The sequence below is a fragment of the Nelumbo lutea genome, chromosome 6 (assembly GCF_056320005.1).
Source record: "Nelumbo lutea isolate HS-2025 chromosome 6, American lotus-T2T, whole genome shotgun sequence".
In the NCBI taxonomy this organism is placed as follows: Eukaryota; Viridiplantae; Streptophyta; class Magnoliopsida; order Proteales; family Nelumbonaceae; genus Nelumbo; species Nelumbo lutea.
In genome coordinates, this window is record NC_142689.1 from 1,510,346 (window position 1) to 1,582,434 (window position 72,089).

General features: G+C 37.2%; 4 protein-coding genes across 12 annotated transcripts; 2 read left to right on the top strand and 2 right to left on the bottom strand.

Moving 5' to 3' along the window:
* Positions 1–2,254: 2,254 nt before the first annotated feature.
* On the bottom strand, positions 2,255–25,901 carry LOC148846750 (guanine nucleotide-binding protein alpha-1 subunit-like). Of its 8 annotated transcripts, none has more exons than XM_088951538.1 (14): positions 25,049–25,901; positions 22,890–23,123; positions 22,539–22,611; positions 15,916–15,953; positions 15,726–15,815; positions 15,482–15,559; positions 15,152–15,259; positions 14,890–14,991; positions 11,958–12,013; positions 4,738–4,872; positions 3,729–3,822; positions 3,580–3,639; positions 3,393–3,472; positions 2,255–2,848 (listed from the first exon to the last, which is right to left on the bottom strand). In XM_088951538.1, the coding sequence occupies exons 2-14, from the start codon at positions 22,974–22,976 to the stop codon at positions 2,671–2,673; spliced, it is 1,179 nt and encodes a 392-aa protein (XP_088807664.1). In that variant the 5' UTR covers positions 22,977–23,123; positions 25,049–25,901; the 3' UTR covers positions 2,255–2,670. The 8 variants fall into 8 exon arrangements, with proteins under 8 accessions (XP_088807664.1, XP_088807665.1, XP_088807666.1 ...); XM_088951539.1 differs by having other exon boundaries at positions 25,111–25,250; XM_088951540.1 differs by lacking the exon at positions 25,049–25,901 and adding an exon at positions 23,398–23,511.
* Positions 25,902–27,426: 1,525 nt separating this feature from the next.
* Positions 27,427–28,371, top strand: LOC148846751 (uncharacterized). Its single transcript, XM_088949408.1, has one exon. The coding sequence runs from the start codon at positions 27,427–27,429 to the stop codon at positions 28,369–28,371; it is 945 nt and encodes a 314-aa protein (XP_088805534.1).
* A 4,572-nt stretch (positions 28,372–32,943) lies between these two features.
* On the bottom strand, positions 32,944–36,113 carry LOC148846752 (uncharacterized). Its single transcript, XM_088951547.1, has 4 exons — positions 35,215–36,113; positions 33,610–33,702; positions 33,387–33,454; positions 32,944–33,256 (listed from the first exon to the last, which is right to left on the bottom strand). The coding sequence occupies exons 1-4, from the start codon at positions 35,854–35,856 to the stop codon at positions 33,139–33,141; spliced, it is 921 nt and encodes a 306-aa protein (XP_088807673.1). The 5' UTR covers positions 35,857–36,113; the 3' UTR covers positions 32,944–33,138.
* Positions 36,114–50,523: 14,410 nt separating this feature from the next.
* Positions 50,524–62,765, top strand: LOC148846753 (exportin-T-like). 2 transcript variants are annotated; one of them, XM_088948140.1, is made up of 15 exons: positions 50,524–52,707; positions 52,883–52,978; positions 53,123–53,212; positions 53,378–53,482; positions 55,257–55,316; positions 55,844–55,906; positions 55,990–56,085; positions 57,746–57,910; positions 59,619–59,792; positions 59,900–59,965; positions 60,046–60,144; positions 61,031–61,177; positions 61,805–61,995; positions 62,094–62,147; positions 62,273–62,765. In XM_088948140.1, the coding sequence occupies exons 1-13, from the start codon at positions 50,983–50,985 to the stop codon at positions 61,892–61,894; spliced, it is 2,976 nt and encodes a 991-aa protein (XP_088804266.1). In that variant the 5' UTR covers positions 50,524–50,982; the 3' UTR covers positions 61,895–61,995; positions 62,094–62,147; positions 62,273–62,765. The 2 variants fall into 2 exon arrangements, with proteins under 2 accessions (XP_088804266.1, XP_088804267.1); XM_088948141.1 differs by having other exon boundaries at positions 61,805–61,904.
* Positions 62,766–72,089: the final 9,324 nt, after the last annotated feature.

Consider the following 72,089-nt stretch of genomic DNA (forward strand, 5'->3'; position numbering starts at 1 on the left):
AGATGGGGCCTAAAAATTGAGATGGACCCTCAGATTTAAGGTCATTTTGGAATATAGACTTGGAATATATATATATATATATATGGTCATTGGTCGGACGAAATCACAAACTAACTTCTAAATTTAAATCCTTAAACCCTGAAAATGGTTGAATGCAAGTCCTCCGTCCGAGTAGGAGACTAGGATGGAGTGCTAATAATTCCTCTTGGAATACGGGTGGAGTGCTTAATTATGAAACATCGAGAGCAAGAAAGCCACTTTATTATTGCATGAGATTAAGGAGCGAACTTTTTTTTTTTTTTGACAAAGATCATTGTCTGTTCCAACTGTATAGGGTTAGTTATACGAATCTTGTTTGGCTGTTTCCCCATTCAGTTTAGTTTAGTGTCATGTCCATGGTTAAATTGAAGTGACTTTATGGTTTTTTCAAATTTTTTATGACTCTATACTTTCTAGTTTTTCATTCTTCCATCTCTCAGTCAGTATATGTATTTTTTTTCACACTAACTTTTTTGGATCGGCAACTACACTGTATGTTTTATAAATAAAAAAAAATATAATAAAAACTCCACTGTGGATCCTAGAAGCAGCAATTACTATATCCAAATTATAACAGAAAATGGAGCTCCAATTACAAGCCATACGGGTAAATTGTATTCTTTCAAGAACCAACCAGACCCTTCTCCAAGGATTTTATCAGTAACCCACAAATCGTTGATCATTTCTGCTTGTTTAATTCCCCATGTTTTTTTCTGGTAATTTTCAGAAAGATTCAAAACACATGTAGGGGGCTCACTAGAAACGGATTTTGGATTAATGGTTAAAATAGGAGCCTATCCGGATTCCAGTGTAAGTGGAACTAGTGGTGTCAATTGGACTGGATTTGGTCCAATCCGATCCGATGCAATGTGAGTCCATTATAAATGGACCAGATCCAATCCAATCCAATCCAATGGATATTTTGGACCAGTCCAATTCAATGTCTGGACCGTCCAATCTGTTCAATTTTGTTTTGATTTAGATTGGTTTCAACACAAGTCCAGTCCATTGACACCTATATTCTTATCTTATATCAATGGACCAGATATTGGCTTAATCCAACCCAATCCAATATAAATTTGTTACAGACTGACCTAGTTCAATCCAATGTCTTGTTGGTCCATCCAATCCATCCATATTGATTTGGGATTGGACGGGGTCCAATCCAAAACCGGTCCTTTAACACCCTTAAGTGGAACATGCCTCAAACCCGCCCCCTACGCATATTTTAGCTGGAAGGCCAGTAAGTTAAGACTTAAGAGTGTATTATAAATGTAGGCTGACATCTCTAAGCTTAATACTGCTAGCTATCCTATTGAGAAAAGTAGTGGAGTAATCACTTTCTGCACCATTGCTTTTTCATACTGAATACAACTCTGGCGCTGGGCGCAATTGTCTGCACTCTGTTGTGTTTGGTCCAAACTCCACACTCCAAACCGCATTGTATTAGAATTTATTTTCGTTCTGGGATTGAATCCCACCTTCCCAATCCCAAGATTGGGAGAGATTATGGGTTTGGGCTAACCCACTTTAACCCGATTGTAAACTTGCAATTGATCCATAAACTTAACCCAATGAGTTAAAGACTCGACCTTCAGTCCTCACCCAAACCCAACCCAATATTCTCGACACTGATTTAATCCAACCATGCAATTGGGTTGGCTGGTTGGAGCATTAGCAACCAAATTAACAATTGGTATCCACATGAACAACCTTTTTCCTTTCTTTTTTCTTTTTTTTTTTTTTTTTGAGTAATATATAATGTGTGGAATCTACTTGAGAATCCCCAATGTGTGGAATCATAATGTGTTTTATCATTCAAATCCATCTCACCTAGAGCTGGGCTGCAAATGGTATCAGTTTATCTGAATAGGAATTTGATCCAGTTAAGGGTATCCACCCGTATTCATAATTCAATGCAATTGGATTATTAAATCTATATGCATGTACAAACTCAACTTTATATTTTTTATTTATCAATAAAGTTAGTTTGAATGGAGGAACCCCAAACCTCACTACCTCACTCCAGAACTCCAGATAAAGATTGCATGCGATGCAACGATATCATCAAAAGTTCAAAACAATCTAACAACAGGCATTGTGTCTTCACGACACACAATGGTATATTAGTATATATAATGGAAATGTCAGTAGACATTTACGCAAGCTAAATCCAAGGACCTAAGCTCATTTGGATCTTTTCGAGTTCCTCTTGTAAGTTGTAACAAAACAAGGTCATTCATTTATCTATTAAGTACAGTATTCTTTTCCCTTTTTTTTTCTGCAGAAAGGCGTCCATTTTTACATGGACAGAGCTCCTCAGCGAGCAGTTTTTTTTTTTTTCAACTTTTTATATATAAAAAATCACATGCATGGTTCACGACAAAATTTCATTATAAGTTTACGGATAAACCTGAAAAGCCAACGCGACCAAAAATGAATACGAGTTTTATCGCATGATGGACCCAATTCCAGCTGAGGAAATTTATGGGAAAGGCTTTCCCCAATCCCCAGTGATTTGTGTAGTATGCGACCAAAAGAGCCAATGAACAACACATGCTTGATATACCTCTCAAATAAGCTCCTTCCACTCTTGAGAGATACCAATCTGATCCAAGAAGTGCACCAACGTCACAATAAGCCCGCCTCCAAAAGGTTTCTCCTTCTCAGAGTCTCATCCACGAGTTTGAAAGTTTTTCTGACAAGCTTCTGATCAAGGGCACTGGTCCTATAGATCTTGAATATCCGATCAACGCGATCTGGAGCAGTGCTCTGGAAGTATAGCTCCTCAAATTTCTTCTTCACGAACCTAACAATCAGATTTCATCAGACATTTGCCGTACAATACAAGTCAACCTATTCATTAATGCAAACAAGAGATACATGAAAAGGAAAAAGGACACTAGAACCAGAACCCAGTGCAGAGATGAATGTATAGTGCCAGAAGCGGAGGATGAAACAAGTCTCTCTGGTAAACTGGTTCGTGATTGCCTACACAAAATACCTATCCAACCTTAATGATACTGAACATCAACCCAGAAAGCTGGCTAGGCACGCGGGTTGGACACTCAACTGGGCAGTTCGTCTAGTGAAATGATCAAAATCATCAAAACCCATTTACCCAGTCAGCTATCCAGGTCACCAATTCAGATGCCTGGGTCAGGTTCAAAATATTCTTTAATCTAATATTCATTCTGGCATTTAGATATCGGATTCAGAGCAAAGGATCCAGAAGAGGTTCAGCAATCAAAAGGAACATTTATCCAATCAAAACAACCTTCTTAGCAGCTTCCCAAGTTATGACTCATCAGGATTCAGGATGGAGAACACTGATGAATCCAGAGAGCACTTACTCGTATGCATGCTCAATCTCTTGTTTTCCTGCATACACTGGTTGGTAATCCTTGAACCACTCACAAACGTTTAGTGGCACCTGCATGCATACCACAGAACATTAGAGAAAAAGTGCATGCTGATTTTACCATCCACTAGCAGTTGTTTAAGGCTAGGTTCTTTTTTCTTGGGGAGAGTGGGATTCACCTTTAGAACCTTCTTCTCAAATATATCAAATTTGTTCAGGAAGAGCATGAAAGACGTTTTCTGCAGAACATAATTATATTTCTATTAAGAAAAAGAATTACAGATATCAAGAAAGCAAAGGCTCTCTGCAGAGGCACCATTTACAAAACCTCAAAACATGGTTGTTTTAGAACCCAGTCAAAGAGTTCCCTGGTCTCCATCATTCGATTCTTGCTTTCATCCTCAAACAGCATCTGATCATACCTGGATCAAGCATTAGTGGATCAATATTTGTGGAGTTTAATAAACAAATACATCCTCCACAAAAGATGATACTGACTTGATCTTCAAGTCCAGCCAGGGAGTTAACTGGTAAAGATGTAAAGCCACTCCATCTCTAATAAGCAGATCCAGTGTTCATCACATGGGTGGAGAGAAACGGGGCCCACATCCTCTCAATTCCCACTATGAAAAGGGGAATTTCCAAACATTACTTTTTTTGGAGGGGTGTTTGGGATGATCCATTCCAGCTCTTGGCACCACCCCTGAGTAGGAAGATGGTATTTTTCAGGTCTAACTATTTTCTATAATCAAGGACATAGTGTAGTCAGCGCTTTATTTTTTTCTTTTTTTTGGGGGGCTTCTACACCCTGCAATTTCATCGGTAAGGCTACCTTGATTTGTTTTTCAGTCTACGAATAATTTCTCTTTGGTTGGGGTCAATGTTAATAATGTATACATATCAAAGATGTTGATAATCTACAGAGGAAATGTCAGCTCAATGGATGCAACTTTTGTTTGCCAACCAACCATCCCTAGCCTGGCTTTTGAGTGAAGACAACAAATATTTGGAATGACTAATAACCAACTATATTCCATTTAACAATACTATAAGTTTCTCCTCTCTGGAAACTAAGAGAGAAAAAAGAGTTGAAAAACAAAAATAGATGACTTAAAGCAACCAAAAGGATCCTACTATGTAGGTATTGTTTACCAGCTCTCCACCAAAGCTGGATATATAAACATCTCTGGTGCCATTAAGCATGGCAAATAAAGTTAGCATAACCATGGAGGAAACCATCTTTCAATACCAACTGAAAGAGATTGCTTAAGCATTATGTGTTCAACTTCAACCCATCTTAAATCAGGAAGCGTTAATCAAACAAGTGATAAGCTTACTCGCTAATAGCAACGCAAAAAATTACTGCTGTAACACCTTCAAATAGATGTATCCACTTTCTTCTCTCATTTCTCTGACCTCCAACATCAAAAAGTCTATAAACTTCACCACTTTTCTTATTCTCTCCAACAGGGCTGCATAATTTGGCATTCTACAGATTAGTACCAGTAGATCCAATCAGAAATGGATACTTGCTGCAACTAAAGATACACCATTGCACAATACTACCACACATGGAAATTATATCGAAGATATACATCTTTATGAAGGTATCCTAGTCTTTCTCATAGGACTCATTTGGTTTCAAGGTGTAGAGAACACTAATGTGGACCCCACTAAGGTGGTCCCCACTGTTCGTATGTCAGCAATAAGTTATGATTAAGATTAGTTCTTTAAGATAAGATTAGAACTAGCCTTTTATAAGATTAAGACTAGTCTTTTATAAGATTAGGATTAGTCTTTTTTCAGCTTTATCTTATCTTATCTTTCCATATAAGCAATTCAGTCCTTTTACAAGTATGATACTATGTATATAAATTTAAGAGGGGGGCAGCTGTTTTAAATCAACAACCCAACTCTCTTTTATCAAAATCTCTCTCTCTCTCTCTCTCTCTTCTCCCTCTTCTTTTCTTATTTTTTCTTCTCCTTTTTAAGTGTCTATTCAATCTTGAGTGACTACTTGGTATCAAAGCATTCGATCTAGGGTTTCTCATGTGGAATTAATTCATCCGACCACATGAGAATTATTTAGGGCTGAGTTTTTCATTCAACTGATTCTTGGAGATTACAAGAAGTCTTCAGCAACTGTCCAAGGATTGGAAAGTGCTTTTTGTAATCAGGAAGAATTAGAGAAGAATTAAGTGATCAAGGTTAGGTCTTTGATCAAGATTGGAGGTGCCAATCAGATTTTTTGGTTCTCTCATCAAGACTGAAGTTGGCAATCAAGAAGATTTTTCTCTGAGATCAGTTATGTTTCAGAATTTTCTCGGGTTGATCAGAATCAAGATCAGTTTTGAGCAAACTGAAGTTGGCGATCAGAACTTCAGGAAGATTTTTTAATCAAGATCAGGTTTTTTCAGAAATTTCTGGGTAAGGTCTTATTCCTTCTTGAGGGCAGCAGCAAGGATAGCTTAATTTGTGAGGTATGGCTATATAGAATTTTTTCTTTTTCTCTTCTAGGGTTTTAAGAGAAAACCCTGAAAACCAGGGCTGTTACTGTGTCTGGATAAGAGATTAGACTTGTTTTTAAGTTTGGCTGCTATCAAATTTCTGTTCTCTGATCTCTGTTTTTGGAGTTTTGTACCTAGACCAACTGCTATTAGTTCTCAGATTTAGTAAGCTGATTGATACAGTGATACAGTGATACAGTGAATTGGAAATTTTTTCTTTCCCTGAATTTGATTTCTGCCTCTAGACCTATTGTCGTCAGTTTTCAGACCCAGTAGGCTGATTGTTACAGTAAATAGAAGGTGTTTTTTGCTTAACCCCTAACCAAGAATGGAGTTCAAGCACCAAGGGGAAGGTGTTTTGGGGACTGGTTCAGGTGGCATGACTGAAAACACATTCCAAATTACAACTGTAAAGTTTGATGGTTCAAACTACTTAGAGTGGGCCCAATCAGCTATGATGGCTATTGGGGGAAGAGGAAAGCTGAACTATTTGTTGGGAGATGTGAATGAACCAAATAAGGAGGATCCCACTTATGCTAAGTGGATTCGGGAAAATTATTTGGTGATGACATGACTGTGCAATTCCATGCAGCCACACATCAGCCGAAATTACTTATGGGCAAAAACAACTAAAGAAATATGGGATGTTGTGAAAGAAACCTACTCTCAGCCCCTTAATGTTGCTAGGGCTTATGAGCTGAAATGTGAGGTTAGAAATCCCAAGCAAGGTGAGAAACAAGTTTCTGTTTATTTTTCAATATTGAAATCCCTATGGCATGAAATTGACCACCTTGAATCAATTGAATGGGAAAGTCAGAAGGATGCACAGATTTACAGAAAGCAGATTGAAACTAATAGAGTGTTTGAGTTCCTAGTTGGTCTAAATTCGAAATATGATATTGTGAGGCAGCAATTGTTGACAAGAGACAGTGTAACTCTGTCTCAGGCCTATTCCTTAGTGCACAACAAAGAGACTAGGAGAAAAGTTATGCTACAACAACAGCCTTTTGAATCAGCTCTAGCAGCAGTTAGGCCCAAATCTGGGGGTGATAAGGAAAGAGGCATGAAGAAGGAAGCTAAGAAGGACCTAGTATATGAGCATTGTGCGAAACCTAAACATACTAAAGAGACCTGTTGGAAGTTGCATCCACATCTAGTTCCAGCAAAACTCAAAAACAAAAAGGGGAATGCAAATATGGTTGTTAACATTGATAGTACAACCTCGTCTAGCACAAGAGACAATCCTCTAGACACTCTAGCTGCTGTCCGAGCTGCTCTAATTCAGCTAGAAAATGAAGTTGGTAATTCAGCTCCACCTCCTCAAACACCATCAACACCCCCTACCTCAACTTTTGCTCATTCAAGTAATCGGACCTCAGCTTACCATGCCTTAGCTACAGGTAATACAAAACATTCATGGATAATAGATTCTAGAGCATCTGGCCATATGACTGGCATGCCGTCACTATTTACTATTTATCACTTATCTTCAGGCAGAGACAGTGTCCATTGCTGATGGCTCCCTCGTTCCTATTTCTGGCAAGGGAGATATCAAGTCGTCTAATGCTATTTCCTTATCTTCGGTTTTGCATGCTCCTAAGCTTAGTACTAAATTGCTTTCAGTTAATAGCATTACAAAAAACCAGAATTGTTCAGTAACCTTTTTTTCCGGATCGATGTTTTTTCAAGATCTGGAGACAAGGAAGGTGATTGGGACTGGCCGTGAGGCAAATGGAGTCTATCTACTTGGAGGGAGTCTTCATTGGGAAGATAGTGAGACTAAGAGGTCTTGTGTTTTTTAGTCTGTTGATCAGGCTATGCTTTGGCATAATAGGATGGGTCATTTATCTTTTCGGGCTTTGAAGAGTTTGTTTCCTAGTTTATTTGAACATATCCAGATATCTAGTTTGAAATGTGAGAGTTGTGAACTTGCAAAACACTACAGGACAATCTATTCATTCATTAAGTAATAATAGAAGTAATGTTCCTTTTGAAATTGTGCATACTGATGTTTGGGGACCTTACCATACCACTGCCATTGGGGGGGAGGGGGGGCGGTTACAGATATTTCCTACTATTTGTTGATGATTATACTCGTTTTTCGTGGATTTATCTCCTGCGTTCTTGAGATGAGGTTCCAGCATTAACCCGGATCTTTCATTAGATGATTTTAACCCAATTTGGGGTCAAAATCAAAATTTTTAGATCTGGTAATGCAAAAGAATATTTTGCAAACCCATTAGCCTCCTATTTGCTTGAACATGGGTTTATCCATCAAAATACCTGTCCTCATACACCACAACAAAATGGGGTTGCTAAAAAAAAGAATAGACACATATTGGAGGTATACGTTTCTGGGAGGATGCTATTCTTACAGTAGTGTATCTCATCAATAGGATTCCTTCACGGGTTCTTGACATGAAACCTCCATTTACCCTCTTATATCCTAATAAAGAGTTATTTACCTTTCCCCTTAAAACCTTTGGTTGTACATGCTTTGTTCAAATTCTTGGACTTTATCGTTCCAAGTTTGATCCTAAGGCCTCAAAATGTATTTTCCTTGGTTATGCACAAACTCAAAAGGGATATTGCTGCTATGAACCTACTTCTAGGAAAAGATTTGTCTCAATGGATGTCACTTTCTTTGAAGATGTACCCTATTATCCAAGGGTTTCTCCTCAGGGGGAGAGTAGTAAGATTGGGATTAACTCGTCAAAAGTTCCTTTACCTATCCCATTAAGTGAAGAGGAGTTAATGGGGAGGGCTATCAGAGATGCAGGGATGTGAGAGTCCATCACAAACGATGGAGACAGGTTGATTTTGAACATCAACAGTGCAGCCCAATCCTCCTCAGCAGATCCAGATCCCGGTACCACAGTAGCCCCAGTTCCTTTTGCAGAGCTAGATCCAGGTACCATAGATACTACAAATGAGAGACATCCCACCATGGAGCCTTCACCTTCATTAGATGATCTTGATCTTCCCATAGCAGTTCGTAAGGGAAAGCGTCATTGCACCACATTCACAGCTCACAGCATAAGTATTGGTGGTCCTTGAAGATAGGCATCCAGTATGCTGAAAGTAAGCAATTGCAAATATATAGGGAATAGGTCCCACTTCACCACATCATGTTCAATTGTGATGGCTGTTGTTTCAATAATCTAGAAGTTTTGGGATTGGGTGAGTCTTTAGAAATCACCAAAGCATATGTCAGCAGTGTATTAAGGTCACATAAAGGATAGTGACTCCACTAAAGCAGAGTTACCATTTCTTCTTGAAAGTTTAAGATGGAGATGATTTATTAGAAAAAAGATGAGCATGTTCATTGGGCTACTTGAACTTTGAGGTGGAGGGAAATTCACAAGTTATCATTTGGTGGATGAGGGATTTTATAATGGCCACTTCACAGAATTGTCATCAAATAAGCAGGATTATTGACTAGTCCACGTGTTTCGTTTACTTGGGTATTAAGGTCTACAAAATCCCTATTCCCTGTCTAATTCACTTTTTGGAGAGGGTTAAAACATACATAACTTATATTGGGGATCATGTTTCCTGGGTTAATGAAGTATTTTATGGGAATGAGTTCAAATGATAATGGTATAAGTAGCAAAGAGGTTAACTCTTCTTTTGTGTATTATTCAGGGCATAGATGATAGTGTATATTTATTTCTGTACTCAATTATTCATTATTTTCTTAATAAAATTCAGACAATGTTACAAACTGTAAAAAGGATAGGCTTGTAGAGAGGATGAGAGGTAACTTTGTAATTTTACTTTCTTTTATTTGACTCTTTTGTATATCTCTTTGTACATTACTGTACATATCTCACACTTGTAAGGACAGAACTGTCCATTCTCAGATTAATATATAAATATCTTTTTCTGGGCGTGTGGTACTGTACACACCCATCCATTTTCGTGTGACTCTCTTGTCTCTTCTCTTCTTCAACTGAAACTGACAAGGCCGATAGGCATCATCATCACCATCATCATCCATGCCTTATCCCAATTATATGGAGTTGGCTACATGAATCCTGTTTTGCCAATCCATTCTATTTAAAGCCATATCCACTGTTAAACTATTAGTGTTTTAAATCATTTCTTACTACTTCTACCCCTGTCCTTTTTGGTCTGCCCCTAGCTCTTCTAGCCCCTTCTACTTGTAACAAACCACTTCTTCTAATTGGAGGTGTTGGTGGCCTTATATGCACATGACCAAACCATCTTAGTCTACTCTCTCATTTTATCATTTATTGGAGCAACTCCTAGGTTTCTACAGATGGCTTTATTCCCAATCCTATCCTTTCTAGTTTTTCCACTCATCCATCTTAATTGGTTATCTGTATTGGGTGTAGAGGGTAGTGCAGTAAAAGAAGACTATTTTTGGTCTTCTTCCTCAGCCTTACAATTAATAAAATTTTTTATCATTCTCAAAAAAAAAGAATAAATAAAACAAAAGGACAGGCTACTATGAATAGCACTTAATACTTACCAATACAAGGATGCTTTCTAAACCCAACTCAAAATATAAAATAAAAACACAACAGAAGCCAGTATCTTCTACAAAAGATCATTTTTTTATCAGTCCTGGCTGAAAGGAAATGTCTGCAATGCACAGAACAATTTCTTTTTGTTTATAAATGACAAAAAACTTGGCCATGAGAGTTACAATACTAAAAAAAAGTAAGGACAACATTTAGGTGGAGACTAACTCACTAAATTAACAAGAACTAAAACAAATCAGAACCAATTAATTAATCAAAGATAACATAATCATTTTGAGGAGTTCATAAACTAGTAACCTTAGTCCAATACACCCTACCAGAATTAGGCAAAGGCATTTTTACTCTAATATGTCCTTGAAATAGTTCAATGCACAGTAACAAAAACAACCTAAGAACATTCATCAAAAAAAAAAAACCAAAAAACCTAAGAAGCAAGTTTTTTTTTCTTTTGAAAAATGTAACATATAAAGTATATTAAAGAAAATGATAGAAAAAAATAAGTATATAAGATGTATACGGATCCAAAAGCCAACCACAGGAGCAGCTAGCATCCCAAAAAGGGCCCAGATCCAAAAACAGGCCAGGACAAGACCCAAACCTGAGACCAAAAAAAAAAAACACAGCCAAACAGAAGAAACCACTAAGGGCTCACCTCAACAAAACACTCAAGGACCCACCAAACAAAGGGCCCAGAACCAAACCAAAACACCACTGAGCTCAGGCCCAGCAATGAGAAACACAACAGAAAAACCTCCACAACCCCAGGAACATTAGAGACCAACAGGCACAGAAAAAGCCAATGCTAGCTACAGAATTTCTTCCTCTTCCCCCTCTGCCCCTATCACCTAAGAAGCAAGAATCACTGACTACTCCAACTTAGGTTCTTCTAATTCAATATTTTATTGTCAAATTATGCCTTCCAGTACTCTAAAGCAACACTCTGTAGCACCAGGCTACAATAATGGCGACATAACAAGGCACCTGTACAATATATTACAAAGCGAAATGCTAATAAGCAACTTTATGCAACCATCATATTTCTACCCCCTAAAGATAAAAGGGGAACCCATGAAAATACATGTCCAGCTTTGCCCCATAGTGTCTCTTTTCATGGATCCCATCAGGTCTGTAGGGCAAAAAATCCAAGAGTTCCATAAATTTTTCATCCATTAAAAAGACAAGTCCAAGCATTGCACAATCCTAGTCCAAAGGTTGGTTGTTTCATACAAAAAGTTCACATAAATAATGCAAACAACACATACTTGTTACCCTTTACAAGAACAAAATTTTCAAATTATTATAGTAATCATATCATCTGCATTGATAGTTGACAGTTTCAATGTTGTTAAGGGGTATTTCATGCCTATCAAGTATATATTTGGGCTTCACAATTTTGTTATGAGTTTAAGACCATCAGAGATGGCAGTTGGTTAATGTCCACCACTCCAACTAAGGAAATTAAAGATACAAACATGATGGTTTGAGAAAAGCATGTTTAGGTGCAATTAGGAAAGAAGCAAGGTTCTCAAGATGAAAACTCACCTGAACTGGATTTCTACAACACCTGTTGTTCGAACTCTTGCATAAAGAACATCCTCCTGAAGTATCAAAAACAGACATTAGGGAACTAGAGAATGAGGTATAGCTCTAAAATACAAATAAGCATAACACTGTAATGAGTTTATATAAAAATGGAATCTTTCCTTGGAAAGGTTAACTCCTGTGGTGCACTGCAGAAAAGGCCTTTTTGTTGCTTCTCTCCTCACATGTGCTTTTTATGTAGGAAAAGTGGAAAAACTGTACCCCATTTATTAATCTCCTGCCCCTTTGTCCGACATATCTGGGAGTTTTTTTGTGATCTTTTCAGTTGTAGCTGGATCCCTCCCCAAGAGGTGGCATACATTTTCAGGCCCAATTTCCTTAGGCAACCAAAAAAAAAAGAGGAAGATTGATGTGGAAAGTTACTAAAGCTGCAACTATTTGGGTGGTTTGGGAGGAGAAGAATATCAGAATTTTTAATGACAAAAGCGGACCTGTAGAGGAAGTAATAGAGACAATAAAAGTGAAAGTAACATTCTGGATTAAAACTTTGGATTGCTTTCAGAATTTCACAGTGGCTTATATTCTAAGGGCTTGGAAGGAGATAGCATTTTCCTCTAGAGTCAAAGATAGAATAAAAATGGAATGGAAACCTCCATGAGGCAGTAAAGTAAAGCTGAATTTTGATGGCAGCTCTTTGGGTAACCCTGGCATGGCAGGTATTAGTGGGGCATTAAGAAATTCAGAGGGCAGATTGTTGGCTTTTTTCTCTGGACCAATTGGTGTAGCTAACTCCATAAAAGTTGAATTGTTGGCGTTACTACAAGGTCTCAGGCTAGCTAAGCAATTGGGCTTCAATCAATTGGAGGTGGAAGGGGATTCAAAAGTAATCATTTCTTGGGCAAGATCTAATAGAAATATTCCTTGGACCCTCAAGAATGTTTATAGGGAAGTAGAAAGGATTGCAAGAGAGCTGGGTGCTGAATTCAAATGGGTTAGGAGTGCAAATGGGTTATCCGACTCCCCTGCTAAACAAGGGGTAGCAAGGGAGCAATTGTTTTGGGCATCTTTGTAACATAGTTTTGATCGTGGGGATGATATCATGATCATCAAATCAAAATAGTATTATATTTTCTCACTCAATTAATATAACCAAAGTTTTACTGATAAAAGAATGAGTTTATATAACATATCCAATAAGACATTGAGATGCATTGATGCAAAGCCAACCATCTAGCCCCTAGATGCAGACCTATCCAGCTCCTCAAGCAGGCCTATCTGACACCATTCAGGATTTTGCCAATGGTAGAGAAGTTTGTAGAACAATTTATTTGAGAGAAAAAAAAATAGGGTTGATCATGCATGTAGCTATGGCCCACCCATAGGTCTCGTAGGCATCCTATTATAGCTCTAGCTGGTTTGGCATGTTTAAATTATTTTCATTACAAGTTCTTTGAACTATAGGAGTTCTTCCTAGTATGCTTATTGTATTTTAATCCTAATTTGAATTTAAGCAACAGATATACAGTGTTTTGAAAGCTTTGAACATGTATTCAACAGGAATCCCAAATACTCTCTAATTTTGGGGGGAGGCAGAAAGTTGACTGCAAATCTTTACATGACCACCATAAACTCCACAGGCCCATATGAGACATGATTATAAATTTGTAAGAGAAGGTGAATAAAACGTCTCACTGAAGACTCTATGCTTTGGATGATGCCCAGCATGGTAACTTGGGTAATCCATTTAAAACTTCCTCAAAACTGATCTGCTCTGATCCTCAATATACTAGACATTAGATCTCCCCAAAATCTCATATTTTCTCTTGAACACTAGGCCTTAATCTCCCACACCTTAATTCAGATTTTTATTTCTAGTGTCAGGAAATCAACTTTGACCGTCCATTTTTTTCTGATTGATTCACCCATCTCCTTCCCTCAACCTTGTTTAAAACCTTTCTTTTCTCAACATTAGATCAAAGAGGTTTTACTAATATGAGAGAGAGAGAGAGACCAAATACAACCTAACTCATCCTTAATCCCAACTACAAAAATCCTGTCCTCCCATTTGCAGAGCCATGTTTCTGTTAAGGAGAATAGACACAAAAAATCTCAAATTAGGTAGCGTAGACCAACCAGCTACCCTGATAGCCAGCATAAAACAATAATGAAAAGCAAATTGAATAACCTTCCAGCCCCAACCCCAAGGCAGTTATTCCCCATGTTTCAAGTTTCAACCTTCACTAGTTTGAGCTTTTAAAAGCACCTATCCTAGTTGTTGAACCCTGGATTCCAGCAAACAATCTTGAATTTTGAAAGCACTGTTGGCATTTTCTTCAGGATGCTGTCAAGAAATTCTACCAAGTATCACCATGAAATTCAAAACCACAAAAAAAATTGTTTTAGTTGAATATAGCACTAAACAGATTGGAGCTCATATTATAGGTCAATGACAATTCAGAAAACAACATAAAAGACCCAAGGCTACAGTAAAAAGTAAACTATATATGTTTCCTCCATAAAAGAGTAGTCTCAAGTAAACCGTTTACCACAGGATGCATTGATGCTTCAGCAAATCATATGCACCCTTCAGATATTTATTCAGAAATTGTAAATGAAGACAGGACAATAAACTTGAATGAGAACCCAAACCAAGATAGCCCCCATAACAAAGAGAAATTATTAGCAACTAAGGCCATTACTGATGTAAACCTGTGAAGCACTGGAGTTCTGTTTTTTTTTTTTTTTAGTGTGAAGCACTGGAGGTTAACAGCCAGATATATGGATATGCAGAGAAATAAGATCTGACCTTGGTATTTTCTGCAAACTTTGTCAGTAAAAAAATGATGAAAAAATGAGTACTTAAAGCATGAGATATTTACTAACATAATTCATTTTGAGTGAATAGGACTGAGGGAATCTCATTGTATAAGACCTTAGTTGGAACATAGTTGACATCACATAATCTGTACAAATTCACCATGAAATAGTGAGCACAATCTGGAACTTGGAGTTCATTACTACGAGCATAGGTTTCCTGCACATACAAGGGTAGCTAGAAATTTAGTAGGGAGTGCCATTTGTATACACATGTGCATCCTCATGCATGAAAACCCCTTTCATGCATATGCACAAGCAGCCAAACAAACACAGAACAAAACAACCACTTCATGGCATCTAAGTGAAGCAAAAGAAACCTGAATTGCAGCATCCTTCCATAAAGTCTCTATATCCCGTGCAAGTTCTTTAGTCAAGCGTGGATAGTTCACCCGACCTCCAATTTCGGATAGCTTCTCTCCAATATCCTTATACCAGAATAAAGAAGAAGCATTTTCTTACTAAAAATGGAACCTTGAAAGATAGGAATGAGCAAACAGGAAGACAAGATATGTTTTGCATGTATGACAATCTGAATTACATGATGAAAGAAAGTTAACACTTCTTTAATATATTCAATTTGTTAAATAACACATAATGGAAATTGGCATTAAAAAATGTAAGCAAGACAAGGAAAGGTTGTTTTATACCTTATTTTCAACAGACAATGCATACTTCAAAGAATCTTCTTCATTCTGAGAAAATTCTTTTGCCCCATCATACAGCATCTGTTGGAATTTCCAAATATTTTCAATAAGATTCGACACAAAGGATCATCATTCATCTCATTGCAAAAGCTTTACAATCTATTCCAGCAAATGATGCTAAGAATTTTTCATATTTTGCAAAAGGGACACAACCAACACACCCTTTTCAGTATTGCATAATGCATACTTTAATAGTCTGATACACATTGGCATCGATGACTGATATGTAGCTCTTTAACTCCCCCTCATCAAAGCCAGTTTGAAATAAAAGTTTTATCTGTCATTACCAAGTATTAGTAAATGTTAGAATATATTGATATATGCAAAGCAGAAATTGAAGCAAATAGGAATAGGTAAGGAAGCACATAATGCCAAACCTGCTTAAAAATTGTGGACTTTCCTGACTCTCCAGCCCCTTAAAACCAAAAGATTGTCCATAATGAATAAGAAAAATTCACAAAAGAAAAGACTTCAATGGACAGAAAGAAGTGCTTACTGCTTAGCAGCATGCTTTAACCAAAAGATAGGCATCACAAAATTAAAAACTACAGCATCAGAGAAAGATAAACAACTAAAACAGAGAAAACATTGCTTTTCAGAAAATGCAAATAGAATCAAAACAATGATGAAGACTGATAGGACAACCATTTATAACATCATTGCACATGTACAAACTACAAAACTTTAAAATAAAAATGAACAAAATAAAGAAGCATCAACTAGTAGAATTCTTTGCCTTTTTCTATTTGCTGGGTTGTTTGCAAGGAAAGAAATAGCAGGCTTTTTGAGGCAAAGTTTGCACCTTTGGAAGCCATTATTGGAAAAGGCCAAATGGACACTGATGAGATGGACTGGTGTTTGAAAACTGTTTGCAGGGGTTCAGACTGATTGCTTGAGATATCACTGGTTTAATTCTACTATCGTTTTTTAACACTCATTTTGTATGACCTGTGGATATATAGTTATAAACTTTTTGTAAATTCTTGAGGGTTTCTCTCACTCCTTTATAGCAATACAATACATCTTTAGCATTTATCAAAAAAAAAAAAAAGATTAAATAAAGAAGCATCAAACTTTAGCATTTCAATGTTGAATTCATCCAGCACAGTGGTTGGTCAAATCTCCCTTTCATCACTACATCTCCCTCTTGTTCCAGGCTTCCAGCAATCTCCATCTTGGACTGCTCCCCCCCCCCCCCCCCCACTCCCTTTTCCCTTGAGAACAAACAAATGGATTTGGATTTGGAATGATGTCCCCATCTCTTATCATTTAACAGATTTTCTAGTCCTTCTGTTTTCTATTTTATCCCATAGCCCAAAATATGCAACAACTGCCATTTCCTTACCATCACTAGGGACTCCACATGACAGGATTACCCATAGAGCAACCCTGACAATTAAATTTGACAACATTTCAACCATGCAACATAAAAAGCATAAAAAAAAAGCTGCAAACTTCATCAAACCTCCCAACTAAAATATCAGTTTCAAAGCCAACCCCCATTTTTAAAAGAATTGATTCTTTTATATGTAAAGAAACTTTGTATCAAATAAAAACATGTAAAATTTGTATAATAAAGGAAAGCAGGGATGCTGAAAAAGAAAAATACCCTTAACTTATCATCCAAAAGATGCCTAAAACCTCATATTGAAAAAATCACTTAATCCCCCATCAAAAAAAGAGGCCCAAAAACCTCAGAAATTCAAGAGCCATAACCAAACAAGCAGATCCTCCACACCATCAAAACTTTTGCCAAACACTTACCATACCCGAAAACATCACCATATAACCATAACTCACCCAGACAACTGATTCATCAAGTATACCCATATAAGCTCATTAGAAAGAGAAATTACTAATATGATTTATTCCCATAATGACAGATCCCCCTTCCTCGAGTGCTCAATCCTCTACAGCTACTCCCTAGATTTTACCATTGAGCAAGACAATATTGCTAGATTATCCTTAGTGTTACAACCATCCACATCTTCTCATTACCGTTTGAGATCTGTAACTAATATTGGAAGCATAAACAGGCTTGCATACATAGTTCATGAAGCAAAATGCTCATAACCTCCAAAACAATTTAATGAATGATTTCTAATCCTGACTTCTCCAAAACTCGCAACACCTTGTTCTGAACATTCTGATAACATTACCTCTTGCAGCAAAGAAAGAGAATCAAAGATTAACTAAATGCAGTTAGACTCATCATCATCATCATTGTTGTCCATGCCATATCCCAACTATATGAAGTCAGTTACATGAATCCTGTTTTGTCAATCTGTTCTATTTAAAGCTGTTTGCTGAAATAGGGCTGTCGAATGAAAGAAGAAGAGGAGAAGAAGAAGAAGATATGAGATGGGCGGCAGAATAATCCTCAGCCAGCCCTAATCTACTATATATAAGGACATTACATAATGTTACATGAATAAACAAGAATGCCCCTGATTAGTGATGGGACACCTAGTCAAAATAAACACTAAATAAGATTAGGCCCAATAACTAATGACTTAAGACCCAACAAAGATAAACATACAAATTAAGACAGCCGAACCAACACTCCCCCTCAAGCTAAGCATGGATGTCAATCATGTTTAGCTTGCCAAGTAAGTCCACAAGTTTCACTGTAGCTAGCCCTTTAGTCAGAACATCCGCAATTTGCATCTCGGAGGGAGTATAAGGAATGCAAAGTTCTCCTGAGACAATTCTTTCTCTAACAAAGTGACGGTCTATCTCAATATGTTTCGTTCTATCATGTTGCACTGGGTTATTTGCAATGTTGATGGCAGCCTTGTTGTCACAGTACAACCTGAGAAGACACTCAATCTTTATTCCAAGTTCACCAAGCAGGATCTTAAGCCATAAAAGTTCAGCAACACCATGAGCCATGTCTCGGTATTTGGCCTCCGCACTAAATCTAGCAACCACATTCTGTTTTTTACTCCTCCATGTAACTAAATTTCCTCCAACAAAGGTGCAGTACCCATAAGTAGACTTCCTGTCCCCAACAGAACCAGCCCAATCTGCATCAGTATATCCTTCAACTTCAATTTTACTGTTTTTCTTGAACAGAATCCCTTTCCCCGTGCAAGACTTCAAATATCTGAGGATCCTTTCCACAGCTTTCATGTGAGGAATTTTAGGAGTGTGCATGAACTGACTGACAACATGTACAGCATAAGCAATGTCAGGGCGAGTGTGGGATAGGTAAATCAACTTCCCCACCAGCTTTTGGTATCTTTCCTTATCAAGGTAGTCCTCTCCTACTGACTCCTGTAGACCATGATTCTATTCTACTGGAGTATTTGCTGGCCTACACCCCATCATGCTTGTCTCTTGAAGAAGATCAAGGATGTATTTCCGCTGACATATATAGATTCCCTCTTTGGACCTTGCAACTTCAATCCCAAGAAAGTATCTCAGTTGGCCCAGGTCTTTGATCTCAAATTCAGCAACCAAAACCTCCTTTAGTCTTTTAATCTCTTCCTGATCATCCCTTGTAATTACCATATCATCCACATAGACAATAAGTGTCGTAAGTTTGCCATTTCCCTTCCTTATGAATAGGGTATGATCTGCCCCACTTTGAGTGTAACCCCCTTTCTTCATGACCCCACATAGCTTCTCAAACCAAGCTCGAGGGGACTGCTTAAGGCCGTATAGGGCCTTTTTTAGTCTACATACCTTCTTGCCAAAACCATAACCTGGTGGAGGATCCATGAACACCTCTTCATGCAGGTCGCCATTCAAGAAAGCATTTTTCACATCCAACTGATGTAGCTCCCATGAGAAATTTGCAACTAATGATAATAGAACTCGGATTGTGTTGAGTTTTGCCACCGGAGCAAAAGTTTCTTTGTATTCAATCCCTTCTTTTTGAGTAAACCCTTTTGCTACCAGTCTAGCCTTGTACCTCTCAATGGACCCGTCCTCCCTATGCTTCACAGTGAACACCCACTTGCATCCAACAATGCCTTTCCCTTCTGGTAGATCCACTAATTCCCAAGTCCTTGCTTTCATTAAGGCCTTCATTTCTTCGTCCATAGCTTCTTTCCATTTTGGGTTAGATACTGCCTCAGAATACCTAGTAGGAACATGCACAGAAGAGAGAGCAGACACAAAAGAACAATAGCGAGGACACAAATGTGAGTAAGACACAAAATCAGCAATGGGGTGTCTGATAGTACAAGAACGAGTAGACTTACGAAGGGCAATAGGAAGATCCAAGTTAGAGGAATTGATAGGATTACCTTGAGTTTCTGAGACAGGTTGATCTGAGTCAATTGGCTACTGTCATGAGTTAGAGAACCCTTCTTCCTTCTGTTGTAGGTGATTCTGATATCTCTTTGCAGCCTGCTAGAGTCTTCAGTAATATTTGCAACATCACTAGTAGTAGCTAGTACAATGGGAGCCTCACTAGATTTACTCGGGATACCACAACTAGGTGGATCAGGAGGAGAAGATGGAAAGCCTGAGGTCAAGAGAGGTACAAAGAATGGGGAAACAGAAGAATCCTCTTCCATCCCACTAGTCTCCCCCTGAAGAGGATTCTGGGAAGAATGAAAATAGGATTGAGACTCAAAGAATACCACATCCTTTGTGACATATTTTTTCTTGGTGACTGGATCATAACACATGTATCCCTTCTGAGTAGGCGAGTACCCCAAAAAGATTCCCTTTGTAGCCCTAGGATCCAATTTGGTCTTCTTCGGATCCTTGACATGTATAAAGCATACACAACCAAAGACTCTCGGTGGAAGAGAGTTGGTCTTTAGACGGGCTAGGGCCCGACTAAGTACCTCTACCTCATCGGCAGTAAAACCCAAGGACCCGATTCGGGGGGAATTAGTAGTCTGTCCCATGGAAGAGGAAGTAACTGTAGATGAGTGTTTTGAACCATCATCACTTTGACCCGTAGCTAGATTCACACTTGCAGATTGACCCTTCAGATGCTTCTTATCTTTCCTCAATGCAGTTGGCTTCAGATGCGGATGGAGAACCCAACAGGTCTCTTTCACATGCCTTTCCCCTCCATAGTGGGTGCACTTCAGATGTCTCTTGTCAAAGTGCTTGTTTCCCCTTTGATTTGTAGAGATTGGGGCCGAATGCTCCACAGACTGTTCAGCTAGTTTCGTTTGAGTATCAACCTGCATCTCTTTTCTTCTCACCTCTTCACTCCTCACAAGGTAGTAAACATGATGTAAGTCTGGCATTTCATCCCTTCCCAGAATTTGGGACCTTATGCTCTCATATATAGGATCTAAGCCAGCTAGAAACTTAAATGCTCTACCCTCTTCAATTTGTTTGTCATGCTTTTCCTTGTCTCCGGCACTCTCCCAATCAATAATAAGGTGGTGATCTAACTCTTCCCATAGTCCTTCTGGTGTAGCAAAATATGTTGCAACACTCATATCTCCCTGCCTCAAGGCAGCAATGTCTTGATTCAGTCTGTAAATTCTGGCATTATTCTTTTTCTGCCCATAGGTTTTAGAAACTTTTTCCCATATCTTGGCAGCCGTGGAGAAATGTTGAACAGTCCTAGCTACTCTTGGAGTCATTGAGGCAAGTAGCCAAGACATAACTGTAGCATTCTCCTTGCGCCAAGCTGCATATTCAACACTCCCCACTTCTGGTTCCTTCTTCTACCCGTCCAAGTAACCAGTGAGTTCCCGGGATGTGATGAAAAGCAAGGCTGAGACAGACCATTCCCTGAAGTTGTACTCATCCAACAACACACTTGTGATCTGTAGACTGTGTAGATTTGGATTCTCCAGATTAGGAGACCTCCCACAAGCCCTAACATCTCTAGAAGACACTTCCCCGGATATGGAAGACATCTTCACTTACTTGTAAATGTCAAAACAGTAAACGCAATATATAGTGAACTGTTTCACACTTACGGAACTTGTTGCACTATAAACTCAGTCCTGAGAACCCGACACAGAGCTGAAACACCAAGTACTACACTGCACACTGTGCCCTAATCACTACTGTCACAGATTATACTTTGTTGTGCTACCTTCTGCTGTGTTCTAATCACTGCTGCCGCAGCCTGCAACTTGCTGTGTTATAACCTCACCCACGAACAGTTTTAGAGCTGCTAAGATTAGTCCTTCCGCCTAGATCTGTTCTACACAGATCTATCTTAGCCGAATGGCTACAGTCTGTTGTACTGCGTCTATTAGGGCATCAGCCTCTGGGTCTACCTCCCCTTGGGCCCTACAACCAAGGGAAACCCTAGATGTAGGTCTAGCTGTGTTCTACGACCAACCCTAGGGTTTCTTTGCAGCAACAAAAAAAAAAAAAGATGAGAATTAACTGCGAGTAGAGGAAGAGGCGGCCGCTGTAACCAATCAAAAGATTAGTGCCCTAATACCATGTTTGCTGAAATAGGGCTGTCGAATGAGAGAAGAAGAGGAGAAGAAGAAGAAGATATGAGATGGGCGGCAGAATAATCCTCAGCCAGCCCTAATCTACTATATATAAGGACATGACATAATGTTACATGAATAGACAAGAATGCCCCTGATTAGTGATGGGACACCTAGTCAAAATAAACACTAAATAAGATTAGGCCCAATAACTAATGACTTAAGACCCAACAAAGATAAACATACAAATTAAGACAGCCGAACCAACAAAAGCCATATCCGCTGTCAAATTATTAGTGCTTAAATCATTTCTTACTACTTCTACCCATGTCCTTTTAAATGCAGTTGACTCATAAACCCAGAAAATGTAAAGCTTAAGATGGGACTTAACTGATAAGCATCAAGTTGAGACTTCAGCAGGTTATACCTAAAAAGGATCATCAATGATAAAGAATGCTCTACTCATGCAAGAAACTACAGGGCTCAGCATCTAACTAGTATTTTGTAAACAGACAAAGCTTCAATTACTGGATATATAATTTAAGATTGATGAATCAAAAAATAATTTAAGGATAATGTACAACACACAGACAATAAATAGAACTTAAGGTTTAGGTAATATGTACCAAGTAGTAGAAGCTTTTGGATATGCTTTTCAGCCTTTGTTTCTTGAGCAATGCGCCTCTCTATTTCTACAGCCTGAAAATGAACCAAAAAACCCAAATAAAAAGATAAGTGCTGCGTTACTGACTGTGACTTATAAATCATTTTAAGAATAAAATTGTGAAGAGCCACCCTCTAATTGATGAGTGTGTGTGTGTGTGTGTACATCCATATGTTTGTTTTTGTATATATGCATGCAGAGGAGCATGCGTTAAGATAAAAGATTTTCAAGCATAGCTAACAACAGGGTTTTATGAATCCTCTTCGGTACAAACTCAGTAAACATATATATCTTAAAAGAACAGAATATTCACCTGGGCATTTTCTTCGGCATTAGCTTCATCAAAATGCTGGTGTTTGCTGCAAAGTAAGCCCATACTTTCTTTTACAATGGAAAGCATAGGAGTTATACTAATCAAGATGCACCATGTATCATGGGGATCTTCTGATATTTGACTCCTGTTTAGAAGATTGGCAAAGAATGTGTTTATCGTTGCTTGCTCAGGTACAAATTTTCAGGTGAATAAGATGTAACTGGCAAGCAGCAACTGCACAAGAAAGAATAGCAGAAAAAACCTCATTACATATGGTCAGGTAAGAATAAGATGCGTAGAAAACTGACTGAGACAAATTTCTCTTCAACTAATCATGAAATGTTGAAGGAAACAGAAATTGTTCCAATAAAAAAAAATACCCTTTTTCTGAAAGAAGATAGAAAATTTTCATTAATTGATAAACTAGTACATGAGATGATGTGCAACAGAATCAAAGCAAACAAAAGGAAAAGTCAAGCATTAAATAGGCAAAGATCTGTCATTATACAGAGACTCCCTATGAACATCAGATTTAGCCAACCCGTCTGCCAATGAATCTAATTCTCTAAGGAGCCAAGTAAGATTTGCATTTTTTACAGCCAAAATGTCTCTAGCCTCGGCCAAGTAGTGAGCCAGCCTCCATGGGCCACCTTTAACCTCTTCTAACCATGTGAATGTGTTTGCTGACTCATTAGGCAAGAATCATTGACTAACGTTTCTAAAAGAAAAAAGGGGTTTATCCATTTTGTGGTATAAATTGTGAAGATCACAATATTTTAAAGACTAGTTTGAATTTGTGAATTGAAACCACAATGGGAATTTAAGTAGACAAATAATAAGAAGGTAGATCTGTTATTCGGTTATTCCATTAAGCCTGCCCCAGTTACCAAATTCCCTCTGAGAATTTCTCAACCATCCAGACTCTTCTAATAGACAGGAAGTGAGAAACTAATTACATAAGCCAAACAAGTAGTTAATTACCTCTAACCCTATTGCATGGGATGCAAGGAAGTTCTTTTGCACTCTTCCCATTTTCCACCTGACTTGTTAGACTTCGTGTAAAGAATTATATGGATCATATTGTTCAACACAGGATGTAAAGAATTTTGTTTCATTAACGGAACTTCAACACCTACACTCAACCCAACAAATCCTCGTCCTAGCTCTATGGTGTCAAACTACATGAAAACTTCTCCTCCATTTCTGCTCTATCCAGTGCCATATGCATTCTTAAATTGGGATCCCTCCAATGATAAAATCATCCTACATCATGGCCTGCCCCTAGCTCTTCTAGACCCTCGACTTGCAACAGATCATTTCTTCTTACTGTTGCCAATAAATGCTCTTTTATGCACACGATGAAACCATCTTAGTTAGTATACTGTATTTCATTTTATCACCTAAGGGGAAACACTCACCCCTCTGCTACACTCATTTTTTTAACATGTTTCTCGACTTAGAACACTGTTCAAACTTTGGCACCTAGTACAAAAACGAAAGAAGAAGGTGGTCCAATTACTAAGCTTCATAAATATGCACTACACTTAACATGTTTCTCTGTTTGCTACTGTTTTGTAATCTTTTCCTCCTTTGATTAATTAATTTCATCCAGAAAAGGACTTATTTTCCATAACAACCCAAGTCGGCTGAAACAGTCATCCGCAAATCCCTTTAAGAGCTGAAACATAATATAACCCATCAATCGATTACAAACCCGGTATCTAAATCGGTTCACAGTTCACACGCAACACCCACCAATCAGCAGATGACGTATAATTAACACTCCAAAGAATCACACCAGCAATCTCCAAATCTTCCAAAACATCCATCTTAAACATCCCACTAAAACATGTGAGAAAACATTTGAAATTTCAAAAAAAAAAAAAAAAAAGAAAGAAAGAAAACGTGAAACAAGGACCAACATCAGACACCAATAACAACCCAAGAAAGAATATTAACAAAGCCAAAAAAAGACCCATCAATCTCCCATTTGATCAACAACAAAATATCTCTCAGAAACATATGCTACTACCACTAATAAGGCAATAACATAACACAAATTCGATAAGAGAGAAAGATCTCAAACAGCAAAATAACAATAAAGTAAAATGAAAAAGAAAAAAAAAAAGTAAAGCTCAAGCTCAATTGCATTGTAGTACCTGGTAAAGGAGCAATATGGTTTATCTCCAAAACCAACGTATTTAACTGCAATTCAACTCACCCAATCTCTGCTCAAACAAAAGTCAGCTGAGATGGAGCAGTGTTGTCTCCCCTCCTCGCAGTCATTGTACAAAGTACCCAAGTACGCATCTCTTCTCTGCTAAATCTGCACAGAGAGAGAGACGAAAGCTGCACGCTTTCCCCTCAGTCAAAGTAAGAAAAAGAAGAAAATGAAAAGAAAAGTAATCCAGTCTCCTTGGGAAAATAGAATAGTATTTGTGTTGGTCTTTCTGACTTTCTGTATCTGAACTTTTGTCAATACTATACTAGTTACTGTGTCCCCAATCCCCATTACGAGGATAACATAGCAGGCTATCCATATTGAATTAAAACCGTTGGATTAAAATATTATTAGTTCAGAATAGTAGATATGGGTTCTAACAGTGTCTGAGGAGGGTAAAGATTCCAATACAATGATGTTAGCACTAGTTTTACCATCTTAATGTGAGATCAAATTCTACTTTTTCAAATCACTTGTGAAGACTTCAGGTGTCCTCTTGCGAAACAAAAGAGTACGCCATTGCCATCATATGCCTTGCCCCCTCGGGCCCTGAGACTCTGAGACCATACTATTTATATATCCCATTTGACTGGGAAAAAGAGAGAGGAAAATTGAACTGTTTGGATTGGTTGGAGTTGTGACTCTTCTTCTCTTGGCATCAAGTTTCTTGGACCGGTCCCTTTGGTGATGCGCCTTTTGCTGGCCCCATGCTTTTCAGTCTTCGGAATTTACATCTCCAGACATTTTTAGTAATTAATTGATTGGACGGGCTGAACAGAGTGTGGACCATGGAGCAGCAAGAAAAAAGAAAAACATATGCGCCTGTTTGGTAGAAGGAAAAAAAAGGTGGAATTGTCCTTTGCATCCAAATATCAAGACCCTCTATTGAATTTGGAGTTCTACTCAAACAAAACAAAAAAGAAACTTGAATTTGGAGTTGAGAAAAAGAGATCTCTCAGTTCTGTAACTTTCAAGTTTCAAGTTGATAATAATTGGAACCTCGATCCTGCAAAAGATATCTCCTAAATTCCTAATTCTATAATTTTAAGAATATGGAGTTCTAAAATGTCTTTGGAGTCCAGCCACTCTTCGATAAAATGAGAAAGAATAATTATAGCACATCAACACTACATAAGATGCAATCAAATCTCTTGGGTTATTTAAACCCAAATGATAAGTTTATTCTTCACCTGAATTTTGTTCATTTACAGTTGTTAAGCCGGTCGTGAATGTTTTTTGGTTGTTTTTCTAACTATGAAAGAAAGCAAAGGACAATGGAAATGTTAAAAAGGAAAAAACGAATGAATAGCCTGATGGGCGTGTTGATGATCATTCAAAGACATCTGTATTGGCGTTAGCTCTAAAACTAGGGGATATCCCTTGAATTCAGGGATAAATTCCATCCTAAGTTGTATATAACTAGGAGAGGTAGAACCAGAATTTATGTATAATTAGGAAATGTTTGTATATATATTTCTCAACCCCTGCAGGAGATGAAATAAGAAAGAAATAGAGGAAGAGTTTCTCATTCCACTCGAGTTATCATGGTATCAGAGCATACTGATCCGTGATAAACTCGACGGTATGATCGTTGCGAAATCTTGGTCGCTAGCAGGAGGCTCCATCCGCTGCTATTACCACTGCAAATCCCTGTCGCTGCGAAATCTTGGTCATCGGAGGTGACCACTACTATCCCTGCTGCAGGTTCTGATCGCTACGAAAACTTGGTCGCCGGGAGGGGACCGCTGCTATTGCTGCCGCAAATCCTAGTCATCGAGAGGTGACTGCTGCTATCACCGCTGCAAATCCTGGTCACCGCGAAATCTTGGTCATCGGAAGGCGACCGCTGCTATTTCCGCTGCAAGTTGTGATCGCTACAAAAACCTGGTCATCGGGAGGTGACCACTGCTATCACCGCCGCAGGTTCTGATCACTACGAAAACTTGGTCACCGGGAGGGGACCGCTGCTATCACCGTCGTAAATCTTGGTCGTCGCGAAATCCTAGTCATCGGGAGGTGGCCACTGCTATCACCGTCGCAAATCCTGGTCGCCGCGAAATCTTGGTCATCGGGAGGTGACCGCTGCTATCTCCGCAGCAGGTTCTGATCGCTGCGAAATCATGGTCACCGAGGGATGACCGCTGCTATTACCGCTGCAAGTCCGGCAGTGGCTCTACCCACTGCCATTACCACTGCAACTCCGACAGTGCATCTATCCAGAATTATCAACCCCACCGCGGACCCCGGGTGGTTGACTACTATTATTGTCATTGCAAGACCGACGGGTGCTACTACCGCTACAAACTACTGATAATCATGTCTAATTCAGAAACCTCAGATCCATTTGGAGAACAACGGCCTAATACTACTCTCACTAAATTGACCACCAGAATGATTGAACTCCTGCACAGACCGATCTCAACTATAGAAACCTCCGCCGCTCAGATCGGTATCAAGTTGGACGGCACCAACTATGCCCTTTGGTCCCAAGTTGTTGAGATGTATATATCTGGCAGAGACAAACTGGGATATATTAATGGAGAACTACCTCAACCTCCACAAACTGACCCAACCTTTCGAAGGTGGCGCACCGACAACGCTATTGTCAAAGGCTGGTTAATTAACTCCATGGACGTATCCTTGATTGGTAACTTTATGCGATTCCCTACAGCAAAGATGGTGTGGGATTCTGTGGCTACCACGTACTCTGATGGCAGTGATACCTCGCAAGTATACGATCTTCGGCGTCATGTGACCCACTTGCACCAGTCTGAAGGGTCTCTTGAAAAGTACTATAATGATCTCCAAGGATTGTGGAGAGAAATTGATTTTTGTCGTCCGAATCTGATGGAGTGTGTGGTGGATATTCAACGGTATAATACTCTCCTTCAAGAGGAGAGAATGTATATCTTCCTGGATGGCCTTGATGACAAACTAGACAAAATTCGGGCAGATGTACTCCAAATGAATCCGTTTCCCACTATTGAACAGGCTTACGCACATGTTCGAAAAGAAGCTATCCGACAGAGGGTCATGATAACCAGCAACCATATTGAAACTCCAGGAGCAGTTTTGGCCTCTAAAGGTGTTAAGACTAGGCAACCTACGCCCTCTTCAACGAGCTCTCTACCTGCAAGCAGCGAAAAATCCGATACATCCTCTAAATCTCGAGCATCTTCTGGTAGTACTAAATGCTCTCATTGTGGCAACTCAAAGCATACCCGGGAGAACTGCTTCAAGCTACATGGCTATCCCGACTAGTGGCGTGAACTCCAAGCTCGGAAATGCCAAGACAAGTCTGAAACCAGTGGTAAGGCTACAACAGTTACAACATAATCTCAACTCTCATTCGCACCACAGGGAGAAGTTCACCTCTTGGATTCAGGTAACAATCTTCCCAACAAGACCATTGACAACAAGGCATGGATACTTGACTCAGGAGCCATTGACCACATGACCTATGATACTAATGATTTTTCAAAGACTTCACCACCAAGACGGACTACAATTACTAATGCCAATGGGGCAATCTCTCAAGTCACAGGAGCAGGCACTGTGACCTTGTCACCTGCTATATCCTTGAAAAACACCTTGCTTGTTCCCTTGCTCTCCCACAAATTACTATCTGTTAGTCAAATCTCCTCTGATCTGACTTGTGTTGTGCTCATTTATCCCACTTTCTGTCTTCTTTAAGATATTCTCACCAAGGAGATAATCGAGCGTGGTACTAGGCGAGGGGGGCTCTACTACATGGATGATCTTAGCATTGGTCAAGCACATCATACACATCATCAGGGTAACACCAAGGAACAACGGATTTGGATTTGGCATTGCCAGTTAGGACATCCATCATTCAGTTATATGAGACATTTATTTCCGAAGCTATTTTTAGATATACAGCCGCATGCTTTTCAATGTAACACTTGCATCCTAGCTAAGAGTCATAGAATAATCTATCCCTTAAGTATGAATAGAAATCAAGTTCCATTTGCTTTGATTCACTCGGACGTGTGGGGGCCATCCCCAGTGACTATGGTCTCTGGATTCCGATGGTTTGTAATCTTTGTTGATGATTGCACTCGCATGACATGGTTATATCTGCTGAAACATAAAGATGAAGTGTTGATTGTCTTTCAATCCTACTATATAATGGTGAAGACTTCGTTCAAATCACAGATTCAGGTACTCTAGTCTGATAATGGCGGGGAATACATGAATCAACGGTTCCAAGATTATTTTCGGGTCCATGGATTACTTCATGAGACTTCATGCCCCCAAACTCCATAGCAGAATGGCATTGCAGAAAGGAAGAACTGGCACATACTCGAAACTGCCTGCGCCTTGCTACTTGGAGCACATGTACCTAACCGACATTGGGCTGATGTTGTTGCTACCATCGTGCACCTCCTTAACCGAATGCCCTCACGGGTCTTACAGTTTAAAACACAATTGCAAGCTCTTTCATCTCATGTCTCATTGCCCTCTGTTTTGATGATTCCACCTCGAGTTTTTGGCTGTGTGGCGTTCGTGCATCTACATCCAAATCAACATACAAAACTGGATCCACGGGTAGCTCGATGTGTATTCTTGGGGTATGCGCTACACCAAAAAGTGTACCGATGTTATGACCCAGTCACCCACCGTACCTATGTTACCATGGATGTCACCTTCCTGGAATCTGAAACCTTCTACTCTCATTCCACAACCAATTATTCTCTTCAGAGGGAGAGTTAAAGTGAAGAACAGAACTGGTTTTTACCCGACTGGCCGAATACGAGTGCTTCAACAAAAATGGTGGTCAATGAAGCAACCGATAAAGCACCTACAGAGACTACACCAAAAGTATCTACAGAGACCTCAACGTCAGCATCGCCTTTACCAGCAGTAGAAGTAGAGAGCCCAACATCGCCAGTACCGGAAAGCCCATCTCCTGAGGATATCCTGGAAGCATGTGAAAGCATCCTGAGGTAACCTCCCCTACCACTCCTTCAAGCTCTAACGATACTTCAGCTTGCTATACCTTACCTTTCAGGCATAATCGTGGCAAACCGCCAAACAAATATTCTCCAGATATTGAGGATAGGAGGACAAAGTATCCAATTGCCAACTATGTATCAACGAAGAGACTCACCAAACCTCTAAAATCGTTTCTGCAAGAATTGTCCTCTAATCATATTCCCACTAGTGTCCAAGAAGCCTTGACAAACCCAAAATGGACTCAGGCCATACAAGAAGAGATGGAGGCACTACTGAAGAACAAAACATGGACCCTAGTCACCTTGCTTGAAGGGAAAAGACCAATAGGGTGTAAATGGGTATTTTCCATCAAATACAAGGCAGACGGGGCAGTCGAGAGATACAAAGCAAGGCTGGTCACAAAAGGATATACCCAAACACAGGGCGTAGATTATCAAGAGACTTTCTCCCTAGTAGCCAAGTTGAATACGATCAAAGTCTTATTATCTCTTGCCGCAAATCTTGATTGGCCACTACACCAGTTCGATGTGAAGAACACCTTCCTCCATGGTGATCTTGAAGAGGAGGTATACATGGACATCCCACCTGGTTATACAGCGAACTCCAAGAACTAGGTTGTGTGTAAGCTACAGCGAGCACTATATGGACTAAAGCAATCTCCACGGGCATGGTTTGGGAGGTTCAGTCTTGCGATGAAAAAATATGGCTTCCAGCAAAGCAATTCAGATCATACACTATTCTTAAAGCACCAACGAGGAAAGGTGACAACCCTAATAATATACGTGGATGACATGATTATCATAGGGAATGATTCGGGAGAAATAGCAATATTATAGAAGCAATTGGCATCCGAGTTCGAGATGAAGAACTTAGGTGGGCTAAAGTACTTTCTAGGGATTGAAGTTGCTAGATCAAAGGAAGGCATATTTCTGTCCCAACGGAAGTACACCTTTGACTTACTCTCCGAAGTGGGACAGTTGGAGTGCAAACCGGCAGACACACCTATCGTTCAGAACCATAGACTTGGAGAATATCCAAACCAAGTACCTACCAATAAGGAGAGATACCAAAGGTTGGTGGGGAAACTCATTTACCTTTCCCATACTCGCTTAGACATCGCCTACGTCGTCAGCGTAGTGAGTCAGTTCATGCACTGCCCAAGCGAATATCACATGAATGTTGTAATGTGGATTCTTCGATACTTGAAGTCCTCACCTGGAAAATGACTCATGTTCTCAAAAAATGATCATCTAAAGATAGAAGGGTACATAGATGCAAACTGGGCCGAAAATATCTCAGATAGAAAATCCACCTTGGGATACTTTACATTTGTCGGAGGAAATTTGGTCACATGGAGGAGTAAGAAACAGAAGGTCGTGGCCCTATCAAGTGTTGAAGCTGAGTTTCGAGGAATGGCTAAAGGGCTGTGCGAGCTACTCTGGCTGAGAAGACTAATGACTGAAATTGGTTTTCCCCCAACCTCTGCAATGGACCTATTCTGCGACAACAAGGCTGCCATTGACATCTCTCAGAATCTCATCCAACATGATCGAACAAAGCATGTGGAGGTGGACCGGAATTTCATCAAACAAAATATCGAAGACAAAACCATTCGATTTCCCTTTGTCAAATCTAAAGACCAGCTGACAGATATACTTACAAATGTTGTATCCAGTAAAAACTTCTACAGTTCACTTGGCAAGTTGGGCATCCAAGATCTGTATGCACCAACGTGAGGGGGAGTATTGGCGTGAGCTGTAAAACTAGGGAATATCCCTTGAATTCAGGGATAAATCTCATCCTAAGTTGTATGTAACTAGGAGAGGTAGAATCAGAATTTATGTATAATTAGGAGATGTTTGTATATATATTTCTCAACCCCTGTAGGGGATGAAATAAGAAAAAAACAGAGGAAGAGTTTCTCATTCTACTCGAATTATTAATCTGGCTATGTATAAGATCAGCATATAGCCCACAAGTCATTGCATGAGCCCAATTTTCAAGTTCATTAACAAAAACTAGCCTCAAATCAAGCTGACAATGGCAAAATTAAATTGAGTTGAGCACTGATGAGTTCTCCTTAATTTTTATATTTTTCATATCTTTGTTTACAAATTTATAATATATGTATATGCCCAATTAGTTTGAATTTTAAGTTACTAACTTTTTATACTTTACCTTGAAACATGGCCTCTCTTCTGGTCAAGAGTCAAAATTACAGTATTGAATGAGACAAGGGTAATTGCTTAGTTGATGATACCTTAACTCACCATAATAAATGATATAAGAAGGCAAGCTTTTATATATATATCACAATAGGATAGGATTAGGGTGTGTGCTAGATACTTACCCTACAGTCCCTACTCCTTTACGAGAAGAAGAAGAGGAAATAAAAATCAAAATGAAAGAGGAATCTTTCAAAGCAGGACATGGTTGGTTGGGTCCAAAAGGGTTTCCAAATTTTCAACTAATATTGCCCTCTCTGGCCTCTATTTTTCAGGCTGGTATGGACACATACAATAAACCCATGAGCATTCCAAATTTCAAAGGCTCCTTATCTGATGGATAGTTGTCTGCTAGCTGTATTACCCCCCATCTACTTCAATTTGGTTGATTAGTATTTGTTATACCACCCCTAAACTGGTGTTGCAAACCCACTTGGATGCCTGATTCAATTCACCAGACCCAGTTTTTTATGTCCAACTATGGGCTTAGCTAACTCAAGCTAGAATTTTAACAATTCTTTACAGGCCTAGACAGAGCCACTTTTACTCGATCTAAATTTTTAATGAAACCCTTTCTTTGCCTACTAAGAAAGTAAAGGAATACGCTTGATGCTTAATGGAGAAAAAAAAATGAAGAAGGAAAGATTATCTGTCATTGCTTTAACCGTTTAACTAGATGCATATATAAATTCTTCAACTTAATTTTTTTTTCAACCAAGTTACAGAGGATAGATGGATGGACTTGGACTCATTGTCCCCCTCAAGGCCTTGCCTAATCCAGGGGTGGCACGGATCTGAGACTCTGAATTGAACTAAAATGGAATGACTAAGAAGAGCCACACAAGAATTTCTTGACAACGTCATTGAACTGGCCTGGATCCTCTGTCTGTGGTATGTGCGATGTGTTCTTTAGCACCTCCAATCTAACATTCCTTCTTAGAAGCCTGGAGCAATTGTAAGCGATCAAGCATCAGCTTAATTTCAAGTTAATTAGTGAAATTTCCCATATACTTACTATACATTGCACACATGACATTCATAGATACAAGGGGAGAAAGCAATTGAATTACATACTCCTTGAGCTCAAAGGCCTTCTCCAGCGGAAATATCTGGTCATGGTCTCCCCACACTATCAGTACATCCTGTAAAAGTAAAACAAACAAGAATGCCTTAGTTGCTGTAGATCAGACGAAAAATAAAAGAGATAAGATTCCTATTGGTTCAGATTAGCACGTGAGTCTTTCCCTGGACGAGTACCAGGCCTGTCCACTACTCCAATAACGGATGACATTGTTACCTGTTGAAGAGGAGAAACATTCGTGGTCTCATTCTGTCCTAGGGTCAGTCCCTTGAGAAGTTCTATCTTCTCCTCCCTGTTCTCCAGCAGTTTCTACAAATCGTACCCAAAAATAAATCATACAAACCAATATAGCATGAATCAACATATACTAGTGGTGAAGGTTGCAATAGGATTGATAGGGTAAAGATCTGCATGAACCCTGATTAGTAATTTCACCCCGATGACAATATTTTATAGCCAATAAAGTAAGAAACAACCCAGTACCTATAAAATACTCCATCACTTTGGTTTGATAGAAAATAAGTGAGAAATAGTAAGTTGAGGGAAAATTTTCAACGCTTCCTTTGTTTTGGAATGCAAATCTGAACTAGATACAAATTATGCACTCAGTTCAATTATGCATTAATTTGTTTGCGACTATGATTTGCATGATTTAAAATTTGTACTTTTTTTCGGGTCTGATTTCCATTCATCAGTAATGCAAATTTTGCATCACTTTCTCCCACCTTAGTTCTCATGTAAAGTGGAAACCACATCATTTTACTTGTTACAAACAAACAAAACAAGCTAGGTCAAATCTAAAGCAAAAGGAAACCAGGATTTACACCCAGTCATTTTCATTCTTATGCATTTACACCATCGCAAAAGAAACTCAAACTGCAAGCAAATATGAACATATATATATATATGTAAGGACTAGGAAGTTTACTTACCAAAATGAATTCCTCAAACCAAGTTATAGGCAACAGTTTGGTGAGATTGGCAATACCCTATAGGCATGGGCTTGGGGCTGCAAAATACGAGGTCCCTTCAACTTGCACCCCATCCCCACTATTAAATGGCTTCATCCTTACCATGTAATGGTAATGCCCATATATACTTACCTACATGGGTCATTGGGTTGGGTGCTTTGTTAGGTGAGATTGGCAACATGAATACCCTATAAAAATTATGAGCCCCTTCAACTTGCACCCCGCTATTGAATGGCTCCAAAATGCATATGTAATGACCATACTTACCTACATAGGTTGGGTGATTTGTTAGGTTGGATCCATCTTTACTATGAGGCCCATACCTGCATACAATTGGTGCTTTGCTAGGTTGGATCCATCTAATGGAAGGTAAAGGCCTAAAGGGAGCCCAACTCTGTTCTGTACCCACAGGTACAGTACAGTTATGGTGCCCAAACTCCTTCATTGAGGCCCGTTTGGGAATTGGGACGGCTTCTGCATCTGGGGCGAGCTGGCTTAATTAAACTGCTTTGGTTGAGCACCCATTTCCAGATTGAGAGGCTTTCACTTTCAGGATGCAGTTTTTAACGTTCCAAGCCGGGCCTGATACAGAAAATCCTGAAGTTGTATATTTGCGAAAAAACCAATACAGAGTGTCGGGAACGCCAGAATAATCATGAAGCTAATTACATGAAGCTACTCTGAGTAATTTATCCGGAAGGACCGGAACACAGGTGTTCGATCAAAGCGGCTCAGTTAATGCCAAACAGGGCTGAGTCTTAGAATTCAGTGTTTCTACAGTGAGTCTAGCTTGGAGAGTGACTACAGAAAACGACAGTTGTGTCTTACAAAGAAAATAAAGAGGACTCACATGGAGAAAGCCGTTTAGCAGGAAATCCGGTAAAATGAGGGGAGGCTTGAACATGGACAGACGAATTAACGTCCTTAACTGCCCAGGCGTAGTGGGCAACATGAGATACTCAATCTTCTCCACTTTGGCCCTCTTCAACAATTCCTCGTTATCTTTCTTTCTCATGCTAACTGCAGAACTTGCTATGACTACTTTATCAACCTTCTCCGGCCACATTAAGGCCATGTGATAGGCCACAAACCCACCATAGCTGGTGCCAACAACGGAAAACCTCTCCAAACCAAGCTTCTCAACCAGTTTTCCCATTGACATTACCTGAAGAATCTCTGACCTCTCCGAAGACTTGCTTGTAGTTGTAGACCCACCAAAGAAGATGAGGTCTGGGATGTAGAGGTCGAATTGAGGAGCCAGGGATTGCACCTGGTGGCGCCATTGGAACACAGCGCTGGGACCGAACCCATGGAGTAGTAGTAGTGCGGGCTTGCCTTTGGGTGTGGGGGAAGACTCAGTTTCCGGGCCCCAAAAGTGGATGGTGGTTTCAGAGTCGACGTCGACGGTTTGGGGTGAAAGACCGGCCAATATAAAAGAGCGACGGATGTAGCGTGAGTAGAGGGAGACGAGGCTGAGACAGGACACGACCATGATGTGATGCGGATGCGGATGCAATGCAATTGTGTATTTGTGTTGAGCCACGCCGGCCTGTATAGGGTCAGGGTGTGAAAACTGAAAACTGCTGAAGAGGGCTCCAAGAAATGGCCGGATTGAATTTTATCAACAAGGGAACCCCCAAGAACAAGAAAAGAAAAAGGACTGGATGTGTCTATTTGATTGAGAGAGACAGAGAGAAAGAGAGAGATGCCTACTGTTCTGTATGAAAATTATGTATAATAACCATTATTAATGCATGATTCTTTCATGGTAGTTTTTATTCTCGAAGAATTGTCTCGTATTTTCAGGCCGTAAGTTCACGTTGGTTACTAAATTTATGATACTTTACTTACTGTTGATTATTTACTATTATAACTTAAAAAATCTTTCCTTTCAGCTTTCTGTTTCTCTCGGGATTTCCTATTAATCCAAACATAGCCTTAATGAGAATATTATACATTAAAAAAAACTCAGAAATCGTTATAAATTTATCCTATATGGCATGGACCATGCTGTTCTACCTTCTACGTGTGGAAACTTTTTATTTATGTTTGTTGCTGTACCAATCAACCTACCCATATGCTCATAAATTGGGGTCCCACATACCTACTCCTTCAATGTGAAGTCAAAGTGTTTTTCGTCCATGGAGGTTATCTTTACCACCTAATATCAGAAATTTATGGTTGGGGTTACGTAGTCTGTGTTTCTGTTAGCCTTTATTGAAAAAATGACATCACATCAGCATGATATACACATTGGTATTTATTGTATATAAAGTAAAATAAAATAAATGTTTGATTTTATCGTTTATCAAATAAATAGTAAGAAATTGAAACGCTTTAGTTTTTAGGAATGGGGCATTTGAGAAAACGTTAAATTTTTATTTTTCCCAACTCCCCGATATTTCTTGAAACTATATGCTGATGTGGCATACTTTAATGGATATTAATCTGATGTAGAGAATAAGAAAACGTTTTAAATAAAGCTCAACCAAACAACAAAAACAAAAAATATTTAAAATAAAAAACGTTTAAAATGAAAAAATACAAATAAACAGCCTATCCATAAATAAGTAGGCGTTGTGTGTTGATTGCTGTTATCCATAAATAAACAACCAACTCCTCTTTCTATTTTATTATTAAACTCCTGTTACGACGAACAGGCTTGACATGAACACATCCATCCACCTACTTCTTTATGCCCCCAATAAAATATGGTAGATGTAACTTTCATTGTCCCATCCGCCTCTAAATAAGGTAGTTACCACATCGGGAATTTTTAAACTTAACAGCGGGACCATTCCGTTGTTATAGGATAGCTGTTCATGTTATATGTCATTAATAGCGGGAATGGAATCCGTGCAATGTATTGGTTTTGTTAAGCAAAAGTTAAAATATAAGAATAGATAATTGTTTTGTATTTTAATTTTTAAATAAATAATAATTATAATATTATATATATTATTTTTAATATTTTATTTGTAATATAAAAATAACAATAATTAATTTCTATTAGGATTATTCATTAAATCGATTAATTCGGTCTGAGTTGGTTGGTTTTCTAGTATTTCTAATTGGCTTTAATTTAACAATTTTTTAATTCGATTAGGTCAACTCAGTTTCGATTTGGTCATTTGTAAACCGATCATAGATATATATTAATATTTTATACTTTAAATATAATTTTTAATACAAAAAAGTGGAAAATTTTCATATTTCTTAGTCTGAAATATTTTATATTGAAAATTTATTTTTTAATCATAATGCAGTAATTTTTTAAATTTAATTATTTTAAGTTTAGATATAAATCTTAATAAGTTTTTTTAACATTTTTAGCTATTAAGAGTGACCTTGGTCGTTAATGATTTAAACTGAAGAGTTTCATCCATACATTTTGAAAATATCTGAACTATGGAATTTTGGGAAATTTGTTAAAGAATTTTATGATTTTATGTATCTTATGTTGTTAAATAATATATAACAAGGTTAATTAAGTTGTTATTATATCTTTGAGTCCTGCAACTTTTACTATTTGATCTGTAAGAACCTTAAAAACAAGGTTATGTTGCCAAACTTCACTTTGTGGGGCATCTTCCGAGTTTGCTTCAACAGTTTTGGGTCTTTTGGCGTTCTCGTCAAGCCCAACATTCTCGATTGAACCGGACAACAAACCATTCAAGGGTCTAGTTCTTGGGTTGAATGGTCTGACTGTTCGAACCGAATGGATGGCCCATTTTAACAAAAATAAAAATAAAAAAAAATTGTCAAAAAGCGTTGGATGATTCAAATGCGCATGCCAATGGTTTATTGACCAAATCAATGGTTTTTTGCCAAAAAATGGTTCTAGAATAAAGCGGGTGACCATTTCCTAGATTTTTTTTTTTCAATCTGAGCATCCGATCCAGGCAGATCATATTAATGTTCAAATTCTTAGTTCAAATAAAAACCTTATTATTGCAAGTGTAGGGGATGAGGCTGAGAGAGGTAGTTGGAACTTACTTTGCGCCTATGGCTTTCCCCAAAGAGAAGACCGACCAAAACTATGGCAATCAATAAGAGATTTCCATGCTCAGTCTAATAGTCCATGGGCAATTATGGAGATCTAAATGCTATAACAAACAGCAAAGAAAAATTAGGTGGTCGGGCTATTAGTGATAGAGAGACAAGAATGCTCAATTCTTTCATAAATGATTGTGAACTCCTGAACGTGGGCTTCCATGGCCTGACTTAATACATGGACAAATAGAAGATCAGTGCACCTGCTCATTAAGGAGCGTTTGGACAGACTCTTAGCCCATCCGTCTTGGTTGCAGTTGTATCTGAAGGTCATGGTAAAACGTTTGCCAACAATTGGGAGTGACCGCAATCCTATTCTTTGTAACTTAGTTGTTTTCAAGAGACGAGTGAAACCTGTAAAGAGATTTGAAGCTCTTTGGTCTTCTTGTGATGGATATGTTGATATTCTCTCATCAATTTGGACCACTCAACCTGTCCCCTTTCCACAGAAGTGCTTGAATTGTAAGTCTATTTTATGAAATTGGTTTCGTTTCTACTTATAATTTCCCTTAAAAATTCAAGAAATCAAAAAGCGCATTGAGCAGATCCAAATGAGAGACACGGTAAACATTTCATCAGCAGAATAACTTTCTTTGAGAGTTGACTTAGAAAAGTGGTATGATATTAAAGAAATATGCTGGAAGCAAAGATCAAGATATAATTGGTTAAATCACGGGGACAAGAACTCTAGATATTTTCATATTGTTGCTTCAAAGAGGAGGAGAAAAAATAGTAACTATTGGCTGAAGGACAACAATGGGGATTGGATTTCTGACCTCAAATTAATCGAAGATACCATTTGTTGCTATTTCAGATCTTTGTTTACCTCTTCCCATACATACCTAAATTCAATGGCTGCAAATTTCATCAATAGTTGTATCTCGACTGATGATAATCGGTCTCTTTGTGAAACTCCTTCTGGTGATGAAATCAAAACTACTCTCTTTAGTATGGCACCCCTCAAAGCTCCGTGCCCAGATGGACTTCATGCCTTGTTCTTTCAAAATGGTTGGAATACAGTTGGTGAAGACCTCTGTCAGTTTATCCAATCCTGCTTCAATGATTCTACAATCATCTCTACAATTAATGACACTACTATTGTCCTAATCCCAAAAAAGGAGGATGTTTCTTTGCCTAACGGCTTCAGACCAATAGGCCTAGCAAACATTACTTATAAAATTGTTGTTAGAATTTTAGCAAAAAGCTTGAAACTTCTTCTTGGGAAATTGGTATATCCTTTTCAAAATGCTTTTATGCTAGGTAGACAAATTGTTGATAATATCACTCTGGCTAGAGAAATAATGCATTCAATAAACAAAAGATCTTCTACCCTAGGTCATTTTATTCTCAAAATCGATCTTTCTAAAGCTTACTACAGTGTTGAATGGCATTTTCTTCTTCACTATATGGAGCTCCTGGGTTTCTCTGAGATTTTCATCAGTCTTGTAAGTAACTGTTTAGCTTCTTCATCTATGTGCATCATTGTTAATGGTTTCTAGTAAACCTTTCAAACCAACTAGAGGGCTCAGACAAGGGTGTGCTCTCTCTCCCCGTACTTATTTATTATTTATCTGGAATTGCTATCCAGAATGCTCTCTGATGCTCTTAGTGTTGGTGAAATCAAAGGTTTTAAATTTAGAAGATCAAATTTAAAGCTAAATCATCTCCTTTTTGTGGATGATTTACTAATTTTCAGGGAAGCAACCACTTTGGAGGCTCAAAATATAAAATTGTTATTGGATCTGTTCTGTACTTGTTCTAGCCAAGCGGTGAACTATGATAAATCTTCAATCTCCTTTAGCAAATGCACACCTCTTTCATCAAGATCTGAAATCATGGATATGTTGGGAATAAAAGAGATGAAGTTAGAGGATATGTACCTGGGTGGGCCAATTTTCAATACCTCAAAGAAGCACTCAAATCAGAGATTTATTGTAGATAAAGCAAGGTCAAAACTTAAGAAATGGAAACCAGGAATCCTCTCTCATACAGGTAGATCTGCTCTCATTAAATCTACTCTAGCTTCCCTCCCCCTTTACCATATGACAACCTATGCTCTTCCATCCTCCATCTGTAAGGAGCTAAGATCAATTTGCCATGATTTTTGGTGGGGGAAGGCATCAAAAGAAAGACCAATCTACCTAAAAGCATGGAAGTCATTTTTACTCCCTTTAGAGAAAGGGGGTCTTGGCTTTAGAGACCCTAGTTTGATGAACAAAGCTCTGTTACTTAGGTTGGCCTAGCATTTTCTCATAGAAACTTATTCTTTATGGGTTAAAATACTTAAAGAAAAGTATCTTACCTCATCAAATTTCTGGAAACAAAATCATAAAAGTTCACACTCATTGCTATGGTCCAGCCTATTAGCTTGACGTGAAGATCTCATTAAGGGTTGTAGATGGTTAATCTCAAACGGCTGGGATGTAGATATTTTCAAAGATTTTTGGATTCCGAATGGACTGATTGAAAAGCCAAATAACTGGGATCTTGCTTGCAACAAGGTGGCCATGCTCATGAATCAAAACTCACGGACGTGGAACACCCAACTCTTGCATATGCTCTTTGAAGAGGACATTATTAACCATATTTCAAAGATTGTTATCCCTCAAGTGAATCCTTTAGCTAATGACAAGCTTATTTGGTCATTTACTCCTCATGGAAGGTTCTCTTGCAACTCTAGATATAAACTTTTGTATCAAGATGTTTTAGAATCTTCTCATGCTTCCTAGGTTTGCGAAAATCTTAGTTGGAAAGAATTGTGGAAAATGAAAACTTTAATTCCCCGTGTCAAGATGTTCTTATGGAGGTGTTGTAAGGGAGCTATTTCAATTAATGCAAAGTTGGCTAAAAGATCAATTAAGATTGAAGCAACTTGCTACTTGTGTAGAGTTTTAGGCAAGACTGTGGATCACCTCTTATTTCAATGTCCAACTGTTCAGCCCATATGGTTTGCCCCTTTGAGTATCCGGACTGAGAATACTCAAAAATAATAATTTATGTTATTGGTTACAGCATTTGGAGACATATTGACAAAATAAGAAATCAACATTCTTGTTTTCCAATGTTTGCTCGAGGGGTCATTGTAATGTGGTTCATTTGGAAGCATAGAAACAAATCGATATTTGAGCAACACCCTTTTAATCCATTACAAACGCTTGCAGCCATTGAAGTTCATTGTGCCTTACTTTCCAGATCTATTATTTCAGATTCAAACACTAACAGCGTTCACTCTCAAATCAGTACGGATCCTCAAACGGTTTAGAGGTGGATCAAACCTCTCACTGGAATCATTAAAATTAATACAGATGGGGCGTGGAGTGCTTCTCACTCGGCTTTTGGAATTGTTATCAGAGATCACAATGGCTATTTCATACTGGGTAGATGTGCTCCTCTCCATTGTTCTTCCCCGGTAGAAGCTAAAGCCTTAGCAATTTTGGAAGGTCTGAGGTGTGCCATTGCGATGGACCTTATGGCTCTCATCATTGAAGGTGATGCAAAACACATCATCAATATTCTCTCTTCGGGTGCAGACCCTCCCTGGAAATTACATTCTACTATTCTAGAATGTAGGCATCTTGCTTTTGGCTTTGTATCAACCAGTTTTATTCATACATCTCGATTTTGTAATCACTTAGCCCACGGGCTAACAAATCATGCTATCAGATACAATCATGCTATGACTTGGTTGATTCCTCCAAATTTCATCAGGCCTATTTTTCTGTATGAGATGTAACCTGTTGTTTTGAAATAATTTTTTGCCTCTGGCTTCAAAAAAATACATATATATTAGTCTATGTTAAGCTCAACATTCGCAAACTCATGAGTGGATTTTACTTTTTAGAACTCCCTCACCAATAGTGATTAGTGAATAGCTCTCTAGTCACAGTCGCAAGAACATTATATTCATTAGGATTTAGGAATAATGTGCTCCTCCCTACACTTAGGCCTGTCAATGGTTTGGCTCAACCAAATTTCATATAAATATATATTTTGTTTATTATTTTATGGTTTGAACTGTTAGACCAGATATTAACCGAAAGAAAGTTAAATCAGGTTAAATTCTATTCTCTCGTGTTATAACTTCGAATTTTCTTTTAAGCTATTATAACTCAGAGTTTAATACACTCTAATCTTGGGTATTCAGGATTTCCAAAATACACATAAAGGTGCTCTAATAAGATTCCAAGCATGAGAAATTTCAGATTTGTTGGGTTTTTTTTTTTTTTTTTTGACTTAAACGGTCAAGCATGGTTAAGGTCAGGTTGTATTTTGTATCATTGTTCCAGCTTCAAATGTTTAGAGATGAAATGGCATCACATGTCAGACTTGGAAAAAAAAACATAAATTTTTTGCTCATTTTTTTAAATAGAAATTGAACATTTGTCCATCTCAAACAAAATGCAAATAATTGAATGAATACTTATTAGTGTTACAGGACTTTTCTAACCACTTGTACTTATTTGTATTGGAGAGTTTTGTGAGTCACTCATTCCATAGTATTTATATTTGCGGAAATGATAATTGTAACTCTAACTTAATATAACCATATATTGGATAAGTACAAAGATAAATAAATAAATACTTATCCCATAACTGAACATTTTCCATGTTTACTAGGGCAATATTGGGGGGAAGAGAGGAAGGAAAGAGAAAAAAAGGAGAGAGAGACAGAGAGAGAGAGAGAGGTGTGTGGTGGTGGTGATAGTTCTATTTTCTATGGAAGGGTGCTCAATTGTCACCACTGGTTTAGCCGTTTAGGTTTTCACCAGAGGAAAGGGAAGTGAACAATGATATGGCTCAATTTTTAATTGCTCATTTTCAAATGGCACTTATTCTAGGCTTTTTTTTCCAAACATGAATAATAAGTGCTTATTTTCCATTTATTGTGTGGCCTCACTACTTAAATTAAGGCCATGTTTGGGAGTGCTTGTTGAATAAGTGCTTAAAAACAAGTGCTTATTCGAATAAGCATTTATTTGTATTTGGCACCCAACTTTTCAAGTGCTTATTTTTTAAAATAAACATTTATTTATATTGGGCCTTTGGTAGTCTTTTTCTCTAATAAGTACTTAAATAAGCATTTGTGACTATTTTGTCATTCGTTTTCTTTCAAATTTTCAAAATACTCTTTGAAAACACTTATTAAATTACTTTTATAAAAACACTTTTATGAAAGTAATTTTATGAAAGCACTTTAAAAGTGCTTTTGTAAAAGTGCTTTCGTAAAAGTGCTTTCATAAGAGTACTTTCATAAAAGTGCTTTCATAAAAGTACTTTTATAAAAGTGCTTTCGTAAAAGTGCTTTTGTAAAAGTGCTTTGCTAAAAATGCTTTCATAAAAGTATTTTATAAAAGTACTTTGGTTTGAAAGAAAAGGTAGGGAAAGAAAGGGAAAGGTAGGGAAACCATTACAAATCTTGTATAGGCTTCCCTACATTTCCCTTCCTTTCCCTATCTTTTCCTTCAAACCAAGCACAACCTTAGTGTAGAGCCAAAGTTGTGAATCATAGCCTTCAAGATAGGGCTATAACAATACAATCTTTGGTTTTATGTAACAAAATTAGGCCATGTTTGGGAGTGCTTAAAAATAAGTGCTTATTTGGGTCGGGACCACACCATTAAGCACTTATTGGTGTTTGGGAAATAAGCATGAAATAAGTGCTTATTTTAAAAATAAGGGCTTATTTTTATGCCCAATTTTCCATTTTTTTAAGTGCTTATACAATAAACACTTATTCAAAATTTTCTTCCAAAATTATCCCTAGTTGAATTTTATAAAAGTAATTATGTAAAAGTACTTTAGTGTTTTATTAAAGTGCTTCCATAAAGTACTTTCATAAGAGTGCTTTTGTAAAACACTTTTACAAAAGTACTTTCATGAAAACACTTTTGTGAAAGTACTTTTATTAAAGTAGACAAGTGTTTTCATAAAAGTGTTTTTATAAAAGTAATTTAATAAAAGTACTTTCATAAGGGTATGTTTTGAAAATTTGAAAGAAAATGAAGGACAAAATAATCACAAATATTTATTTAAGTGTTTATTGGAGAAAAATACTACCAAATGCCCAATATAAAATAATTGTTTATTTTAAAGTTGGATGCCAAATGCAAATAAGAGGTTATTGGAATAAGCACTTGTTTTTAAGCACTTACTTTTAATAGAAGCACTCCCGAACATGGCCTTAATTTGATTGATAGGGAGCACTTGGTAGTACTCTTTGAGTTGGGATCACATGCCAACAAAAGAGATTCCAATACCCTACTAACTTGATTTGACACCGCACATCTCACTATGAAATTGGGGCCCACCATAAAAGTTTGATCCATCGTGTATGAGATGTGTGGTGTCAGATAATGTTGGTAGGGTGTTGGAACATATTTTGTTGGTAGGTGATCCGGACTCATACTCTTTACCATTTGTGAAATTGAATTGAGCATTAGGCTATGTTTGGTTGCAATTTGAATTTATTTGCATTGGTGCAAGACCATGGTAGTGCAAAATGATTGGTGCAAATTGTGATTTGCTTATAGTTCAAAATTTACCTTATTTTGTTTGATTGCAATATGAACAAAGTAAAATAAGACTTGAAGTAGAATAAAGTAAAACTCAAAACAAAACTAAATCAGAATTTGCATTCTTTTCATTTGCACTCCCATGCATTTGTACTAATGCAAATAAAATTGCATTGCAACCAAACACAACCTTAATGGAATAGTTTGGGTTATGTATATATATTTAGGGAGAATGACGGTTCAGCTCAGGGTCAGAAATTTTAGGCCAAAAGTACAGTTGGGGTAGGTGCCAGCTCGTAATTGATGCCAATTCACGGATGGGCATTGGTGTATAAAGTAGGGGTATTTGACATTTTGAATGTTTATAGGTCCTCAGTGGAATTCATAAATCTGCAATGGGCCTGTCCGTAATTTCCATTTTGGTGGGTGCCAAATCCAACCAAAGATAAATGTCCTACTCAAATTAAATATTTTTATAAATAGTGATGAGCAATGTCGTCTCCACAAGGATTGGGTGGATTTATTTCCAAGAGAAAAAAAAATAGAGGGGTTGTTATAAAAGCAAGGAAAATAAAATAAAATAAAACAAAATAAAGCAATGATTAAATCGATGGGAGATAGCTTCTGGTTGAAGGGACAAGTTCAACCTTGATTCTTATCATTGACCATCGATGCAAGGATAAATTCATATGTTTATGAATAAATTAGTTATAGCCATTAACAAGATCTAACAGCCAACCTCAACTCGTATTATTCGGCAACCCAAACATACTCTTTGATTGCTTCTCTTATTAATAGACAATCCTAAACAAGCTCTTAAGATTTAATCTATTAATAGCATTAAGAGGGGAGAGACCCAATTCTGGTCAATGATCTCACAAGCTTGGACCGTTTTAACCATATCATATATCTTCCTAACATAAATCAAAAACTTGTCCATACCATGATTAAACCTACCAATCATATACGAAATTGGAGGTTCAATCGGCCATAGATTATTTTCATTGACTGAGCAAGGGATCCTTGCTTAATCAATAAAAGTAATCCCCATAGGAAATCGCAGAAAACATATGAATACCCATAAACAATGAACTGAAATAAAAATCAATTAGATCTCACAATGTTTATAGAATCAAAACTTCTTTGACTTTTCAACCAGAAAATAAAAGCTTACACACACTTCATGTGGAAATCGCAACTTCCAGATGAGAGGGGGTGAATTCTACTTCTTCCTCCTTGGTTGCTCACTTCGAAGGTTGAAGCTCTCTTGGATAATTTTTTATGCCCCTTGGGTGCTCGTCCGCCCCCTTTATATAGACTTAGGAAGGAGCTGTCTCCTGCTCCTCTTAGGAGTTCTTTCTCCATTGGGAGTTCAGTTCTCTAATAGATAATGCCTATATTAGATCTAATATACTCCTATCTCTTAACTGGTAATTTTAATCTCTCTTATCTTTCTAGAAATACAATAGAAAATTGAATATGATAGGACTCTTTGATGATTCTTATTCTTGCATGCTAAATTCGTATTGGATTTCCGCAACGATTTGGGCCGCTGCAAGGCTTCTCTGTGAACTCGATTTCTGCTGTGAACTGGACTTCTCTATGAGTTGCTTAGACTTCGGGCCCGATTTTGACCTTGATGCAGTCTGAATTTATCAAAACACATGAAAGTTGTAGAGGTTTTCCTTATCTTTCTAGTGCATCTTGAACCATCTCAATCGGAGTTTGGATGGGAGAGTTATGCCCAAATTACCACATGGCACCGAAATTATGCAAAATTACCCGATTAGCCTTGTTTTTCACCTAACGCATTCTTTCATGCCCTAAATCGAAATACAAGAATAGTGAGTCCAATTAAGCACTAAATAAGTATAAAAGACTGAATATTAAGAAATAAAAATTATGATAATTTTCATTCTCATCACATTTATATTTATTTATGGGTAAATCTTTGAAACCTACATTGAAGTTTTGGAGTGTTGATAAAACCTCCTATAAAGTTTGGTAATTGAAAACACCACCCCTGAACTTTATGATACAGTTGCAAATAGATCCCCTCTCTTAGAACCCTCTAAAAAGAGGCATAAAATGTCCAAAATACCAATGCATTTACTATTGAGGTTGGTTTCTATAGAAAAAAACAATACAAATCTATACTACTTTAAAAAGCATGAATGGCCTCAAGAATATTCTGGAATCTTCTAAGGACAAAGTTTACCCCTCTATATTTAAATTTATTAATAAAAAAATGAGGGCAAATAGGGTAATTGGTTCTTGATATTAAATGAGTTGAAAAGAGGTAATTTTAAGATATTCAATTCATTCAATTCTCTCTCATTAAATCCAACATTTAAGTTATTAATTTGCATTCAATTTCATTGAATCATATATTTAAGTCATTTTTGTTTCTTCTTGTCATTAAGTTCTATTAATTAAATCCATACTTAATAAATCAACAATTCCAATAACATAGAAGCTTATACTTTTAAAATCTACCTAACAAAAATAGTGTTTTCATCTAGGTGGTGGTAAGAAATTAAATCAGTTTGGGTCAAATGGGTTAATCAATGTTGCCACGACTAAATAATAAAATTAAAAAATAGATAAAATAAAAATTAAAAATTAAAAAAAATGGGAACATTTTTAACATACATATTAAGCAATAATAAGTATGATAAATAAGAAATGATTTTATTAATGATGGAAATTGATGTAAAATTTGAAATCAATTGGAAATAAAAATATTTTCCTATTCTCTCTCATTAAATTATATATTTAAGAAATATTTTTCTCATCATTAAATTATTGTAATTAAATCCATAATATTAATTTTAATATTATAAAAATAAATATTTTGAAAAGTAAATTGAAAACAAAACCATTTTCTTCCCTCCTAGTGGTGGGCAAGCAATTCGACCATTTGGGGTCAAATGGATTAATAAATAATGCCATAATTAAATAATAAAAAATTAAAATAAATAACTATAAAATGTAAGTAGTAATTTTATTAATGATAAAAATGGAATTCCAAATTAAAAATCTTTCTAGAAATTAAATGATGTGATAGTAAAATAATAAAATTTTTAATAATAGAAAATACAACGAATCACAAAACTAAAAAAAGATAGACAAAATTTTGGGCACATATCTAATGTTATATATTTATAAAAAATAAAATATTGGGTATATCTCTAATATTGCACATTCATTATATTAAACAAAAATAAGTTTTATACATAAGAAATAATTTTATTAATGATGAAAATGTAATACAAAATTTAATGTCAACCTAGAAATCAGACAAATTTTATTTTTAGATGGTGGATTAGTGGTTTGAGTTAAATGATACCATAGACAAACAAAAATTAAGTGTAAAAAGTAAAAAATATTTTATATAATGTAAATGAAATATATAATTTAAAGGGAAAATTATTGTCAAAGTCGGTTGTACATTTAAAATTAGGTTGCAGGTTGGTATAGAAACCAACAAAACTTTGACAACTGGCTTTACATTTCAAATTATAAAAACCTCCGCCATGTCATCGAAGGCTTATGTGGCTATTGTCAACATGGGACTTTTAGTCTATGTTGGACACAACAAAAAACCTATATCGAAAATAGGTTTTCATTCTCTCCCACTCCCTTTGTCTCTCGATCTCCCTCCCTTGTCTCTCACTCTCATAGCCATCTCTCAATCTCCCACTCTCTTAGATTCGGTCTGTAGCCAAATCAAAACCCCTCTCTCTCTATTGTTCTCCCTTAATCTTTTTCAATCTTCTCCCTCACTCTCCCTCTCAGTCAATATTTCCTTTTCCCTCAATCTCTATCGTTCTCCAGTTGATGTAAATTTCATAGCCAAGAGCTTCTTGTGAATTTTTATCAAAATGGTGTAATAATTTTTGAAACATACCAAGTTGGTCTCATGTTCTTTTATACAATCTGATTAATACCATATAAGTGTGTAAGAAAATAAAACAAATGAGAGAGGGAGTGGGAGAGAAAATGAAGGAGAATGATATCAATTAAGGGTGAAGGAGAGATCGACTATGAAAGAGAATGAGAGAGATTGAGGGAGAACGATAGGTAGAGAGAGGGAATGAGATAAGTTGATATAGAGAATGTAGATACAAAAAAACAATTTTTATTATTTTCAAATCAAATAGTCGTTGAGCAGATAAAGATGATTATGAGTGAGATGGTGTGAAGGGGGGAGGGGAGAGAGAGAGATAGAGTAAAAACCCTTTTTTTATATATTTTCCAATCACCCAACATTAAAGGGCAATTTCAATATAAGCTTTTTTGTTGTGTCCAACATGGATTAAGAGTTCCATGTTGGCAATAGCCACATAAGCGTCCAATGACATGGTGAGGGTTTTTATAATTTGAAATCTAGAGTCGGTTGTCAAAGTTATGTTGGTTTATGGACCAACTTGTAGCCTAATTTTAAATGTACAACATTGACTATAATTTTCCCTAGTTTGAAACTAATCCAAAAGCAATACTATTTTCTTATCTAGATGGTGGGCCAATGATCCAACTTTTCCAAAAAAACCTATGGTGTCATAATTGAATAACAAATATTTAAGTTTATTTTTAATCATATTGTTACTTTTGTTAATTTTCAATTTCTATCTTAACTATGATATATCTAAAATTTAAGTAATTAATATGAAAAAAATTTTTGCACGTGCAACGCATGTGCTTAATTACTAGTTAACTTTATAAGAACGACAAAAGAGATTCTAAAGGAAAAGAAAGAGAATTTAAAGTTGAAGCTTTCCTTTGAGCAATTGATATGATCATATGACGGGCAAATTTGGAAAATAAATCAACTTCATAAAAAGAGATTGAAAGGGTTTAGGGTAAGGATTCATATGTATAGAAGACTTGGAAAATAAACATATTGGTCAAAGTAACTATATGGATATTTTTGACATTTTTTATGCCTCTTTTTAGAGGATTCTAATAGAGGGGGTCTACTTTTAACTATGTCTAAAAATTTAGGGGTGGTTTCAACAATTTATGCTTTTATTTATAAAATATAAAAATATATTAAAATTTTGAACTTTCAAGCTAAACTTGATTTTGTAAAGTATTTAATTGAATCAAATTAAAATAAAAAAAATAGAATTTGAATCAAGCTTTAATTTGAATATAGAAGTATGTTAGTGGAACAACGAATAAAAGGCTGTGGAATTTTTATTATATGAATTGATTATCAAATGGAGTAAGATGTTTTCTTAATTGTTATTGCAATATTGAATTTGTCATCTATCCCTTCAGCTTTTCATTATTTTTTATATTGTTGAATTGTTAAATTTTGTAATGGAAATAAAAAAAAGAAAAAATAAAATAATACGGGTCAGACCGGCCCGACCCAAGGCCTACGAGCCCCATGCCCGGGCTTGTGTAGTTGTGAAAATGTAACATTCGGCTAATCCGAATTAGCCCAAGGTCGGGACGAGTTGGTTCGATTGCACCGGTCTTTCTTTTTCCTACCCGAATTCAGAAACCAATCTTCCGTAATTTCGTCAACAACTATGGATGACTTGGAGTCCATCAGTCTATATAAGAATATAAGATCCATCTCTGTTATTCGTTCTGTTCTTTCTCTCATCCGCGAACGAGGATCACAGTCTCTCCCTCTACTCTGAATCCACCCCTAAATAGCAAAAAACAAAATTTTCGATCAATCAAAAACCCTAATTTCCAAAAACCCAAAGAATTCTCGATCGATAACCTCCCTCGTTCCGTCGTGGTAAGTCTCATCCAATCGCTTACACCATTCAATCTGGTTCTTTTTTCTCCGAAATCAACCTCTCAATTGCCACCCGTCTCTGTCGTTTCTCATTGTCTCTCAATTAATTCTTGCAAATTACGATCGAATGAGCATTAACTGAATAAAATCAATTTCCTTATTTGTTTTTCCGGAGATTAATTTGATAAAGAGGACAAACTAACCTCTGTAAATCTAAAATATCCACGCTCTTAACTCTTAAGGGAATAAGGGTTTAAGGGGTCAGATTCTAGGCTTTTAGATTGCTCGAACCGCCATGGACGACCTTGAAAAGGCTATACTGATCAGCTTCGATGAGTCCGGTACAATAGATCCGGTTCTAAAATCCCAAGCTGCTGCTTACTGTAGCCAGGTGAAAGGGGTCCCGTCGATCTGTCGTGTTTGTATAAAACGCCTGTGTTACACTAGTTTTGTTCAGGTGAGGTTCTGGTGCTTGCAGGCTCTTCATGAGGCTCTGCGTCTCCGGTACTCGTCGATGAGTCCGGGCGAGAAAGCTTTCATTAGGAAGTCCTTGTTTTCGGTTGCTTGTTTTGGGGGTTTAGATGATAAGAACTCGGCTAGGGTTTTAGAGGGTCCAGCATTCGTGAAGAACAAGTTGGCTCAGGTTTTGGTGACTCTTATTTGCCTGGAGTATCCGTTGGTTTGGTCGTCTGTGTTTATTGATTTTGTCCTGAAGTTGAGTAAGGGTGCGCCCGTCATTGATATGTTTTGCCGGGTTTTGAATACACTGGATGATGAGTTGATCAGCTTGGATTATCCGCGTAGTGCCGAGGAAGTGGCTGTGGCTGGGAGGGTCAAGGATGCAATGAGGCAACAATGCGTTCCCCATATTGTTCGGGCTTGGTACGACATTGTATTGTTGTACCGGAATTCTGACACAGAGCTATGCATTAGTGTGTTGGATTGTATGAGGAGATACGTATCTTGGATTGATATAGGATTGATTGCTAACGACGCTTTTGTTCCATTGTTGTTTGAACTCATCTTGGTTGAGGGGCTACCGAAACAGATCAGGGTTGCTGCTGCTGGTTGTGTTCTGGCAGTAATTTCGAAACGGATGGACCCGCAGGCTAAGCTATCACTTTTGCGGAGCCTTCAAATTAATCGGATTTTTAGTTTGGTGGCTGAGAATGTGGATTCAGAATTGGTTTCAAAGTTGGCAGATTTGCTTACGGGCTATGCGGCTGAGGCCTTGGATTGTTTCAAGCGTCTAGATTCGGAAGATGTCAGGAGGGTATCCATGGAGCTTTTGGATGAAGTGTTGCCCACTGTCTTCTTTATCATGCGGAACTGTGAATTAGATACAACATTCAGTACCGTTCAGTTTCTTTCCGGCTATGTTGCCTCCATGAAGAATCTTTCACCACTTAGGGAGAACCAAGTGCTTCCTGTGGGTCAGATATTGGAGATCATACGTACACAGATATGCTATGATCGTGCATACCGAGATAACCTTGATACGCTGGATAAGATTGGGATAGAAGAAGAAGATCGGATGATGGAGCATCGCAAAGATTTTTTTGTGTTGCTTCGAAGTGTGGGCCGTGTTGCACCCGATGTTACTCAGATGTTTATTAGGAATTCGTTGGCTAGTGCCTTAATATCTACCTCAGAGGGGAATGTTGAAGAGGTAGAGGCTGCACTTTCTCTTTTCTATGCCCTTGGAGAGTCTATAAGTGATGAGGGTATACGATCTGGAAGTGGACTCTTGAAGGAATTGATGCCAATGCTCTTATCTGCAAGGTTCTCTTGCTATTATAATCGTCTCGTTGCACTTGTATACTTGGAGACTATAACCAGATATGTCAAGTTTTTTCAGGAGAACACCGAGTACATACCAGCAGTGCTGGCTGCTTTTCTTGATGAAAGGGGTATACACCACCCAAATCTCAATGTGAGAAGAAGGGCAAGTTATTTCTTCATGAGAGTTGTAAAACTGCTGAAGGCAAAACTTATACCTTTCATAGAGACAATTTTGCAGGTACCCAGGGTCTCACCCCTCTCATTCTCTCTCAAATGTTTCTCTAATCTCTAGCTCTTAGCATTTATAACACTAATCCTTCTAGTTACTGTCTAGCATCTACAATTCCGCATTTTAAGTTATCAAGCATTTATTTTCAGTTTCTTCTTCATTTTTTATGTTAACTGGTTGCCAGAGCCTGCAAGACACTGTGGCTCAATTTACGCGTTTAGATTGGTCATTGAAAGAACTGAAGTTCTCAGGATCTGAAGATGGAAGTCACATATTTGAGGTATGATTCTGTTTTCTTGTGGTGTATAAGCTACTTCATAAGTTCATATATCCAAATTGTGGAGTGTGAAAGAATTTTTAGCTGAAGGATGAGGTGCATTATTTCCTGAGCTAACAGGATTCAGTTTGTGTCAACATTTTGCAGGCAATTGGACTATTAATTGGGATGGAAGACGTACCATCAGAAAAACAATCTGAATACCTGACCTCATTATTGACTCCTCTTTGTCAACAGGTTACAGTGCAATTGTGTAATTTGTGTCTGTTGACTACGAGGAATATAGGAGCTTTTCTTTTCCTTTTTCTTCATTATCCATTTCCGTAATGCATGGAGTTGTTTGGACTCTGCATATTAACCAATATGTAATTGAAGGGTCTGGAATATTTTATGTCAAACCAGGTTGAAATGCTGCTTTTGGATGCCAAAGTACAAAACATAGAGGACTGTTCCAATAAAATTGCTAAAATCCAGCAAATAGTTATGGCAATTAATGCACTTAGCAAGGTTACACTCCATCCTTCCATTTAATTTGGTATTTGTAGGGTCTACTTTGCACATAATACTTTTAGCTAAGGATGTCTGTATAATATGAATTTAATGAAATACTTTACCTTACAGTTTCAAAAAAAAAAAGTATATATGTACTTTGTATATTGGGAACTGAATGCCTGTCTCATCTAGGTTTGTTCTTGAAATTCTGAGGATTTCTTTCCCTCCAAATATTTCATAGGATGGTGGCTGGAATGCTGCTCCAGATCACTTTTCCCCTTTTGGTTAACTCTATAATACTCAGCTCTGCAACAATGCTTCTAATGTAGCTGGAAAGCATCCTTTCACCCTGAAAAAACCTGTAAACTCAATCCATAATGATCTGGCCACCTTGCAACGTATGAACAGGTGGTTAGCTGATTCCGCTGCTACCCCATACATCACACACTGATCGTTTTCTATCTGAAACCTTTTCTATTTAGGCTGCCTCTAGTCAGGCACTTTCCCAGGGCTGCTGTCCATTTGAGGAAAGAAACCTTGGGAGGGATGTGAGAGATCCATACTCTGTAGTCTGTAGCTTGAGAAAATCATTGTCTGCAATATGATCAATCCTCCTGAAAAAGGATCTTCAGGAAAGGACCCCCAAATTATCCCAAACCCAGACTCTGTTGTTTTGAAACTCTAAAGTAAAGTATTCATTCATAAACCCAGATTTTGTTATTATTTCTGCATGTTTTGGGCATTTCATTGTTTAGTGGCCTCATCATGTCTGTCAAACCTTCTATTTTCCAGTTCAAATTTCTTCTCAGACCTGGATTCCAAATTACCTTCTATTTTCCAGTTCAAATTTCTTGCTAAAATGAGGATGCCTTGTCATCAAGGGTCAAAGTATCAATATGATACATATCCTTATTGGTGGACTTGGATATGCTTGGATATGCCAATACACACATGGTTGGGGGGTTTTAAAACTTTTGGATGATTGAAGGCATAAAAAATAAAGATCATCAGTCTTATTGTCATGCACTGATACCATTCGATATATACCAATATTTTGATCCTTACTTGTCATAGGAGCCTTTAAGTGTCTTTTAAGCTGCTATATGTTCATGAAGTAGAGACCATTAAATGGGCCCCAAAATAAAGATTTCCTACTCCAATCAGATATTAGTATGATTAACCTAAAATATGCTAAGTTGTAATATAATTGTAATTATCAAAAATTTATTATTTTCCTTTTATATTTTATATTGATTAAAAATGCTTGTTTTCCTTCTTCAAATGGGTGTGTGAAATTCCCCATGCCATTTTTATTTCTCCATGCCATGTAAATAATAGAGAAGTTTCATTGACATGCCTAAATCTTATGATAATTGTAACTTGGATGCAACCCACTGGATCCTTCAATATCCCTTTTCTCCTTGCCTCTATCTATTGCTGCTGCGCCTCTCTTTATTTTTGCCCTTCCTGGATTGTTTTCAGATTTATTTCTTTCCTTGAAATCTTTAGATGTATAACTAGGTGCTAATTAGATAATCATATTGACCGGCTTTATTTTTGTTTTATTTAGGAAAGATTGTATTTGTGTTTTAATCGTTAAAGAATGGCTTGCACACATACCAATATTGTTGGAATTAAAAGAATTGGTGTGATTTTTTTTTCCTGCATGGATGCTAGCCATGTTTCTGCATGAGAAGCCCTCTATTGTGGAAACCATCTTAGGGATTTGTTGTATATGTTAGATATGAAAATATGGTTTATATTAATCACACTTATGTTTGTTATTTAGGGATTCAGTGAGCGTCTTGTAACTTCTAGTCGCCCTGCAATTGGTATAATGTTCAAACAGGTTGGTCTTAGAGATCTTTTTTACTATATATTTTTGTAGGCAGATGCTTTATCCATAATCAATGTGTACAAGTTCCTTCAAGGGTTTTTTGTATCATTATATTTTTTAGTTATTCCTTTTTCGAGAAAAAGTTAACCAGATTTCATTTAAACGTTAATTCATGGACTTTATATCAAAACAAAAAATAGTTCCTAGGCAATAATTAATGCAATGTAACATGTGAAAATGATTCATATGGCAACCACCCTTGTTAAATGCATGAATGGTGGAGAATGATTCGCACCTCTTGTCATCTATTATCAATCACGTTGATAAGATTGACCTTCATGTTTTTCTGGGTGGCTGGGTATGGCTGTAGTGCATTACTTATTTCCTACATCCTTTGTTAATGACTATTGGATCTTATCCTACTGTCCCTGCTTTTTTTCCCTCTCCTTTTTCCTTTTTTTTTTTAAATTTTAAACAGTAAGAAATATGAATCTATTAACATAATGTTAAAGTTCTTTAATTGCTCCTCCTTGTTCTAGACACTGGACATTCTCCTTCAGATTCTTGTAGTGTTTCCAAAGAATGAGCCTTTGCGGAGTAAGGTCAGTAATATACATGGTATTCCTCTATTCAGATATTGTATTGAAACAACACCACATCTAATTCTAGCGTTTTACACATGTAGGTTATATCATTTGTTCACCGCATGGTTGACACTTTAGGAGAATCTGTGTTTCCTTGCCTTCCTAAGGCATTGGAGCAATTGCTTGCTGAATGTGAGGTACAGTGAGAGTGCTTTACTTTTTTATCTGCTGAATTTCCACTATGGTAGGACTTATGACCAGATGAAAGCATCTAATTTGCATAATTAAGTTGAAGGTGCTGGATGAATGAAAATCAATCATCCTCCATTTCTTCATTTTCTTCTCCTCATGAATCTCCGTTTGTATTATGACCTTTATTAAGATTTGTAGCATGTTACCTATATTTCATGTTTAGTTGTATCAATCGACTCCTTTCCCCCCTTCTGGCAGGCTAGTTATATTAGCAAGGGCAGTGTGTTCCATCACTAAGTAGTAGTGGATATAGAGAAACCAATAGAAGTATATGTTATGTAAGAGGTTGTCGGTCCACCATCATTTTTTTAATCAGCAACATCAAATTAGAATTTGTTAATATGGAATGAGAAGAAACATTGGAAGCTTTCAAAAATTGGAAAAGGTTAAGTATAAAGGAACTGCAGGCTGACCAAACTTCACTTGCAAGAAAACTGGAAAATGGAGTTAGATCATTCGGGCATTGTCCAAACCAGGTCTGCTCTGTCTTCCTGTCCTTACAATCTTCTAGGCTGTTTTCTGATAAGGGAATCCACTTATCCACATAATGAGCACTTCATGCCGGATGCCAAGGTCCTAGTTTCTCTTATTTGGTGTCTGAGATTTCATGGACCACATCTCTAAGGTTGTGTTTGGTTTGAAGGAAAAGGTAGGAAAATGCATAGAAGGTTTATATGGATTTCCCTACTTTTCCCTTTCTTTCCTTAGGAGAGATTGGTTTACCTTTTGTGAGGTTTGAAGATCAATTGGCTGATTGTCTTACTAAAGGTGTCTCCAAATCAAAGCTTTACAACAATTTGAACAAGCTGGGCATGACAAATATCTATGCTCAGCTTGAGGGGGAGTGTTGAGAGTGTAAGGGCATTTATGTCCTTTCATATTTTTTTTTTGTATTTGGGTGCCTATTCAAGGGCCCATTTGTAATTTTCTTCAATATGTTAAGTAAAAGATTTTAGAGTGTGAATAGTAACACACCACAGCAAAAACCTCTTCTTCTTCTTATTTCTGAATACTTCAACTCTTTTGTTTCTAGTAGGAAATTGTATCGAATGATATCGTTTGATTATCAGATTTATTTTTATCCACTACCATCTAAGAGGACTCAGAAGTACATGTAAACTATTATGGGGAATGTGCCCTTCTGCAATAAAATTCGTATGGAGTGAAAGGAATGCATGAGATTTTGAGAGCAAAGCAAGCTCAGAGGATGTTAAGGAGATTGACAGGCACTTCCAAAAGCCGTTTTGAGAGGTCCTCCTGTGCAGTTCTTTTTTTTGATTCAGATACTCTTTTTTGTAAACGGCAATTTAAATCAAATCTAGCTTGTATATTCCCAATGTATGGCTCGTTGATGTACATTGCTGTATTTTTGTTCTTATATAAAAACTATCAGTTTAAAGTTTGAAGAGATTGTTTTGTTATGTATGCCTACATTTCTTTACAGACTAGAGAAAGAGCCATTTTGTTGATTTGAAATAGTAGAACAATAATACTTTTTATAACTTGGTTTGGCAATATATTTTTCTACAGATTACTTATAAGTTTCTTGTGCCTATGAAATCAACTATTTGGTTTTGATTCTGGAAACTTCATGATGTATTGCAGCCAAAAGAAATGGTAGGTTTTCTCATGTTAATCAATCAGCTTATTTGCAAATTCAATACCTTGGTGGGGGGCATACTGGAGGAAATATTTCCCACTATTGCAAGCAGGGTCCTTCATATTCTACCAAGGGATGCATTTCCTTCAGGACCTGGATGTAATACTGAGGTATGCTATTAAATTATATTTTTATGAATTGCAATTAAGTTATTCAGTAAGGCATAACTCCATAGAAGATATATTTTTTATAATAAAATAAAAATTCATTGGAAAAGAAAAAAATATATGGATAGAGAACTAAGAATGACCAAAGGTGGAGATGTACAAGTTACTCTCACCTCTCCCAACCAAAAGCCAATACTCCCTACCAAATGCACCACCTCCCAACATACTTTAACAAATCCATAGAAAAGTGAAAGCCCCCCTGTCCACCACATTCCACTCTCATCATCTGACAATAACACCAATAAGAATCACTGATCATTAGAGTGCAACGTATCTTTCTTAAGTTACTACTTACTAGATCTCTTATTCTTCATCATAGATTCTTCATTTAACACCTCTGAATCCCACTGCTGTTAGGTTTGAACATATCTCTGATAGTCTCCCCTTTTGAACAAAACACCACTCTCAATCTGCCTATAGGAATCTCAATGCATTCCTCCACCCTAGAGTCTACATCAACCTCAACTTCTTTCTTTCAGGTCATCATGTCTTACTGGCATCATCTCATTATATACACAGGGTTACAGAATTAGAAACCTGAGCTTCCAAGGCCTTAACCCAGTTTTACTCATCATGCTCTTCAACTTACAAGTTTCTCTTAACCTATGGAAGATAAATTCCAGCACCATCTACTGATCTACATAGTCTACATTCAAACTAATTTCTTTCTTCAACTACTCCAACCCCTCCAATTTGAGTAGAATTTTTTTTTTTCATTGAGAATGCTGATACCACAAGATTCATTACCTTTTTGCCAGATCTACTCTTTCTACTGAAAGATATATATATATATATAAACATTATACATACATTTATATACATATTACAATTTACAAAATGCCATTGTACATTCGTTGTCAAAGTCACAGCAGTCATCTCCAAGCCAACATACCTACGGACCATCCTTTCATCTCAATAATCTCCAACTTTACATCTTTCTGCCTCCTTATGTTACCTCTTTCCAAACTACTTAATGAACTCTGAAGATGTTGATTTAAGACTTTTTATCCTCTCCCCTTCTAATTTTAAAAAAGCACTTCTCTAGCTTGTTCCTCATCTCCTAAAAGAAGACCCATCCCTAATTTCTTTCCTACCTCTATTTCTGTATCAACTGCCTTCTTAAGATTCACATACTTAACTTTTACCAACCACAGCAGTAACCTTTATATTCCTCCTCCATGTCCTCCAACCCATACATTGTCAACAGTTGGTATAGCTCTAGACTTCACATCTCTTCTTCCTTTCCAACTGCACTTCACCTTAATTCCCAAATCCACACTATGCCCTGCACTTCTGACATTTAGTGGGGTTGTAGAGGGAAAATTGACCAAAATTTCTTGACAACTCCAATTGTTTCACATACCATAAAATTACTAATAGTTAATGGCGTTGCTGATTTTTCACTCTCTTTGTTGTTTAACATACCAAACTTTCTTGACAACTTCTCTTTAATAGATCCTTTCTTTGGGGAAAGGACGAAGAGAATGTGGTGCCATTTATTAAAGGTTAAACTTTACTTCTCTATGATCTCTCACCTATTCCAGAGGCCAGTTATTTGACACTAGAAGTTGGTCTGATATAATCTGCATTTGGAACAAAAATAGTAATGCTTTTCTATTTGCAAACTAAGATTTTCTGTATTGTTTTGTAGGAAATCCGTCAACTGCAGGAGCTTCAGAGATCATTGTACACATTTCTTCATGTAATGACTACTCATGACCTGTCTTCAATATTCCTTGCTCCAAAAAGCAGGGGCTACTTGGAGCAAATAATGCAGTTACTCTTGTACACCTCCTGCAATCACAAGGATATTCTTGTGAGAAAGGTGCTTATTATAGTTGTTACTCATTACAATTTGATTTCATGGTGTGTACATGGTTCTATTCATCTATTGAACTAAAACCTAACTTCTTCACTATCTCCACTACTCAGGCATGTGTGCAAATTTTTATTAGACTGATTAAAGACTGGTGTGCCAGACCTAATGTTGAAGAAAGGGTAAGCTTCTTTTTATGGTCTTTTTGTTTTGTTATTGCCCTTTCTTTTGGTTTCAAGCTAATCTGATGAGAATTTCTTAGGTACCTGGTTTCCAAAATTTTATAATTGAGACATTTGCAACGAACTGTTGCTTGTACAGCGTGCTTGACAAGTCTTTTGAGTTCCGTGATGCCAACACTGTAAGATCTTATGCTATATATTAGTCTACAACTTCTCTGTGTTTAGCTGAAAAATTGATACTTATTTTATCTCATAATGGCCCATGATTGATTTTTCATGATAAACTAAAATCATAAGATTTCTTCTGTATAACAGTAACATGTGTAGCTTTGATACAGACACAGACACATGTAGATGGGAGCAACATTTCCAATGTAGTGTCACAATGCATGCATATTTGACGGCATTGTCAATGTATACTGACTCTAAATGCTTATAAAAATACATATACTGACTCAAGATCTATCGAAAAACATATACAGACTGTAAAAGCAGAATCTAATCTCAATGTAGCTCGTTTCTTTCATGTTCTACCTTCTGTCTACTTCCATTTGAAACTTGCATTGCATGTTTCAACAGTGTAAGCATGCTTATATAAACAGAATTAAGAGAGAAAAACATTGGGAGTCATGTAATAAAATTAATCAAACTTCAAACACCCAGACGGCTCCAAATGATGATGCTATGGGTGGCTATATCATTTATCTATCTGGCTGAAACAGGAGAAGCCATCTAGACAGGCTCCGAATGGCCTTGTTTAGGGAATCTCTTTTCTAAATTCTAATATTAATTATTAAAAGGGAATCCTTTCTTTATATCGGCTTCCTTTTTGTATAGATCATTACAACATTTATGTTTTAGATATCTTTTACCAATAAAATTGTTTTGGATATCTTCTTGTTTATCAGGAAAAACAATCATGTGATTGATTGTTCATGGTGCTAGTTTTATGGATGATTTCTGCTGTGCATCTTAGAAGTAGTTATACATGAAGTCATTGCTTACGCAGAATGTTTCTCTATATTAATTTAGATATTGTTTCTTTTTCCTGATTCTGAGTGGCAGCTTGTTCTATTTGGAGAAATTGTGGTGGCGCAAAAGGTCATGTATGAAAAGTTTGGTGATAATTTTGTCATTCACTTCTTGTCCAAAGGTTTTCCGAGTGCACACTGCTCACAGGATTTGGCTGAGCAATACTGTAAAAAATTGCAGGTATACGAAACAGAAATATTCCGTGTATAATAGTAACATAATCTGTACTGATAAAAAAAAATAGTAACAGAATCAGTAGCTGCTTGCTTCATTTGTGTGGTGTGGACACCTTGTTCCCGAACTTGGGAATTACTTGCAGCTGCCTTGCTGTAAGTCTTGTTATCACAGGATCAAATAAACACTTTTTTGGGGGTAGTACAAAGTAGGTAACGTTAGTTCGGTGGTAGGCTGAGCCCACAAATCTAGCTATAGTCGAACTATTGTTCATTGAACGTTGTCAGAAATCCAACTTTGTATGTGGCATTGAAGAGTTTAAGAGGCCATTTTATGCTTTGTTCATTTACTAGGATGTCAGTTGATGGGCATGGTAAGAAATTGCCAACTGTCAACTGTCAAATAAATAGTTGGATCAATGAGCATAACCACCAATTACTTGTGTATGGGCATGTATATTCTCCTTGACCAGCTATTGCACTAGTTCGAGTTAGTTAACTACTAGAATGCAGTTGACTCAGGAAACAACCTGCATTGTAACCAGTTTAATATGGCTGAACAGATCCAACTTAGATATTATTTCCTTCTAATTTGCTGACCTATGTTCTTAAATTTCCATCACTTTGCCTACAGGATAGTGATATCAAGGCACTGAAATCATTCTATCAGTCACTCATTGAGAATTTGAGACAACAACAGAATGGAAGCCTTGTCTTCAGATAGCATTGTCGTGGTGTGTTTTCATTGGATTACAAAGTATTTGTTTGATACTCTGATTCTTGGATTCTTCAGAGGTGTCAGTACTTTTAGTTTTTAGTACAGAGGTTGGCAATACATCTTATTTATTAGTCTATGGTGTTTAATAACCTTTTTTTTTTCCTGGGGTTTTCTTTTGCCATTCTCATCTTGGAGGATATTGCAGGGTGTTATTACTTTCTATGTATATAGTTCATGCGGCCATCCTATGGACAGAGAGGTATGTCTAATTTCTTATTATCCCTGCCTGAAGTTGAGATGAATCATTAAACTGGCTTCTGCCTAGCCCGAGCTAGATTTTGATCAACCACCTAATGGTTGGCGTTTGTTTATTTTGACCAACAGGTGTAAATTTCCGGGAACATCTGAATAGGAAGAAATGGGGGGAACAACCCATTCAATGTATAGAAATATGATATAGTTGAGGTTCAGCAAGAAGGTCGTTTGCAGTTCATTTTGGCTTAGGAAATCATTTTTTCCCCTTCATATTTATAGTCTAGTTTGGGACTCTGATGCCTGAGTAATTTTTTGTTCAAGCAACCATTTAGGAGTTGGGTCTTCGTATGGGAGATGGAAAGATAAGAAAAAATGTCAATTTCTACGTTGCAGTTGTCGCATTCATGTTTTATATTATAATATAATTTCTTATTGGTTTTTACTGGGGGCTGAAACACAAAAAAAAGAAAAAAAAATGCTCAATGGGAGCAGCCAGATGTAAGCTCTCCAGGAGTTGTTTAATAGTTCTGTCAATGGGATGGTTTTACCCGACTGGTTGTTTCGAAATTCATGTTTGTTCCGAACTGATTATTGTGTTAATAATACACAAGGGTTTCTTTTATTTTTCTTGTATTTTTTTTATGTTATTTTATGTTTAGAAGGGTAGATTTCATAGACAATGTATAAGATAATTTTAGTTAAAAACACTTCGCATTTATTAACATATATAAATAATTTTTTGTTGTTTACTGTCATTTTTAACTTATTATGAAAAATCAGTTTTTAATTTGATATAGTATAACTGAATGATCTATTGGGTCAAAGCCGATTATCCCAATTATTGATCGAGATGGTTCTGGGTCTATCATTTTGTCCCGATTAATAATCTCAGTTTGGGACCGACATCCCGTCCCCACCCAGACCCAATCTATTGACAACCCTACTGCTTAGGATCCCGAGTGATCTGTCAGTCAAGATCTGCTCGAAACATGAGTATCATCACATGGAAATGTTCTTCAATGTATGATTTTTTATTCTAAAACCAAAAAGAATTGCCAATGTTCTGAAGCAATCCAAAAGGTTTTCTTTCCCTTTGATTGTACCCCCAAAAAAATCCATAATAAAGGGTTTAAATTTTGGAAGGTTTGGATTGAGAAAAAAAAACCGACACATAATTCATGTTGGGCCTTAGTCTTGTTATGGGCTTCAGTCCTAGGGTGAAATGTGTGGACATGGTTATATGTTTTTCTGGTATAAACCCTTTTTAGAAAAAAGGGTACGAATCGCATGATTTTGTTGTAGGCAGTTTATTAAGACCAAGCCAATCCAATATACAAACTCCGCATGCCCAAACCACGAATATATATATATATATATATTTCAGCAGTACGTTCGTGTATCTCTGTTCCACTGTGCATTTATATAGATCTCTTGTAGAAGTGGTGGTCTAAGTATAGCAAACGATAAAAAAAAATAAAAATAAAAGAAGCCATTAGCCAATCTTGGTTCCAGCTATCCGGGTGTTGGGAGTTGAGAGGGGTAGATTGGATTTCCACCTAAGTACCTAACCATTAGCATTTTTTTTCCTCACAAAGTGAATGCTTAGAAGTGTTTTGTTTTTCTAGAAGGGTCAATCAGAAGTGTTTTGTTTTTTTTTTCCGCTACTAAACTTATTTTAATTGATAGGTGAGGTAGGGTTGATCATTAATGCATGGTGTGATGCTGCCAAATTCCAATAGCGAATTGCTTCCTTTCAACCCTATTAACTTGTCACTAATTGGTGCTTCCTCAAAGTAATGAGCCGTGGCTGCTGGGTTGGTCATGGGTAGAGCGGCCTGGTGGTCTCTGAATTGACCACCCGGTTCATTCAAACAATAAAAATTAATGAAAAAGGGTCAATATCGTATGCACAAAATAGTAAATATATCTATGTACTTAATTAAGAGGAAGCTTGAAACGATTATTAAATGACAGAGCACAAAGGCACAAAGGCACAAAGATGATTATTTAACAATACTTTGACCAAGTCAACAATTTGGAAAGCCCAGTTATTTCATTTATCACAGTTGCCACAGGTACAGTAGTCCAAACAGTTGGAGTGTTGGATCCAATATCCAATCGGAGCCTAAAAACACTGATATTACCTGTTTCTTTATTTCTTTTCACAACTCAGAAGGGCCGCACCAACACATGCCCATGCCCTCGGTACTTCACTACCTCAAACTCAAAGTCAATCTCCATTCTCCAACATGGGGATATTACTTCATGGCAGGCGCCACCCTTCCAACTAAATGTAAAAGATAGCCAGCCAGGCAATGAAAGTTATTTTAAATTAAAAACTCCCCAAAAAACGACTAGATCGCTTATGTGACACAACTCCAAAGCTTTTAGGCTGACATATTTTAGGGTTCTTCAAATCTTCTTCTTCTTTTTTTTTTTCCCCTATTTCTAAGTGATCCGACTACGACTAGTAAAGTTGTTCTATATAATCATATATTGTTGTCTCTGTCCTCCACCCTAACCCAACCCCATCTCAAATCGGGCACTCATTTTTCAACCCTAACCCTAATAAGTAACTAACCAAATGTCTTGGGTTAGGTGATCGGATTAGGCTTAATTGAGCACAATCAAGTTGCAAAACCCTAACATCCTGCACTGTTTTTCTTCTTCATATAAACCTTTTATTACGTCAAACCAAATCTCCGTCAGTAATTTAGAAATACTATACTAAATCTTCTAAGACACTGAATTGTCAATCTAGCCGTTAATGTGCCCTTGTCCTCTCTACTTTAATTTGAGAGCTTGAGTTTTTATCTCCTTGGCTGATTGGCATCTTCGCTCCCGCCCCAATAAAAGAAAATTTACGTTCGTTATGTATGCTATTGGGGGGGGGGGGGGGGGTGGGGGCCACACAAGACAAGGGGCCTAGACTCAAGAAGCTTCCGTACCATCTTAACTATCAAAATCAGAGTATAACAAAGAAAATAAGGATATATTATTAAGAGACAACTATGAAAGAAAAAAATATTAGAAATATCACCAATGAATCTTATTGAAACCCAGCCAATTACGTCTTTAGAATTAGAAGTTTTCTCATTAATATCTTTCTTCTAGAAGGATGACTTCATTGTTCTTGAAATTAATGTACCATATTACGATACTCCTTAATTTTCTTTTTTCTTTTTTTAAAATGGGTAGGCAGCAGGCACCATATCATGATACTTTAGAAGCAAAAGCAAGAAGAAACTAGCAGACTTTCTCACCTATTGATAATTTGATGTGGATCCCCCCCAATTCATCCATTATCCATATATAATTTCTTGTAGTCCTCTTACATCCTGACGTGACACCATTTATTTGCCTAATTGTCAACAAATGAAGTAACCAGACAATGGATCGTAACACCCACCAACAAGTCTACTGCTAGGTAAAGCTTGATTTTCTTGTGAGAAAAGCCAATAGTTAATTACCAAATTTCATCTTATTATATCTGATTTTTCCACCTGTTAAGAGAAAAATAATGCATTATTTATTTATTTATTTTTGCATGAAACAACTCTTAACTTGCTTGATATGCTGCAGGCAATTGCATTATTGATTGAATTCTAGAGTGAATGAAATTGTCCAAGAGTGGTCTCTTGGTCTATGCTCTTCAATCAGTCTATTTACCTAACCTGAAAATTTGCCCTTTTTTCGGCAAGTCAATATGTGGTATATAAATTAGGGTAAATTACAAAGCTTCCGTTAACCTTCCGTCTAAAAGGCTGTTGTAATATTTTTTAATTCCTATACTATCCTTCTAATAACTATTCGGACGAGAAAAATATTGTTCATCTTCTCCAACCTCATTCTCCCTCTTTCTCTCTCCTCTCACTCTCTCTCCCCCATCTCTCTTCTTCTCCTTCCCCTTGGGATTGAACCCATTAAACTCATTTTCACGAGTTTGGTGCAATTGTACTGAACTAGTGAGAGGTGATAAAAAGCTAGCGCCGAGTCGTGTCTAGCCCGCTCGCTCTCGGACCCAAGCAGGTGCAGAAGCGGCGGCAACGGCGACAACAATATATGATTATAAGTGTTCCGTTCCCTCTACAGGTCTTATTCCTCGGTACCAGCACAGCAGGACTCGGAACTAACCTCCCACATTTCTCTTGTTTCTCCCCCTATTTTTCTCTCAAGTTGTTAACAGCAGCAAAAAACAATTAACTACATCAAACAATCGAACCAGAGGGCGGAAGACGTGAGAGAGCTCGCTCTACCGAACACCAACCCATCAAGAGCGGGGCAGCAACTGGTTCGGCGGTGACAGAGGTCGCAACAACTGTGGGAAGGAGCTGAAATAGAAAAAGAAAACGAATCCGCCTCTGTGGAAATCGGTGATGGGTTTGAAGGCGCAGGTGGCGGTGGAAATGGAGGAGGACATCTTCAAAAGAGGGACGCCGCTGCAATTCATGCTGAACGTTGAGGAAGTCGAGAGCTCACTGCTCACATGCTCTGGCCTCGGAGCTCAGAACTGCATATCTCTCTGCCATAGTCTTGTTTTTTCCTTTATTCTTTGTTTGAGAACCCTTCTTTTCCAAATCTTCTACGATCCTGACGTTTTTTGGTACACTCGTGGTTTTGAAACCAGCTTTCTTCGGATGGCGGATTGTTCTATTGAGGTTCCTCTTCCTGTCTCTGTAGAAGAAATGCTAAGAAGTATATGTGAGCAACAGTCACTGCCACCTGCTGAAATGAGTGCAAGGAGAGAGATGGCTTTGCTTGGAGAAGAGGCGTCTCTGCAGCTTCTTGGGCGAAATTCCGGTCAAAGAATCCGATCGTCGATAGGATTTATCATTTATATGGCGAGAAGTGTGTGTACGACCGTGTAGTCGGAAAAGCGTGTGCTTCTCCGGGTCACGTAGTTCTGAAAGTTCAGCTTCTGTTTCTATGCGAGGTAACTTCATATGTGCATAATCCTTTGTTTTTGGTTCCTCGTGAATACCGTCGTCGTCGTCGTTTTCATTTCAACATTTCTTCATGCCCATTTTAGGTAATTTTGCACTGACAGATTTCATTTGTCGTGCTATGATCCTAGTAAAGTTGTAATTGCAACTTATAAATTGTCTCCCTTTCAAATGTCATTGGTTTCGTTCAGCATTTGGCAAACGCCCCCATCCACCTTCCCGATTTAGGTATTCTGTGTATAAGTTGTCTTTGCAATCTTCACTGAATTTATAGTTTCTGATTTGGGTTCCCCCTTAACTCACCGTTTCTTGTAGGCTATGATGATGCTACCTCTCACTCTCCGAGGTTAGAGCGTCTTTGTAGGCAGAAGAGCGGCTTGGGTTTGAAGGGGATGAGCAGAGAATCCCTTCTCATGGCGTTGGGCGAGAGTTGGGAGAGGGAAAGAATGAGAGAGGACGGTGAGGAAGGGGAAAATAAGAGAAGAAAGGGAAAATAATAGGTTAAATAGGTTTTAAGAGAAAAAGGGTAAAAAATAAAAATAGAAAAAGTTTAGTGGGATACTTTAGTAATTGAACGCATTCCGACTTAACGGTCAAAGAGGGTCTTTGTCTCACAGCCATAGTACAGGGGGTCTTTGTCTCAGACCCCATAGTACAAGGGGGGTCTTTGTAATTTACCCTATAAATTATAATAAGAAGAATTTCATGAAGGCTGGTTCTGGTTCCTGGTAGGGCTGTCAATGGGTCGGTTCTGACCCGATGAATCTGAACTGATTGGGCCAGTTCTCATTCCAGAAACTGAAACCAATGGATTGGTTCCAAGTTCTGATATAGGGTCCCAATTACTATTGGTTCAGAACTGGTTTCACCTAACCCCGAATTGATTCAGACTTGATCCATTATATAATATATAATATACTAAATAAATTATAAATATAGAATACATAAATATTTATTTATTATTATTATAATTGGGCCCGTTGGGTTAGACCCGATTGTCCTGAAAATCAATTGGTTCGATTCCAGGCCAAAAAATTAAAGGCTTTATCAGGTCCAGTTCCAAGTCTAAGTCCTCAATATTTCATATTGGGTCGGATCCAATTCCAACTGATTCCGACCCAAATCCTACCTGTTGAAAGCCCTAATTCCTGATAAGTTTGCAAATTGCATCCAGTTATTTGTCAGAGTTGGAACCCAAAATCTTATCCATTTAATTAAGAAAATCTTAATTTGATCAATTGATAAATTAAAGCTTGAATATTTATAGATGCACGTTCGATCTAATGATATCCTTTCTTTTGGTTTAAAAAGTCGAATCTATGCTTATTATAAAACTAACATGTATACACACACATAATTGATATAGCTAAATGTTGATGTAAATAAATGGTATTTGAATTCAACCAGTATATTTATATAAGACAATTTTACTAAAACAGTTAATTACCACTTTCCAGTCCTATGGTTTGGGTTTTACTTAAACAGTGTATTCCTTATAGTTACCCTAATGTTCTTTGGAACAAATTTATTCAAAAGATAAAGAAAATGAAAATACCATTCTTACCCTGATAAGATGCAGGCAACCAATCCGTTTGATCAGTTCTAGACGAATAACCCCAATGCCATCGTTCTCTCCTTTTCTTCATTTTACTGAAATCAAACATTTGCTTCTTTTTCTTTTTTTTTTCAATGTGAAGTTTTAGGGATATTTTTAGGATAAATAACCATGGCCCATCATCTTAAACATTTTTCATTTGGTTTAAATGATCATATAACCATTTCCAAATTAATGACAATACAAACAGTTTTTAATTAAGAGGTGTTTTAGTAAATGAAGTTTTATTTATTTATTTGGGGGAGAATTATTGGGCCGTTTAATTAGACTTATCCTTTCAGTACCCATTTATATTTGCCAAGTGGATTGACATTGACTGTCAGTTTAATCAATCCGAGGCCGCAACCTATCTTATATTTGCCCCCACTTCTGTTTCCACGTTTGATATCCCAAGGATATTTGCCAACTGGATTGACCGTCTATTTGATCAATCTGAGGGTTGAATATTCCCAGGATATTTTCAGTTCTTCTGTCTAAATGTCAATGGACTAACAAAAACCACTCTATCTCTCATTAATTCACGCTAAATTAATTCCTATATGTTTTAATTTCTGTAATTAACAAATTCACGTTAAATTAACTCCTATATCCTGCTATCAAAGTAAAATTTGCAATGGTGACAATCATATTCAAATGATCCATATAAATAATAATCCCAGTCAATATCAAATAAAATGGATAAATTAATGTTTGAAATTTTGAAATTAGGTTATTTGGTAAATTTCCATAGAGAAGGTAATGGCTGTTGTGGTTTGACCGATTTGCTCACCTATATCTTTGACCTTTAATTACATCATTAATGAGTTCTGTCGTTGAAACTAGAGTTTGAAGGAAGCTTTATGATCTATCTATCTATCTATCAAAGCATCAGCTGGTTATGGGTTTTAAGCTTTTAACTGTTGTAATTTAGGTGTTGTTTGTTAAGTATTTTCAGAAAGATCTTTCAGTAGTTTAAATGACTAAAAGATATATTAAGTTTTTTTTTTTTCTCTTGTTCGGTTTACTGAGTTTTTAAAAATACATTTAGAGACTATCACGTAGAAAGATCAGAAAGTTTCATTTGAACCTTTTCAAAATTGACGTTTTTGATCTTTTTGAATCTTTCCATGCATGCAATTTCTCATCTTTCCAACTTTTTGTTACCAAATGCAAAAAGACCAATTTTTGGACCTTCAAACTTGCCAAAGCCTAAAAGACCATACAACAAGACTTGCCAAACGCCACCTTAATATAGTATATGTTTGGCATTGATGCTGCAGATACAGCACCATTCGGTGCTGTTGATGTGTGGGTTGGAAGCACCGTTTTCTGAGAAAACGGTGTCTTTATTTTTTGTTTGGAAATGGAAATATTGCTGCCAGGTAGGATGTTTCCTGGAGCAAAAACAATGTTTTCTGTTTGGTACCAATGCTCCAGGAAACTTTTTTAGCATTGGTACCTATTATCTAGTGCCACGTCATGTCCCTATCACTGCTACCTCATGTCCTTATTGGCAACAATGAGCTGCAGCTTCGGAAAATGCCAAATTCGGTGTTGCTCCAAGCCATGCCTTCTCGATTTCCAAGGCATGGCTTGAAGCACCGCTTTTTATGGAAAAATGGTTCCAAACAAACAGGCGTTTCCTGGAGCAAGGTTTTTTCCAACTTGACACTGATGTATTGCCATTTTCTGGAGCAACGACATTGATGCCAAATAGACGTTTAGTTGGCTTGGCCAATGGCTATTATAAAAGAAAAGGAACAAGAACAAGAAAAATAAAGGAGGGCGACTTACTTTTCATGGTAAATTCTTCCTTTGTGTTTTGCTTGGAGGTTGTCAAGTTTGGTGATTGATCTCGACATTTATTTCTGGCCGGGTTTAATGTGAGGACTAAGGAGAGCACGTGATGCATATTATAGTAGCCAATGATCTTAATGCTAATCAGACATCTAGGCCCCATTCATTTTTCGATAAGCTATTTACCAAGGTAAATATAGTTACCTGGATAAGTTTTTCTTGGGAAACACTTACCCAGATAAGTGCATTTACCTATGTTCTTTTATATTTCATGTAAATAAGGCAATGACTATTTAACCATAAAAATCCATTATTAAAATGGGCATTTTTGTCCCATTCAAGTATTGGCAATTTTCCCCCTAAGTGGAAAAGTTATTTATCCACTTAGGAGATTGGTATCACTTACTCCCCAAGAAAATAAACTTTCCCTGGTTCTCACATAAATCTAAAAAAAAAACATGGGATTCTTGGTCAATGGGAACCAAAATGCCATTGACCAACTTTCCCCCCTTTCAAAATCCAAAACAAGAATGCCCCCGTAATCATAATATATAGAAGAGGCCTTTGCAAGCTTGAGGAAATCTTTTCCTCTTTAAAACGGGGCCAATGCTCTTAATGCTGTGGATGGAGCATGCCAATGGCGCATCCGTTTGATTAATGGTGGCAAAGAATGTAATTATCTTCTCATGAGGTGGCATGGCGACATTCATTTGTCTATTCAATTTGGTATACTGCATTTGGCATTCGTTGTTTAAATTAAGGATTTATCTCATTTTTATTTATCTATTCAATTTGTATACTGCATTTTGCATTCCTTGTTTTAAGGACTTGTTTTCTTTTTGCAGTTAAAAACTCGGTATTAGAAACATTTTAATTAGAAAGAAGAAATAAGTCCTTAAAATAAGGAATGCCAAATGCAGCTTTAGTTTTATTCTTTCAGATTTCCTTTTACCGGTGCTTGCTTGTCTATGACAAATGTAATTTCTCCTCTTGTTCATATGAATAAATTTTCTTGATATTGGACCGTCCAAAAGAAGGGAGTGAAATTCTTTTTATAGAATCCTAAACTTTAATTACTTTTGTTGAGAGTCGACCACTGTAAAATTTTGTTAGAATCCAATCACCTATAATGGAATCGAGGGGAGGGGGGACGTAAAAACCTTACCCTTGTACAAAAATTTTACAAAAATATTAACCATTATTTAGAAGATAGGAAACCAGATGATCTTTAACAAAGACTCAAAGGTAAAAGGGATCTATATCAGATTTTTCCTTGTGAGTAGATCTGGTATTTAGATATTTTAAATTCACTAAATGAAGATGATGGGCAAAACATTAATGCAACAAGAGGGACATCTAAAATAAAACTGGGTTAAGAGATGAATTTTACATTGAATCCTTGTATACCGTTCAGTTTCTTAATTTGGGCCAATGTCATGCTAGATAGATTCCAGTGATAAAGTAAAACCACGAAATGAAAGCGTTTGACGATGGCGGTGGGGGTGGGGGCACAGCAATACATTGAAATTGGCCATCATCAATTCATCATGATTCACGGCTTTATTCCAAACCGTGTCGTAGCGAAAGCGTACAACAATCCTCATTTGTGGCG

Excerpts from the sequence above, each read along its gene's own strand:
- LOC148846750 (XM_088951538.1), bottom strand. The coding sequence starts at position 22,976 with ATGCTTTCCATTGTAAAAGAAAGTATGGGCTTACTTTGCAGCAAACAC. Across the intron at positions 3,823-4,737 it reads TTTTGCGTTGCTATTAGCGA|GTATGATCAGATGCTGTTTG; the intron begins GTAAGCTTATCA and ends TGCTTGATCCAG. Across the intron at positions 3,640-3,728 it reads TAAAACAACCATGTTTTGAG|AAAACGTCTTTCATGCTCTT; the intron begins GTTTTGTAAATG and ends TATGTTCTGCAG.
- LOC148846751 (XM_088949408.1), top strand. The coding sequence starts at position 27,427 with ATGTCTAATTCAGAAACCTCAGATCCATTTGGAGAACAACGGCCTAAT.
- LOC148846753 (XM_088948140.1), top strand. The coding sequence starts at position 50,983 with ATGGACGACCTTGAAAAGGCTATACTGATCAGCTTCGATGAGTCCGGT. Across the intron at positions 53,483-55,256 it reads CAATTAATGCACTTAGCAAG|GGATTCAGTGAGCGTCTTGT; the intron begins GTTACACTCCAT and ends TTTGTTATTTAG. Across the intron at positions 60,145-61,030 it reads AGTTCCGTGATGCCAACACT|CTTGTTCTATTTGGAGAAAT; the intron begins GTAAGATCTTAT and ends TCTGAGTGGCAG.
- LOC148846752 (XM_088951547.1), bottom strand. The coding sequence starts at position 35,856 with ATGGTCGTGTCCTGTCTCAGCCTCGTCTCCCTCTACTCACGCTACATC. Across the intron at positions 33,455-33,609 it reads ATGTTTCTCCTCTTCAACAG|GATGTACTGATAGTGTGGGG; the intron begins GTAACAATGTCA and ends TTACTTTTACAG. Across the intron at positions 33,257-33,386 it reads AAGGCCTTTGAGCTCAAGGA|GCTTCTAAGAAGGAATGTTA; the intron begins GTATGTAATTCA and ends CAATTGCTCCAG.